Source organism: Lepus europaeus, chromosome 14, assembly GCF_033115175.1.
Source record: "Lepus europaeus isolate LE1 chromosome 14, mLepTim1.pri, whole genome shotgun sequence".
NCBI lineage: Eukaryota > Metazoa > Chordata > Mammalia > Lagomorpha > Leporidae > Lepus > Lepus europaeus.
The window spans coordinates 6171236-6243324 of record NC_084840.1 but is presented as its reverse complement, the minus strand read 5'-3'; the positions used below and the strand labels follow the sequence as shown (position 1 = coordinate 6243324).

The 72089-nt window shown below is 37.9% G+C and overlaps 1 long non-coding RNA gene across 2 annotated transcripts; it reads left to right on the top strand.

Moving 5' to 3' along the window:
* Positions 1-35076: 35076 nt before the first annotated feature.
* Positions 35077-70444, top strand: LOC133773669 (uncharacterized). Of its 2 annotated transcripts, none has more exons than XR_009867953.1 (4): positions 35077-35130; positions 68531-68672; positions 68792-68879; positions 70181-70444. It is a non-coding gene; the product is annotated as an uncharacterized LOC133773669 (long non-coding RNA). The 2 variants fall into 2 exon arrangements; XR_009867952.1 differs by lacking the exon at positions 35077-35130 and adding an exon at positions 64704-64749.
* Positions 70445-72089: the final 1645 nt, after the last annotated feature.

Genomic DNA, 72089 nt, shown 5'->3' with positions numbered 1-72089 from the left:
TCAAGTGGAACCATACACAGCGAATATACTGAACGTATGTTGCAAGTGTGTGACTCAATCTTTCTATGGAAATGCAATGTTGCTGCCGTATGAAACAGAAAGGCAAGATGTGTGGGAGCTAGATGCCATCAGCCAAAGAGAAATTTCAGTTCTGAGGTAGAAAAAGTAGGCAATTCATCCTATGGGATAACAAATCCAGGATAAAAAATAAGATCACTGGTGTTGGTAAGGCAACAGACAATGTGGAAAAAGAGTGAATGGATTTTGACGGCTTATATTGAAGTCGCCAGTATTAATAACAGGTGACTTATAAAGAAGACTGGACTAAAAGTTGGAGTCTTGAACAAATTAGAAACCCCATATCTGTGCTTTATTTTGGGAAGAGTTGAAATAGAGAGATGTTATCACTTCTAAAGAAAGAGTGATGGCTGCTAAGTAGTAGATGAATTATTGCTTGGTATTATCAATAGATGCAGAAAGAATGGTCCTCTCACTCCCAAACCTGCAGATCCAAGGGACAGAAAGAAATAGCAGGCTCTGATGAGGAGTACGTGAACAAAATTTCTCAAGATACAGAGATTGAGATAATAACTCAGGGACAAATCCAACATGGCTGAAGAGTGAAAAACCACACTGATCTCAGCCACAGAAACATACCAGGAAAACAAGTATGGACTGTGCTCTCAGGGACTTGTTGAGAAAAAAATCCAGTGTAGAGCTGATAGAACATAACAGAGACTCTGGGGCAGCAAGGAGAGAGTTCAGAGATACCACCACTGGCTGTAGCATCGGCCTCCTGTGCATCTATGCAACCAGCATCCAGTTGGGAAACACTATATTGCCAGTATAAAGTAGAAGGAAACCACTATGGCCCCCATCCCCAGCGACTTCAACTAAGGGAGAATTCCACAATTCCCAAGGGTCTGAGCAACTACTTTGCTCCAAAAAGGGAAGCCACATTGCCACCTCTCATCCAACCATACTCAGTTTGTTATGGTAGAGTTGCTGATGAAGGCTGTTCTATCAGTGGACAGCAAACAGGTGCACTGCTACCAGATGCCACCACAGTCAGAGACAGGGCATCTTACAAGACTGAGAGCAAATCCCCAGCACCCTTGCTGTGACTGGGAGTTCTTGGCATAAGCCATGGAGCTAAGGAAATTATAGCTTATGTCAAGTTTCTTGTGCATCTACCCAGTGTGACTGTGCACACCCAGATCATTCTGCACACTGGGGAGATTTCACAGTGGGGTTAAGGGACACACTACAGTGAGTAGCCGTGTGTGTGTGATGTGCACACTTAGGGGGTTGAAGTGCACTGCCACTCTATGCTCACTCTAATCTGTGATTAGCTCGTTCATTTTTGCACAGAGAAGAGCTTGCCTGCTGGTTTCAACATCCCCTTCTCCAAATGACCTTAACCAGAGGCACGTCACTAAGCCTATATTGGGGGTTATGCTGGACTGTTTCTACACTGACAGATAGTGGCCAGAGCTCATTGCCCCCACCTGACACACACCAACGGAGCTCAAGTGGAAGCCTGAAGTGATCCACCAAGTCCCAAAGGAACAAGCTCAAAGGTAAAGCCTTTAGTTAAAAAAATCTCCAGAAGAGACAGAGACAGCAGATCCCTTAGATGAATACAAATGGATGTAGAAGTGAGCAAACATGGATAAGGAAGGCAAAATGACACCCCAAAAGAAACTCAATAACATTACTATTGGCAAATGCCTGGAAAAACTTAAAAGAATGGTTATAAGGTTATTCAAAATTCATAGGAACAAGTGAAATTTGCAAGTCAACCAGAAATGAGATGAGATATTGAAAAAATTAGAAATGTTAGAAGAACTATTCAATAACTCAAATAAAAAATGTAGTGGAAAGCCTTAACATTATAAATGGTGGGGCAGAAGAAGGCCAGTGTTTTGAATCATCTCAGTCAGACAAAAACAATGAAGGAGAAGAATTAGAAACGCTGAAAACAGTGTTAGGAAGAATATAGATAACCAAAGTAACACTATTCAAAGTAGATAATTCAAATAACCAAATATTCAGGTCTTAAGCATTCCTGAAGATACGGAAAAATGTCTTAGAGCAACAATTTAATGAAAATGGGGCATCCAAATACAGGAAGTACACAGAACTCCTGACAGATGTGCTCAGACTCGATCCTCACTGTGCTACATGATAGCCAAGCTCTCAAATGTAAAACATAAAGGAAGCATCCCAACCATGCCGCAGGGAAACACCAGATCACCTTTAAAGGAGCACCCATCAGATGGACAGCAGATTTCTCCACAGAGACCTACAGACCAGGAAGGAAGGGTGAGATATGGTCGAAGTCCTAGTGTACCAGTGGATGGAAGACCTCTTTCTTCCTGCCTCTGCCTCTCTGTAACTATCTGTAACTATAAATAACAGTATAGAGCTACAAATAACTGTATATAACTATAAATAAACAAATCTTAAAAAAAGAAAAAAAAACACTAAAGAAACTCAGAATAGTCCAAGCGGACCTAAATAATAAAAACCAGGCCAGAGGCATCACCACCTGATTTCACCATATACTATAAGGTTGTTATAATTAAAACATCCTTGTCTGACACACAAATAGACATATACACCAGTAGGACAGAATATGAACTCCAGAAAATAACACAGGCCTCTACAATCAGATCTTTAACAAACAGCTAAAACCTTTCCCTGGGGAAAGAGAAATCTTCAACAAACGCTGTTGGGAAAATTGGATATGCATATTCTGAAGTTTGAACAAGACCTCAACCTTTCTCTTTACACAAAATTCACTCACAATAGATCAGGTATCTAAATTTAAGGCCTGAAACTACCAAATTACTAGAGGAAAACATAGGGAAAACACTGCTAGAAGTGTATCTAGGCAAAGACGGCTTGGAGATGACCTCAGAAACACAGGCAATAAAAGTAATGACATACAAATGGGATTACATCTGGCTAAGAAGCTTCTGTTCAACCAAGGAAACAATTAGCAGAGTAAAATGGAAACTGACAGAATTGGAGAGAATGTTTGAGAGCTATGCATCTGATAAAGGATTAATGTCTGGACCATATGAGGAGCTCAAGAATCTAAACAATAAAACAAATAATTCAGTGAAGATTTGGGCGAAGGATATGAACAGACATTATTTAAGGATGAAATGCTAATGACAGAGACATGAAAGATGCTCAGGATCACATGCTATCAGGGAAATCCAATAAAAACCACAGTGAAGTATCACCTCCTCCAAACAGAATGGCTATTATCCAAAAACAACACAAAAAAATTAATTCTGGTGATGCTATAAAGAAAAATGTGCCATAATATAAGAACGGTGGGAATGCAAATTGTAAAGTTTAAAAATTCCTCAGAAAACTAAAAATAGATCCATCAGATGATCCAGTGATCCCATTCCTGGGAATATAGCCAAAGGAAATGAAATCAGCATATGAGAGAGTTACCTGAACTCCCATGTTTATAGCAGCTCTGTTCACAATAGCAAAGACAGAGAAACAACCTAGATGTCCATCAATTGATGAATGGATTATGAAGAGGCAGTGTATATATACATGACAAAAAATTATTTAGCCATACAAATTTATGAAATCTCAACATTTGCAAGAGCTCTGATGAGCATTGTTGTGTTACTGATTATTTATTTGTGTGAGAGACAGAGGGAAAGATGGACAATAGTCATGGCTGGGCTGGATCTAAGGCTAGGAGCTGGAACCATAATCTAGATCTCCCATGTGGGTGGCAGGAACCAAATTGCTAGAGCCATCAACACTGCCACCTCCCGGCGTCTGCATTGATGAGAAGGTGGAGTTAGTAGCTGGGGCAGGAAAATGAATCGACGTACTCTGACAGGGGACGCAGGCATCTCAGCCGCCAGGGTAAATATTCGATTCAGTGTTGTAGTTTAGTGTACACACCTTTAGCAATTATCTTAGCCAAATCTTCTGGATGAGTTTGTGTAGCTTCCACATCAGCACTTGCTACTTCAGCTTGCCCCTCTATGTCATGAGGATGATTCTTTGGTTAAACTTCATAAAAAAAAAAAAAAAAAACTGCTAGCTTTAAACTTTTCTTCTACAAATTTCTTACCCCTCTCAGCTTTTACAGAAGTTAGCAGTCAGATGCTTGATCAGGAGTGGGTTCTGGCATAAGAGAATGGTGTGGCTAGTTCGATTTTCTGTTTAGACCACTAAAAATTTTGCCCTGTAAGAAATCATGCTGATTCCATTTTTAATTTCTTTCAAGACTGTTTCCTTTGCTCTTAGGTCTTGGCTAAATGTCTGGCAAAAAAAGTCTAGCCTTTGGCCTACCTCAGCTTTTTCTATTTTTTATTGTTTCCTTTTGATTAAAGTGAGAGACATTTGATTTTTCACTTAAACACTTAAAGGCCAGTAGCAGGATTTGTAGGCCTTGTTTGAATATTAGTGTGTATCAGGGAATATGGAGACCTGCTTGTGTTCCAGGGTTTATGTTGCTGTCAATTTCTTACCAATTTCACTACTCTGAGCGATGTGTGTTGTGGTTTGCTTCATTGCTGGGCGGAGCATAGAGACACTGTGTACACAGAACAAACAGTAAGCACCTCAAAGACACCCCAATCAGCACTAAGGCATTCATTTTCCCTGTGGCTCATGAAAAGGCAGCTAATAACAATGCCACACAGGGGTCATAGCGCCCAGTGGAGACAAAACACTGCTTCCAGATGAATCAGTTTTATGACGGCAATAACGTCTGACTTGAACTCGTGTACTATAGTTACTAGCATCATGAGTTCGTGATTGGATTGATTGTGCTCACAATCTCTCTCCTACCTGCATGACGCCTCCCACTCTGATAGTCTGTTCAAAACGGCGTTCATGCTGCTGTGAGTCACCTGGAGCGGCACATATGTACGTGAGGACAAAGGGGATGGGCACCTCCTGTGGATATTCAGGTGTTCTCATTTAACTACCTGAAAACGGCACCTCCCACTTGGAAACTATTTCTCTGAGTAAGGACTTTCTGCTTTCAATATTTAAGTCTAAATTGGAATTAATGTGTTTGCTGAGTGTGTGATCACTATATGACATCTTAGCTCATTATGTCTGATTTTTAAAATGATAAAACACTTATTGGAAACTTTCTACCTATGAAATCTTAATTCATTATCCAAAATCCAGGTCAGACAGCAAATAATCTAGGAAGCATTATCTGCTTCTCAGGTTTAAATTATTTTCTTTCCATTTGGCTTCTAGCTTATATTATTTATTTGTGTCCTGTGATGTTTGTCTTATATTCTGTGTGGTATTTGATCCAACACTATATTGTAGGCAGTTTGAGGGAAGGGCAACGTATGTATTCATCTTCACCCTTGTTTGCACGGCTACTACATATGGAACCCAGCTACAGACAGCATACATTAAATGCTTTTAATTTGAGCTTCTGTGACACATGTTGTTTTTGAAACATTTGAATACTTTGGATTAATTAGTGTATATTTAGAGAATGATTTCATAATTTCAAGTTAGTATTGTTTATATGGAAGAAATAATGATTCTTATTGACCTGCACATTTTCACATAAATACATTCTTCCTAGTTTTCAAATCAAGCAACACAGAGACTAAGAATTAAAATTGTCCATAAATCTAAAGGATCCTCCATCTTGTTTTATAAACAAGTTCTTAAAAAGCAAAGCATGGCTAACAATAATGGAAAGGCAATTTTAAAGGAGCAAAAGGAATAACATAAATAGAACATTAAGGAAGTACTTTTTGACATAAAATTTTCCTGTTACTAAAATCTATGGGATGAAGTGAAAATAACCAGCAAGCATCAAGTATACCAGTAAAATAAAATTAAAAAAAAAAACTTCCTAATATTTACAAATTATTGGGTTCTTCACATAAAATATAGTAATGATAAAAATTTCTCCTGTGATTACTGTGAGGTGATCTATCTATCCTTCTATCTATATCTCCACACACATTTATTAACATGTAGTGTTACGTAGTGTTAGAGGTTACCAGACAATTAATAGCACACAGAACGAACATAAAATAACTGAATTTAACTTCCAAGAAGAAGCGTTTCATGCTTGCGAATGACAGCTGCGCTCACGTGATCTCCTCTTTACTGGTAACGCTTTTCTCAGTGCGGGGTCTGAGGACACAGTGCTGCGGGAACATCCCTTGAGTGATATCACTGTGCTATTAGAAATCAAGCAACAGCTGCTAGGTTCCCGAGGCAGATCAGCCTCTGTCTTCTACACTGCACTGGAAATCTAGACAGCTCTTGGTGAACAAGGTGTGTTCCTGCGGGTTATAAAAACACAACAATGTTTAAGTGCCATGCTTATAAAATGCAATGTTGTAATTCTAGGCAGTTTCTAAAGGGTTTTCCCTTTATTGCTCACAGTTTGAAAATGACATTGATGGTTTCTCCTATGCTATTTGTGATTATGACAATCATATAACCATCATTCATAGTTATTAGTGTTGAATTTAAATCCTGAGACACCTGAAATAATAAATATTCCTTTTTATGAAAATCAATTTCAATACTTAGCAGTTATGCTGGCTGCTTTGGCGTGTAGTATATATTATCCCCCAGGACTTACCTGACTGTGCATTCCGTGTGGCATCACATAAAAGCTGATTTACATAGATACTTAAATTGATTTCCTAAATCTAATTAAGAATGATTTTTATGATAATCTTTTAAGAGGTCATTGCATTTAAAAATATTCCGAAGGGTATTACCAGGCAGATATTTAATGTTCAAGTGCTTGGAAAAATGTCATCAACAGCTTCAAGACATTAAGCTAGCCTATTTACTTTATAGTGATGGCAGTGGGAGGGAAATCCAGTTATCATCTATTCCACTGTTCATGTCGTGCACTTTCCCTTTAGTTCAGCACGTAAGAATGATACCCTTCTTATTATGAAATATTATAATAGAGCACTTCAAGAAATTAGTTTTTAATGCTTAAATGACCAAAGTTGCACTGGTGCAAAAAAATTTTACTATGATTGAAGAAGAATTGTTGTTACACATACATTTATTATCCACTTCACGAGATTTCTGTGAAAGTTAATTACTTGTTTACAATGAGACACTTGCAAATAATTTCTAAACGTTCTTACAAAATGAGTATTTCAAAGTATTCCTCTTATAATTTATATATTTCCTATCCATGATTTTATATATAAAAGAGCTTCTTATGATGTGGTGGAAAATAGAAGACTAAACATTCTGTATCTAAGGTAATGGATAAGAAGGTCAAGTTCATTGTGCATTTCAGCAAATGTGTTGAGAAAAAAAAACACAAGGCTGAGATATGTATTCATGCCTTAGTTTTCAATTATGTATAATCACATTTTTAATAATAGTATTTTATTTCTGTTATTCTCATATAATGAGAGAGAAAATATGCTTCTCTGTAATCAGAGCTTCTAGTAGTGAGACTTTTACCCCTTTTAAAACAGAGTTATTGGCACTTAAATAAAGAGGCGTTGGATTACATTACTTATCCTGCACTGGGCCATTTAAAGCAATCAACCAGTCAAACCTGGGCCACATTGAAGCAATGGATATTAGAAGGTAACTAAATGGAGACAGAAGCTAGTGTGAAGAGCAAACTACATGCTAATTAAATATGGGTTGTGGATGAGAAAAATCACAAAAAAAAATCATAAAATCCCTGTGGGTGGCATTTAACGCTGTGGATAAGATGTTGCCTGGGAAGCCCACATCTCATATTAGAGTATCTGAAAACAAGTCCTGGCTCTTCTTCTGTCCCAGTTTTCTGCTGCTGTTCACCATGAAAAGTCGTGATGGCTCCTATCTTTTTGTTTCTGCCACCCACACCCATGAGGGAGACCAGGATGGAGTTCTGGGCTATTGGTATTTTCTGGCTCAGACACCAGGCAATGGTACTCATTTGATGAGTAACCACCAGATAGGAGTCAACCAGCAGATAGAACATTTCTCTCTCTCTCAAATAAAAATAAACAAATACATAATTTTTAAAAAATAAAAATTCCTGAAGAGGATGCCTTTATGAAATTTTCATAGAGAAAAAAAAAAACTGTTCAGGTAGATTAAATACATGGCCAGTATCAAGATGCCAAGTAAAGACTCAGGTGATTAAGCAGAACAAATGTAAAAAACCCAGAACTAAAAATGTGAGGAAAGAAATCATGATGCATTAAAGAACAGACATGAGAGAAACCTACAAGAGTTCTGACATGAATGAAAGAACTCTAAAGAGAAAAATGCTAGGAACTTTAAACATAATTCTTTAAATCTAAGGTGAAAAAAATAGGTTATGGATGTTACAAAAAATATGCAAAACCAGCTAGGAAAGCTACAGAGAAATAGTTCTGAAACGCAAGAAAGTTAAGCTAAGCTTTCATCTTACTGAAAAAGATAGAAGAATGATTATTTTTGGATACAAGACTTCAGGTAATAGTATATCCATGCATTTTATTAGAAAAATTTAGAAAATAGAAAATTAACATCTCAACTGTGATAGAGACATGGGGATTCCAATGTAGGAAGGAGAAAAAACTAGTGGAGAATTCTGTGGAAAATTAATCTAAAATATATTTAGAAGTACATACATATTTTATCAATATTTTAAAATCAATTAAGCAAAATTGGATAATCTATCTATATATATATGTATATATGTATATAAATTTTAAATAAGGACATTTTAATAAGACATATTTGCATTCAGAGTTAAATATTTATGTAAATTTAAAGATAATATGCTCTCTGCAAAGTATAAGCTTTGTAGAGGATTTCAAGATGGCAGAATAGTGGCAGGGTGGTCTGTTCTAGCCCAGGCAAAAATAATATAAAAAAAGTGGAGAAAGTGCATCCTTGGGAGAAAGTTGAAGGAAAACTGCAGTGGAAATTCTGTAGAAGCAGGATAGATGCTATGGATTTGTGTGGGAGATGCAGATGTTCAGCAACAGGCACGGCACAACAAATGACCCCAGCAGTCTCAGCGGGAGAAAGTGCCATCTCTGGCAAGAAGGTGAAATCATACTGCATGCCTATTCTGCAGTTGATACAGCTGGAGGGAGCCCTGAGGGAAACAGGGTGAACACTCAACCAGAGGTGAAAAAAAAAATGTGGCACATCTCTCTCTCCCCATTGGCCCCCACAATAGCATCCTGCAACCAGCTGTGAGAGGGAGGGCGCCATTCTGAACCTAATAGGTAGCAACTGTTGCAGCTGTTATGTGTACACCCAGCAACTAGCGGGGAGAGGCTCTATCTTGTCAGCAGGAACAACAACAACGGTTCTGGTGCAATTTGTGGGATGGTCTCCACCTTGTTAGGGAAGACAACTGCAAAAGGCCCGCCACACAGACCCTGCTACGGGAAGGGCAAGGGAGTCATTCTGAAATAAGTACCTACTGCAGAGAATCTTTGTATGCACTCAGCATGATTATGAAACAAATAAGGCTGCGGCTGACAGGTATTGCATGATCCAGGGATTTTACCAGAGGAAAAAATTGTGTTCCCAAATGACTGACTCTGGCTGGGAGGATTGACAGGGGGATGGGCACACACATATGACTGTGAGGTGCTCCCAACCTCTCAACAAATCACTGGCTCTGTGGCTCCAGGGTTCAGTCCACCTAGGCAGAGGATCCACAGGCAGTGAGCTCTGGGAACCCCTCAGCCTCTGTGGACAGGACAGGCTACCTGAGCAGAACGGATCATCTTGCATTCCTTGACTATGGGAGCCCTGAGTGCTGAGACTGTGACAACACTGTGACTGCATGAGAAGGGGAGGGTGTAGCTGGGTCTCAGGGCAATTATCTGTGAGCTGCTCCACATGCTCATTGCCTGGGTGAGACACTGCAAAGTGATCAGGGCTTAAACTGAGGGCTGCACAGATCCGTTATTCAGCCCATGAGGATGCATGGATGAGTACTACATGCTAGCACCTGGGAATTATTCACATTGGAAGAGAGGAGGCGAGGGTATGACCAAGCCAACAGAAGTGACCATACCCCCATTCTATTAACAAGAGATCTATCATGCCCAACTTGGGGGTCACGCTCCATACTCACGCCATCCTGGAGCATTGACTAGAGTTCCCTGGTTACAGCCAGCACACACCTCTTGGTATTTACTGAAAGAGCAAATAGTCCAATAACCCACAGAAACCTAGTTCAAAGATAAAAACCATCAAGGAAAAAAACCAACAAGAATATCACAAATGCCTAAAAACAAATGCAGAAACTCAAGAAACAACATTAAGGAACACAACAGAACTTCAATATTAGAATGAGAAGATAAAGAGATTGATAAAATTCTTGAAATGGAATTCAAAAGATTAATCATAGGATTACTGAAAAGCAATCATGAGCAAAACCATGAATTAAAGAAATTCATACATGGTATGAATGAAATTTTTTCCCATGAAATTGATATTTTAAAGAGAAATCAAAATGAAATGCTAGAAATGAAGAATTCAATAGATCAAATGCAATGCAGTGGAAAAACTAAACAACAGACTTGGAGAGGCAGAAGAAACACTATCTGAGTTAGAAGACAAATCTCTCGAAATTTTACAGTCAGACAAAAAGAAGCAGAAGGAAAAGGAGAAGGAGAAGAAGAAGAATAAGAGGGGGAGGAGAAGAAATTAGAAAAGGCATGGAAAGAGAGAATGGATTAGAAGATACATTTATTAAATTATTATGTAAAACATTCAAATTCGGAGAAATAAAGAGCCATCTAAGTACAGGAAGCATAAAGATCCTAATAGACATGAGCAGAAAAGATCTTCATCATGACACATTGTAGTCAAATTTTCCACAGGAAAACATAAAGAAAAGATTCTAAAATGTGCATGAGAGAAACATTAGATTACTTCCAGAGGATCTCCAATGAGAGTCACAGCCGAATTCTCTTCAGAAACTCTACAGGCTAAGAGAGAATGAAGAGACATATGTAAGTCTTAAGAAAAAAAAATCAGCTTAGTATACTTTACCTTGCAAAGCTCTCATTTATGAATGCAGGAGAAATAAAGACACTCCATAACAACAAAATGTGAAAGAATTTATCACCACTTGTCCAACCTTACAAAAGGTTTAAGGATATGCTACATAAACAGAAAAAATAGCCATAACCATGAAGAATATGAAAGCAGGTAAAATCCTGTAAAAGCTCAAAGGAAATCCGAAGTAAACAATAGGAATATTTATAGAAAAATGACAGGGCCAAGTTGTTACTTATCAGTAGAAAACTTTAATATAAATGGTCTCAACTCTCCAGTTAAAATATAAAGACTAGATGAATGGTAGCTGCTGACAAGAAGCACACCTCACTAACAAAGATACACACATACTGAAAGTAAAAGGATGGAAAAAGATGTAAAGATATTCTATGCTATTAAGATAATAAATAGCTGATATAACCATCCTAATATCAGAAAAAAATGGACTTTAACATAAAAACTGTTAAAAAAACAAAAAAAAATCACTATATAATGATTAAGGGATCAAGTCAACAGGAAGATGTGCTATATAGTAAATGTATATGTACCCATTTGAGGGCTCTAAATATTAATGATTAAGGGGTCAACTTAACAGAAGGATGTGACTATAGTAAATATATATATATATATATATATATATATATATATATATACACCCGTTTAGAGGGATCCTGGCTATTTAAAAGACATTTTAATGGAGAAACATAGACTCCAATACAATAGTAATGGGACCCCACTTTAATCAATGGACAAATCAACCAGAGAAAAAAATCAACAAAGAAACAACATACAACAGAGATAATAGAAACTATAGACCAATGGACCTAATGAGTATCTACAGAACTTTTCATCCTACAGTTACAGAATACACATTCTTCTAATCAGTTTATGGAACTTACTCTAGTATAGATCATATGATGGGACATAAAACAAGTCTCAATAAATTAAAAAAATCAAAATCATACCATTTATCTTCTCTGACCAAATGGGTTTGAAGCTGGAAATCAAAAGCTCAAGAATCTCTAGAACATGTGTAAACACATAGAGACCACATAACATGTACCTGAATGAGCAGAGGGCATGGAAGAAATGAGAGAAATAAAAAATTTCTGTAAATGAGTGAAGATGGCAATACAACATATCAAAATTTACAGGATTCAGCAAAAGCAGTGTTAAGAGGGAACTTCATAGCATCCTTTCATGATGAAATTCTTAATTATCTACATGAAGAAATTGGAAAGACACAAAATAATTGAGCTGCCAATGAATCTCAAGGACCTTGAAAAACAACAACAAACCAAAACTAAAATTAGTAGGGAAAATGAAATAATTAAAATTAGAGAAGAAATAAACTAAATTGAAACCAAAAAATATAAAAAGCACTATTGAAATGACAAGCTGTTTTAAAAAAAAAAAATAAACAAAATTGTCCTATCCATTGGGCCAACCAATCAAAAAGGGAAGGATAAGACCCAAATCAATAAAATCAGAGATGAAAAAGAAAATATAACAACAGATACCACAGAAATAAAAATAACCGTCTGTAATTACTACAAAGAGCTGTATGCCAACAAACCAGGAAACCTAGAAGAAATGGATTCCTGGCCACATATAATCTACCAAAATTGAGTCATGAACACATAGAAAACTAAATGGAACAATAAACAAGATGGAGATTGAATCAATAACAAATACCTTCCCAACAAAGAAAAGACAAGGATGATGGCTTTACTGTTGAATTTTATCACACAAATAAAGAATATCTAATCCCAAATTTTTTCAAACAATTCAAAAACAATTGAAAGGGAGGTAATCTTCCCAATATTCTTCTATGAAGTCAGCATTTTTTTAATTCCTAAGCCAAAAAAAAAAAGAAACAACAAATAAAGAGAAATATGGACAAATTTCTCTGATGCACATAGATTCAAAAATCCTCCACAAAATGCTAGCTAATCATATATAACAACACATCCGAAAAGATCATTCGACTGAACCAAGTGGGATTTATCCCTGACATTCAGGGATGGTTCAACATTTGCAAATCAACAAATGTGATACATAACATTAACAACTGAAGAATAAAAATTATATGATTCTATCAGTAGATGCAGAGAAAACATTTGATAAAATACAACATCCTTTCATGATCAAATTTTTAAGCAATTTGAGTATAAAAGGAACATTCCTCAAGACAATCAAGGCAATTCATGACAAACATCCAGCATTTATTGAATGGAGAAAAGTTGGAAGCATTCCTGCCAAGTTCTGGAACCATCAAGGGTGCCCACTCTCAATATAGTCCTGTAAGTTTTAACCAGAGCCACTAGGCAAGGAAAAGAAATCAGAAGGAAGGAAGAAGTCAAACTATCCCTATTTGCAGATGACATGATTCTGTTTATGTACCTAATATACATGTATAATTCTCAAGTACTAATCAAACATTTTTAATGTTTAAGGAGATAGAAATGCTAACTAATTTTATGTAATTTTCACTCACTGAAGGCATGCATTGATTTATCACATGACATCCAATAAATATGTAATATAGAATTATACAAATTTGTAGAATTAAAGCATCAAATATGTACTACGTATGTACAAAATTTTATGAAAGCAATGCCATCAATGTTTAAATTGTCTAGAAATGCCCAAGAAATTTGATACGAAAATTGTACTTGGAAATTTTAATATATATTCTCACTAGAATGCTTACCCTCTAGAGGCCAGAAATAAATATGAAAAGAATATCTGATTTCATTAAAACAACTAGAGTGGGAAGTAATTAAACAGAATGAAATTGGGCAGAAACCAAATTAATTCAGCAACTTGGAGCAATATTCTTTTCAGATGTGGATACAAACACCAAAAATATGAGACGAAAATTGGCTGAACATCACAGGACAAATATATTGTAGGATAATTTGCCATACATTGAGTTCTTGGTCCTCCACAGTGATCTCAAATTGCGGTGAACATGTGCAAATATCAGCTTGATATTACAATTCACTGAACTCAGCACTGAGATCAGAGGTAATGGTAGTCTCTTCTTTCGATAAATAGAATTCTGGATAAGTACGGAAATTTAGAGAAACAAATGCTATGTTTGATCAATCTGTACTAAATTAAGATAAATATCTCTATGCATTATAAAAATGCAGTAAATAGTAGTAGTAAAATAACAGTAGCTATTGATTTTATGATTTTAAATAGAGAAGTTTGAGAATATTTCAGTGGTGTATTAAGTATGACTGATTTAGTGTTAATAGTTACAAACCAAGGTTTTTTTTTTTTTTTTAAATATGTATTTGAAAGACAGAATGATAAAGGGGAAGGAGAAAGAGAGAGAGAGATTTATCTATTGGTTATCTCCCCATATGGCTGCAGAGGTTGGGCCTGAGCTAAGTCTAATTCCAGTGTTGGGAATTCCATCCAAATCTTTCACATGGGGATTAGGGGTCCAATACTTGAGCCACCTTGCCACCTTCTGCTTCTTTCCAAGACACATTATTAGGCAGCTTCATTGGAGGCAGAACAGCCTAGATGTGAAATGGTGATCCAATATGGGATTCTAGTTCAACAGTGGCTTAGCCTGCTGCACCAAATGCCAGCCCCCAAAACAAGGGCTCCACACAAAAGGTAAGTGCAAGACAAGTTTTAATAGTAACATTTAAAACTGAATCAGGATTTTAAATCCTAATCACAACAGGCCGTGATTGGATGGCTTCGAAAACCACATGACAACAGAGCCTGACTGACAACAGGCTGTGACTGTATGGCTTCGGAAACTGCCTGGGAACAGAGCCTGACTGGAAACAGGCTGTGATTAGTTAGGGCATAGACTGCCCCTTGACCGGATTGGCTGCCTTGAGTATATAAGCAGCTGTAGCAACTGAAATAAATGAGTCTGCAGGCTGCCTCAGGCCTTCTTTCACCTGATGCCTGGGGTCTGTGTGGTGACTCTGTGTCTCTTGCCCCCACCACGTTCCTCCTCTCAGGAACGTATCCACCTCAATAATCATACATCTTACTTCTCATAACTATGAAAAGTATAAAAATAAAACATTAATATATTTGTTTCATAATTAGTCATTTCCTGGATACACAAATAAGTAAGGCAACAAAAGAGGTTAAATCTATTTTTAAAAATACCATGGTTATCTTGTGTTTGTCTTTTTCTCTGTGGGTATTTTTGTGTAGATGAGGAGATAAAAAATTTGTGTTGGATTATAAGTTATATATCCATATTGATCTAAATTTGAGATTTTCACAAAATTTATAAATTATTTATCAAATATTTGTAAAAAGATAATCATTTATAGACTTTATGTCTTATTGTATTAGTCACACTTTTAAAAAAAATATTTTATTTATTTATTTAACAGGTAGAGTTGCAGACAGTGAGAGAGACAGCGAGAAAGGTCTTCCTTCCATTAGTTCACTCCCCAAATGGCCGCAAAGGCTGGAGCTGCGCCGATTCAAAGCCAGGAGCCAGGTGCTTCTTCCTGGTCTCCCACGCAGGTACAGGGGGACCAAGCACTTGGGCCATCTTCTACTGCTATCCCAGGCCACAGCAAGGAGCTGGACTGGAAGAGGAGCTACCTGGACTAGAACCTGGCACCCATATGGGTTGCCAGCGCTGCAGATGGAAGATCAACCTAGTGCGCCACGGCGCCAGCCCCTTAAGTCACAGTTAATATGAATGAACATACTGAATGCTAGAGTTCCAGATAAGAACAGTTGAATAAGTTAATAAATAAAGATGGTAACAAATTGGAACACATAGAAGAAATGGTAGAATTGATAGATTAATACTAAATATGTTTTGAAAATACAAAATCCTGATCTTTTATTAGATTTTGCAAACAAAAGCATGTACAAAAATGAAGGCAATTTGGGTGGACACTATGGTACTGATAGTTAAATCACTGCTTGGAAAATCTGCATCTCACATCTGAATGCCTAAACTGAGTCAAGTTGTCACTTCTGTTTTAAGTTTCTGCATTCTGGGGACTATCCAGAATTGTGGGAAGGGTAAGTCAGATGGACCACTTTGTATTTATTTGTTTGTTTGTTTTTGGGAAATTCTGAACTCAATGGTAGTGTTCCATAAATCAAAAACACCAGGCGTGCCTCTACCAGTTAAAGGTGATTAACAGAGAAACAGGACTTCAAGACCTAGGGCAGACTTGCTTGGACAGATGTGATTAATGCCCCTTTTCCTGTTGGCACTAGGATTTCTAGTCTAATTTTAGTCAATTTCATTTCACATAAAGTAGCCCAATGCGTGAGAACAGGGTAAAGTCTTAAATGAATTGAAGGCTTTTGGCCGGAGTTGGCTCCACAATGTTGTCTGAAGACCCTCTAGTCTGATCTACACTCAATGACTGCCTAATAGGGTATGAGACCAAAATCTGCTTTCCTCATTCTCTGCCTTTGTCCTTCTTGCCACTTCTCCCTCAGGTCCAAATATCAGCAATGGGGGTGGTGCTTCCGGGCACAGTCAGCTGGGGAGGTATCCCCACAAAAGCTGGCAAGAGTCTACCTTCTCTGTAGTTTAGTTTGTTGATGTCTTCTTTCTTCAGCTCTTAATAGGAATATCTGATTTTTAATTGTTTGAGCAATTACCATAATTCTGATTAGATTTGGCCAACAACTTCGGTTGAAGTACCCAGGTTAAATGGGTTATTACTATTTTAACATTGAACAAATGGATTCAACCTCTGAAAATTATTTACATTTAAAGATTTAAACTGAGTCTGTGACTTTGAGGCTTCCTGTTAGATCCCCGGAACACTCAGAAGATAAGGCTCTCAATTGGGAGCAATCAATAATAATTATCTGAGTTAGTGCAGATTTTATAAAATATATTGTTGGATTATACAATGATACCAAACTTATGTTGTGCCTATAGAAAAGTAATGTTTTGTGCTCCGTGGTCAATGTGCTGTGATTCCAGACTGGACCATTCCTCTGTGGGTTTATGTCAGATATGCTTGTTTATGTGCTATGTTAATTCCATGATGGTAGTAGAAGTGACATATGTTTTCTCCCTCTTCCTAGTATTTGACTGCGGCAGGATCAGTGCTGGGACAGAGAAATAGCTGCCCTCCATTGCTACATTCTCATCTTTACTAAAAACACTGCCCCATCTGGTATGTCCTGGAATTAGGGTTAAACCCTCAGTGATGTTGCTATCTACATAGTTATTAGGGCAATATACCCATGGGGAGTCTGTGCGTATAGGCAGCACACCCACAAGAATAGAGCCTTACCAAAGAACTGAGAGTCATGCATATCATTACTCTTTTTGTGACTGTGACTGGCTAAAGAAGAAAGAAAAAAGGTAAGCAGTGTTTTTGTCCTGCCCAAGCCATCAGGTTTGTCAAGCAGGCCAGATTCTTTATACTGGGACTGGCAAAGGACAGGAAAACTAAGGAATAAATAGCCATGCATTGCCAGATTAAATATGGATACAAAAGGAAGGTCCAAACAGAAAGGAGGGTCAAAGGTTATGGGTAGATCAGGGCAGCTACTGCTGACAATTTGACTCTTCAATCATGAGTGCCAGGTCCCACATGCATCCATGATCTAAGGATCAAAGGAAGTGGTTGATATATATTCTCTGACCTCTCCTTGCTGTGAGCTCCAGGATGTGATGCTAGCAAAGCCCAGGAACTTGAAGGATGCCCTCAAATCTCCAAAGGCAGAAACAAAGATGCATTTGTTTCTTGTACTACTTTGGATTGGTAATACACCATCTTGGTCATGCATCCCTTTGTAGTTCATGGTCAGGTGCTGCGATTCCTTTGACATGCCACATCTTGGCATGGCCAGGAAAGAAGCTGGAGAATGGAGAAACGTCCCCAGAGGGACATATTAACTATAGCACCATCCTCACACTAGACTTTGTTCACAGAGCAGTGAAATGGATTGAGATCACCTAGGTCCTAGTGTTTTCTCCTTGGTAGAAAAGCCAGACCTTTGTTAAACCTGTAAGGTAGAGCTGGTGCTTTTGTCAGCATTTACCCTCAAGACCAAGCTTCCCCTCTCTGTCTGCCCTATGCAGAACCTGTCACACAGTTATACCAATCCCTCCATCTACCATTCTTACCTCATGCCACTTTTTTCTGGGACTACCTGTTAGCAAGCTGTCCCCCAACCACCATCTTCTATTTTACCTTTTCAGGAGATTCCTTGATGATGGTGGTGGTGGTGGTGGTGGTGGTGTCCCTATTAGTACCCAGGAACACTTCTTTCCTGCAGGATATAGACAGATAAAGTGGGGCTTGGGGCAATTTTCAGATGACCCTGACAAACATATGGAGAGCTTCCATAGTTTGTCCAAGGTCTATGATCTAATATGGTTAGATGTAATGTTACTTTTAAGACAGGCACCCACAAGGACTGAAAACAACCTTCTCTCCAAACTACAGAAACTTTTAGGGATGGACGATGTATGATATCTACATTTTTTCCTCACCAGAGAGGCCAGGATCAGATTTATCCTATAGGAAAGCAGGCTGCTTCTCAGGAAACAAGTTGGAAAAGAGATGATCCAATAGATAACTGTACATGAAAACATCTCATTTGCTGTGCCCTGGAGGGACTGAGGAGGACCATGACCAGGTCCCTTACATACTCTATGATGGAACAAGGACATAAGCCTCAGCCATTCTTGCTCATTGCCCAAAAGATAGATAAACATTGGAATGTATTCCTTGCCCTTGAATCTCAGTTGGGTCTCACACCCCCATTGCCTTCACACTCCACCCTGCATTCTTTCCAGGTTCCCCTCTACCCACACCCCCATCCCTATCCCTCCTTAAAAAGGCTCAGCTTCTGGGTGTCAGGGCCTTCTGCAATATGTTCCATCAATGTGCATACAGGCAGTTGGTCACTCACCCTCTACTAATTTATTTTCTCTGAAATAATTTGGTCTGGCTATAAATACATACACTTCCTCCTCTCTGTCCTGCACCTCTTTTCCTAACATTTTGGTATACCATGTGAGGAGGCACCAATATGCAACTCTTTTCCTAACACTCTATGCTGACCATGATAGAACAAGGTCCAGAGGAGAACTCCTTCACCTTCCTAGACAGATTGAGTATGGCATTAGTCAAGCATTTTGATACTCCCAGAAAAACTCCTGAAGGTTTGGTTTTACATTTGGTATTACAATCTGGACAAGGAGGAGATCAGACAATGAGAGAGAAAGGATAAGGAAAAAATATAGCTCTAGAAGTGGATTTTGAGGGTGCCAAAAGTCTAAAAATGCTGTGGCTGTTGTTAGGCAGTGCACTTAAAGTGAAATATCCACATTCCCATCATCAGAGCAAACCCCCATGGCCATATCTTTTTGGCAATGGTGGACATTGGAAGATTGACAGCCCTCAGGGATTAAGGCATCAGGAGTTGTGCCCAGTTCCTCAGAAGACTCAACACTAAGGAAGGGTGTGATGCTTCTCCTAAAGCTTCTACTCCAAGACCATTAACACTGAAAGAACCTCATGTGATCCTAATCATTAAAGGGAAGCAAATTGACTTCCTCATAGATACTGGAGCCACATTTGCTGTCCTTCCCTCAAATCCAGGTCTTGCTGCTTCATTAGTATGACCATGAGGGGCATGTTAGGAAAGTTCTTAGATATTTCGTGCAACCCCTATGCTGAAAGTGGGTAGCTTTTTTATTGGCATATGCTTTCCTATTCATAGCAGAAAGCTTAGCAGTCCTTCCAGGGAGATGTCTCTTAGCCTCAATGGGAATCATCATCCTCATGGACCCGGACAACCATTATGCCTTCTCCTAATTTAAACAGATATTAAGGTTTGAGAAACCCAGGGAAAGATTGGCTGCACAATAATTGCCCAACCAATTATTGCCCAGCCATCTTAAAAATCCTCCTCTTTACCCCTCAAAAGCAATATCCCTCAAAGTTTGAGAACTGAGAAGTATTAGAAGTCCAAAGAGACGGCCGGCGCCGCGGCTCACTAGGCTAATCCTCCGCCTTGCGGCGCCGGCACACCGGGTTCTAGTCCCGGTCAGGGCACCGATCCTGTCCCTCTTCCAGGCCAGCTCTCTGCTGTGGCCAGGGCGTGCAGTGGAGGATGGCCCAAGTCCTTGGGTCCTGTACCCCATGGGAGACCAGGATAAGCACCTGGCTCCTGCCATCAGATCAGCACGGTCCGCAGTGCGCCAACCGCGGCGGCCATTGGAGGGTGAACCAACGGCAAAAGGAAGACCTTTCTCTCTGTCTCTCTCTCACTGTCCACTCTACCTGTCAAAAATAAAAAAAATAAAAATAAAAAAAATGATAAAAAAAAGAAGTCCAAAGAGACAAAGTCAAAGTGACTTTTAAATACATACAATAGGCCCTATAATACTCCAATCCCAGGAGTTCAAAAAGTTGATGGCATACAAGCTCTGTGTCTAGTTAATGAAGCCATGACTTCCATTCACATGGTAGATACTAACACTTGTGCTGTCCTTTCCTAAATTTTGGAAATCACTCAGTGGTTACATCTTTATACTTAAAGCATACCTTTTTTGTCTACCCTTACTTACACCTTACCCCCATATTTGTTTGCTTTTGAAGGTCCCTCAAATCAGCACACTGAATTTGGACTGTGTTTCCACAAGGATTTTTAGATAGTCCCCATTTGTACAGGACTTGTCCAAAGAACTTTTGGACTTTTCCATCTTCAGGTTAATGTTCTGCAGTAGGTGGGTGATATTTTCTGTGCTCAGAGAGAGGAGGGTTCCAAGATGGCAGTAAGGCCCTTCTCAATTTTCTTGCAAAAAAGGCTATAATGTCTTGAAATCTAAAGCTCAACTCTGCCAGGCTTCTGTAAAATATCTAGGCTTAATCTTAGCAAAAGAAACTCAGATGCTGGAAGGAGATAGGATCAAGCCCATAGCCATCTTTACAGTTCACATAACCCTGAAGCAGCTTAAATACTTCTTGGAAGTCACAGCATTGTGTCTACTCTGGATCCCCAGATATAAAAATAGTCCAACCTTTGTTAACATTGATAAAATATACCTAGATAGCAGAGATACATATTTTGAGATGAGGCCCAGATCTCAACAATCCTTTACCAAACTTCAACAGACCTTATTTAATGGCTTGACTTTAAGCCTCTCAATGAGCTATGCCTTCAATCTATATGGAACAGAAAGAGAAGGGATGACGTTAGGGCTTTTGATTCAGTTTAAGGAATTAGCTCAGCAGCCTGTAAGTTATCTTAGCAAACAACTTGATCTGGTGGACAAAGGATGTCCAACTTGCTTCTGATGGTGGTAGTTATCACACTTCTAATCCTTGAAACAATAAACTGACTATGGAATAAGACAGGATTTGTAGCCTCAAAAAGAAACCTCTGGTTTACAGATAATCATCTTTTATAATGCCAAGAATTACCCCCAAAGGGCCTTGTAATCAAGCTAAAGATTTGATTCTCTCTTAATCCTACTACTTTCCTCCCAGAGGAAATTAAGAGCTCAGAATGTGATTGTGACCAGGTAGCTCTACAGACCTATGCAACAAGAGAAGACACCAAGTAGTGCACTTTAGAGGACTTGGACTGGGTTCTTTTTACAGACAGGAGTTCCTTTGTTCAAAAAGAGACTCACTAGGCTGGATATGCCATAGACACCTTAAATGAAACCATATAGAGCGCTCATATGTCTCCTGCTACACATATTCAATTGTCAGAGCTGGTAGCTTTGAACTTTCATAGAGCCAAGCACAGATAAACGTGTCCATATAAGACTCCTGGGTCCACTATTTATGAGTGAAAGCATGGGTTTCCACATCACCATCAGATCTGATCCTGTAGGGTGACTATGACACCTGCAAGAGAGATGAATACTCCTGCCACACTGAAAACCTATCTGTTATTTAAAAACATAAATGAATCTGTTGTACCTACTTCTGTATGGCCTGTAATCCCTCAATCCTATCATCAAGCGGCAGTTATTTATGAACAGCCTTGCATCTTGTGTTACTAGTTCTTTACATGTTTTTGTTCACCTGATTATCTCTACTAATGATACTCCACCATGACTTTAATGATGTTCAATGCATTCAACTCACTGTTGAGTTACATTTCCTATATTCCAGAGGATAGGCCTATGGCAACCCCATCCTAGAAACACCTTTAGTGTCATATAGTTCTTTTACAAAGGACTCTTGTAGTTTTTTGGTATCCCCACCTTGAAGAGACGTGCCAACAGTGATGGCAGGCAATCATGAGAACCATCGAGTCTCAGCAATTAAACTCTCAACAGGTGAAAGAAAATCTACAGGTTCTAAAAGACTTTGTCAAGCTCATATATTACCTAAGAGAACTAGCTGAGTTCAATCCCTCTTGTCTTCTTCAGGATTCTCCAACATATGGATATGGATTTATCTCTTACTAGCCCCTCTCACATTTTTATGATATTGCTTATGTTTGGGCCCTGTGTGTTCAACTTTATTATCAAGTTCATCTCTTCATGTCAAGAGGTTATCAAACTCCAAATGGTCCTGTAGATGGAGACTCCTAGACAGGCCTCTGGAGTAAGAGCCCTTACTGCTGCCTCCAATGTTACACATAGCTAACTTGAGGGTCTAGTGTGGCAGTTGTCCTTCAAACTAATGACTTTTAAGGAAGGAGGAGGGATTGACAGATAAATTTCTGGCTAGGTACATGAGGACCTGGGTACTCCTTCCAAACCATCTGAAGATGAATCTTAGAGGGCCTGTGAAAAGTCAAGCAACTGATTTCTATGCAGGATGTTGATGTCATGTGTTAGCTCCTTTCATAAGGGTTTTTCTGTGCTGCTGTAACTGAACTAGGTAGTATGGATTCTGTGCATCTTGGGGACAGTTTTATGGGTTTTCTGTTGTTTTTATTGAGACTCAATTGGAAACTTCATCAAATTAACCAACCAAAATGATTGCTTCTCAATGCCTATTCTGGGCTAGTTATGAGAACTTCCCTTTTTACTCCTATAAAAGGCTTGAAAATCAGCATCACCAGTTCCTTTTGTCAGGGAGCTCAACACTGCTCGCAGGTTTTCCTTTCACTTTAACTTTCTATGTGTGGTTTTTTTGTTTTTTTTTTTTTGTTTTTTTTGTTTTTTTGTTTTTTTGTTTTTTTTTAATAAATACTTCTGCTTTACAAACTTTTCTTGTCCATGCTCCTAATTCTTCATGGTTTTGGTATTTGAACCCATATGATGAGAATTGCAGACTCCTGCAACAATTCTATGCATTAATTCTATCTAACATATGATATACTAAATTATTCTAAACACGTAAGTATGGAAGACCTAAAACCTATTTATGATGCAATCTTAATCTCTCAGTTCTGATTAAGTTAATTTAAAAATATAGTTATAAGCTCACAAGTATGTTTTCAAAAAACTTTAAATAAGTATGATAAAAGGTGTTTTTTGTTGTTGTTGTTGTTGTTGTTGTTGTTTTTTGACAGGCAGAGTGGACAGTAGAGGGAGATAGAGAGAAAGGTCTTCCTTTTTGCCGTTGGTTCACCCTCCAATGGCCGCCGTGGTAGGCGCGCTGCGGCCGGCACACCGCGCTGATCCGATGGCAGGAGCCAGGTGCTTATCCTGGTCTCCCATGGGGTGCAGGACCCAAGCACTTTGGCCATCCTCCACTGCACGCCCTGGCCACAGCAGAGAGCTGGCCTGGAAGAGGGGCAACCAGGACAGGATCGGTGCCCCGACCGGGACTAGAACCCGGTGTGCCGGCGCCGCAAGGTGGAGGATTAGCCTAGTGAGCTGCGGCACAGGCCTAAAAGTTTTCATTATCAACAAGTAAACAATGACTGTGATTGATATTCTAATTTTTTTAGTTTACTTATTTTCATTTTATAAGAGAGACAGAGAGAGGGGAAAGAAAGAGAGAGAGAAGAGAGAGAGATATGGACAGAATTCCTTCATCTGCAGTTTCACTCCCCAAATACCTACAATAGTCAGGGCAGGGCCAAGCATATGTGAGGATCCAAAAATCCTGTCCAGGTCTACACATGGATGGCAGGACTGAAATTCTTGGGTCATCACCTCCTGACTCCTAGAATGAACATTAGGAATATGGATTGAAGTGCTGGATCTGAGAGCTGAATCAAGCACTGTAACTGGGAATGTGGGTGTCCCATGTGGTGACCTTGAGCTTATAGTACTGTACTCAATCAGGTATAAGCCAGGATTAACAAATGCTTCTTGTTTTCCAACTATTGAGAAGAGTTGAATACAGGCAATGTACAGAGAATCAATCACTTAGAATATAATAGCAATTGCTTTTTTGGCACATTAATGCATTTTAAATGTATGTGGTGTGTGTGTGTGTGTGTTTCAAGTGTATTTGTAGAAAATAATGGACTTCAATAAAATGTCTTCCAGAAAATAGGATCTTACTCAATCTTTTCATTCCTGTTTTAAATTATTATCCTGGTATTGATCAGCTAGGAGATAAAAAAGTTATATTCCTCAGAGGATTTAGAGCAAAATAAATTTAAGTTGTACAGACACAAGATAATTGTATATTAGTTGGCAAAATTTCAGCTTTTGAAATTCAGAATCTCACTGTATCATAGTATACTAGATTGCAAATGAGACTATGATATGAGTGCAGTTGAGTATCAAATGACTCTAAGAGAGCTCTGAATTATTGAAAGTAAGTTTTGCTACATTACTTGAGCAGTTTTTTGATGCTTCCGAAGAATGGTGCAGTGCCTCCTATAGATTCACCAGGAAAGAAGGATTCACTTGCAATTCCCTAATCAGAACATCCTCATGGTGCAGTGATTCAAAGGATCTTTCTCAGCTATGGAGAGCATGGTCCCTCTTACAATAATGAACCAGAATCGCCTTGCAAGCACCCACACTCCACACTCAAGGTGGTTGACTCTAGAGCCTCCTCCCAACTGTAGCATTCCCTGAGGAGACAGCTGGCCTGTGGGCCACATCTATGCTGCAGCCCCACTTCTGATCAGTCTTTCTGTTTTCCTTCCATCCACAGATATTAATCTCAGAACATTCCCTTGCAAACCTATTAAAACATCAAAAGCAAATCTGGAGACATTTCATCCAGGAGTGGCCAAAATATGTGGACTCTGGAATCACATTTTGTAGCTGGATCATTTGCAGCTGGTGATGAAGGGTCCGTGACTAGAGGTAACTGGAAAGGCCAGCCAAGGGCAAAAGGTAGAGCTGAAATACGATAAACTTGTCCCTCTATTCCCACACAAATGTTAGAAAGGCTGAGATTTCTCATTGGGAATGAATCCAATTCACGGACAAATGCACTTATTATTACCATTGGATTACTTATATTGCATTTAGTCTTCTATATAGAAATCCACATTTTCTACAAATAAAGATTTTTCTTTCACAATTTAAATGTCTTTAATTGCTTTCCAAATTGTGGTAAGTTGAGCATTATTTGTAGAAAATAGGCTTATCCTTTTAAATTTATTTATTTATTTATTTGAAAGGCAGATACACACATACACACACAGAGGGATAAAGAGAGAGAGAGAGGGAGAGAGAAATTAAGACATAAAATTTCTTTCTTTCTTTCTTTCTTTCTTTCTTTTTTTGACAGGCAGAGTGGACAGTAGAGGGAGACAGAGAGAAAGGTCTTCCTTTTGCCGTTGGTTCACCCTCCAATGGCCGCCGCGGTAGCGCGCTGCGGCCGGCGCACCATGCTGATCCGATGGCAGGAGCCAGGTGCTTCTCCTGGTCTCCCATGGGGTGCAGGGCCCAAGGACTTGGGCCATCCTCCACTGCACTCCCTGGCCACAGCAGAGAGCTGGCCTGGAAGAGGGGCAACCGGGACAGAATCCGGTGCCCCGACCGGGACTAGAACCCGGTGTGCTGGCGCCACAAGGCGGAGGATTAGCCTAGTGAGCCACGGCGCCGGCCAAGACATAAAATTTCTATCCTATCCACTGGTTGAGTACCAAAATGCTCACAAGAGCCCTGGCTGAGCCAGGCTAAAGCCAGGATCCATGTATTCAATCCCTGTCTCCCATGTAGCTGTGTAAGTTAAATAAAAAATTAAAAGCAACCTACTGTCTAGGGAAAAGTATTTGTAACATATATTTTGTGAAAATGGCTTGCACATATAAGAGCATACAGATGACTACATATATATATATATATATATATATATATATATATAAAGAATATATACCCATTCAAGTAAGTAATAATTACAAAAGAATTATATACACTTCACAAAAGAGGATGCAGAAATTGTCCAAGTGATGAGTGGCAGCTGGTGATGTTTGGACTGACAGGTTCTCTGTGTGGCTTCTAAGAGTGTAAAATGGTGGAACCCAGGGCTGGTATCACGGTGCAGCAGCTTAACCTGGCAATTTGTGTTCCCACATCACACATCAGAGCGCTGGCTTGAGTTTGGCTCCTCTGCTCATCCAGCGTCTTGCTAATGCACCTAGAAGACAGCAGATGATGACTGAAATACTTTGGCTCCAGCAAAGCATGTGGGAGATCAAACTTCTCCTAGGCTTCAGCCTGGGTCAGCCCTGGCTGTTGTGGTCATTTGGGGAGTGAATCAGAGAATCTATCTCTGTCTCTCCATCTTTTAAACCAAAAAATGCAGGAATATTCTAATGAGTAAATAAATATATTTAAGGTTAAACTCATTTGATATATAATGGGTTATATACTTTGGAAAATTTTTGGCAATTTTTCAAGAATATCATACTGGCATCCCCTGAAACAGAAATTAACCTCTTATATGAAAGAGATTAAGCTCTAATGTTCATCAACAATAAAAGAACAAAAGAACACTGTGCTATGTTCATTCAATGAGGTGTTGGTAAATACACAGAAATAAACTGTTGATCCCTGCAAACACAGACACATGAAATGGTTTCTGAGGGAAAGACCTGGGCACATAAAAATACTGCGTGGCTCCCTAACATGAGATTCCAGAAACTAGGAAAGCAAAAACTAAGTTATGGTGACGGAAGTGCCTTTGTTGGCAGTGCTAGATTCCTGGTAAAGACACTGGATCCACAGGAGGGGAAATAGTCTAATTATCTCATCAGAAGAAATGGATATGTTGGCTGTTACTTCACTTCCTGGATGGAGCATCTTTCTTACTTTGCTATACTGTCCCCGTCCACACCAAGTGAGAGCAGTGATGGAAAACATTTCTCAATGGGATCCAAGTCAGCAAGGGGCTCAGTAGTAGCTCCAGGATGAGATGCAATAAACTCTTCTTTTTGGCCTACACTCTTCGGAATTTTTTTTTAATCTTTTTTTTTTTTTTTTTGATAGGCGGAGTGGATAGTGAGAGAGCGAGACAGAGAGAAAGGTCTTCCTTTTTGCCGTTGGTTCACCCTCCAATGGCCGCTGCGGCCAGTGCATCTCGCTGATCCGTAGCCAGGAGCCAGGTGCTTCTCCTGGTCTCCCATGCAGGTGCAGGGCTCAAGCACTTGGGCCATCCTCCACTGCCTTCCCGGGCCATAGCAGAGAGCTGGCCTGGAAGAGGGGCAACGGGGATAGAATCCGGCACCCCAACCGGGACTAGAACCCGGTGTGCCAGCGCCGCAAGGCAGAGGATTAGCCTGTTAAGCCACGGCGCCGGCCTCTTCGGAATATTTGTACTGAGGGAAGCAGATGGGAAGGAAAAGGCTTGTGGAGTTTATGGCAAGCCCCTGCCAGTAACACATGATATAGATTTTCAGGATTCTGAAAGTCAGGTCATCCGCCATACAGGATTATACAGGATTATATAGCTCCTGAGAAGCAGTGGCTGGAATGCGACTGAGACCTTGAAGAAATGGAACTTCTGATCATCACACACCGAGGAGACCTTGGGGACATCAGGATGCCCCACACAGGAGGACAAGTCCAACACTGATGTGATGTGCTGAAAAGGAGTGGACTGACCAGACGGGGAACAGGAGAAAGTATGGGAAAGGAGGAAGTATGTTACATCTTGTAAACTATTTTACAGTCAGCCTATGCATGCATTTATGTAATTCCTCCATTAAGACCATGACGTTTATATTCTGTACTGACTTCACAAATGAAGAAACAAAGATCAGAACGAAGTTCAACAGTTCCACTAGATTTCCCCTAATCAGCAGAAATTTTACTAAAACAAGCATCACCTACTTTCACAGGTCCTTTCTTTCTCATCAACATTGATAATTGCACTGATAGTCAACTCAAGCAGATACACAGTGGCAGTTTTCATCCAATAGCTTGTTAATGGTTCACAGGCATTCTGTGTGTGTGAACTCCATCTCACACGTTTGATGGCAATCCTGACATCTTCCCATCAAAACCTTTCCACATGAAACACACAAGCAAAAATATCCAAATGGTCACTGGTAAAGAAACAACAACCACCACAGTCACATTGAAGTGCCTATATTTTTCTAAAAGTATGGGGACATTTTAGGAACTGTTTACTTTCATCTTGCACGTGCAGATATTAGAGATAGCAAACATAAGAGCGTCCTATGGAGCTTCTTTCTCTAAAGAGTTCCATCCAACACATGAATAAAGTAGCATAAGAATCACTTGTGGGGAAATTAGTTACATGATGGACCCCAGGGGAAGTAAGGTGGGCAGAATCCAAAGTTGTTTACCACTAAAACTGATTGGTTGCGCAACATCAGGGGAGGTAACAAAACTAGTAACAAGTGTATAGACATATGGCTAGTCCTATAGAAAGCCCCCCGTAAGGTGAATTTTTAAGTGGTTGGCTGGTCCTTAGCCCTGCCCCAATGACTCTGCAGTTTTGTACTATAAAAGGTTCTGTTTCTCAGGAAGTAAATGAGTCCTTGCTAGACTTGGCTCCCCGCTGCGTCTGATTGTCTCCGGGATCGGGAGGCTGGGGAACGGGCGAGCTGCGCACTCACCTTTCCTCGGACCCAGTCCATCCTTGTACGGGTGGACTAAGACCCAGCATCTGGCGCCCAACGTGGGGCACGAACAGTTACATTTCGGCCGAGGCCAAGCGGTCTCTCAGGGTGAGTGAAACCTTTATTATGGGTAATTCTATTTTTAAGGCAGTCTGGGATACAGAAGAGACAGAGGAAGATATCGACAGTAGGAAAGATGAGGAAACACAGACAGTGGAGGTTAGAACAAAAGTAAAATTTCCCCCCCCCGCCTACATTTCGGAGGAGTCCAGGCCCCCGCCATACGCGCCTGGGAGCGAGGAGGGAGCGTCATTCTGTGTGGCCCCACAGAGGGACCTGTGTGACCTAAATCCCAATGGCCAGCCCTCCACTGAAAGACAGGGGCTTGGGGAGGTAACCTATGCGAAAGCTTGTCCGGTGGACATAAAGCAGTGTAAGGAATTGAACTCTGGGCCTGGGAACTCGCCGCCTCAGGCCTACCCTGTTAATTTAGCTCCGGGGGGTAATAGGCCCTTGGAATGGTACCCGTGGGAGGCCAAGGACCTCAAAGAACTCCGCAAGGCAGTAGCAGAGGATGGCCCAAACTCCCCCTGGGCCCAAACATTGCTACAAGATATAGCCTATCATCCATGCGTCCCCAAGGACTGGTTGGACGTGGCCAAAGCAGTCCTCACGAGTTCACAGTTCATAAAGTGGTGCGCCTTCTTTAAGGAGGAGTGCCGGGTGAGAGCCGAAGCTAACCGAGCAGCCCAGCCAGCTATCCCTATTACATATGCTATGCTGGCTGGGATGGGGAAAGGATTCTCTACGGGGATCCAGCAAGCTGTGCTACCTGCTCCGTACCGTGAACAAGTGAGGCAGGCAGGACTTAATGCTTGGTACAAGCTGGATGAGGGGCCCACAGAATCTCCCATCGCAGGGGTGCGACAAAAGCCAGGAGAGTCATTGCCAGATTTTGTAGCTAGGGTCGAACACAGTCTCCATCGTAAGTTGCTGGCTGGGGACCTTTGGGATCAGTTTGTTAAGATGCTTGTTTGGGAAGGAATGAATGCTGATCATCGGAAGGCCTGCACTGGCCTGAGGGAGGCTCGTAAATCCCCAGAGGCAGTTAAAACTAAGGTGGAGCTTTCAGGTGTGGCGGCAACCCCTAAAAGCCCAACACTGCCTCAACGCACTGCGCCTCCAATTCCGCCCATGTGGCCACCCCTTTCTGGTTATTCCCCTCCCTTGAATCGCCCGCCGCCATCTTGTAAACAGCGTGCCTACTCAACCCCACAGCCAGTCCTGCTAGGCCCCGGCGTGCACAGTCTTCCCTGTAAATGGGGGACCACGGCCTTTCTCTGCACTCTCTTCCAGTCAGTGTAGCCTGTTGCACCCATGCAGGCCACAGCCAGATACTCTAGGGAGACTAGTTCTTGGGCTGCTTTTTTCCTCTCCATTTACAATTCAATACTGTCCTCACTAGGAGGGGGAAGAAAAAATGCCTTTGGCTACCACTGGCCTTACCTAAAGGAACAAAAACCTTCATCCATTAACCCTTTCCAACCTAATGAGTCTTTATTTGCAGTTAATAAGACTTTTTCTCCAGCACTACGGAAGTCTCTCATTCCCTGCCGCTTTGTTTCAGATGTGTTTCCCTGTCCTAAGCAATGGGCTCCTATGCTGATGACCAGCTCTTTTCTGTGCTGCTGTAGTTAACTTATCTGAGAGTTTGCACGTGTCTTGAAGGTTTCGTGTTTTATTGGATTTGTCTGTCTTTAATGTTTAAGTGATTACCTAACTCTGATCAGATCTACCCCACAGCTTTGGTTATACGTACTAGTTTTTGGCTGAGTGGTTTGACTCTCTAACAGTTTAAATTCTCAAATGGAGTCTAACAACTTTGGGACTTCCAGTAGGATCCCTGGAACTCTCAATGGATGGGACTCTAAATTTGTTAAAGTAACAACTGTTTGAGTCAATTCAAATTATGCAAGGTATATTAAAATGTTGTGAATAATGTCAGACCTGTACTGTATTCATGTTCTTGCTTTCCAGCTAGAATGGCCTTACAAAAATGAGTAAATTCTGTGTATACAAGCCCTTATATTGTTAACTAAAGTAAGCCAATACAGATTGGTTCAGAGAATTAAGTTAATGCCAAAGCCCTTCGGTTTGCTTGGTAACTCACTTGCTCGGTTTTATGCTTTAAATTTGTTTCTCTTAACGAAATTTGTTTCTCTTAACGATGAAGATCTTTTCAAAGTTGTAAACATGTACTAGTGTCCATGTTTGCTGTCCAGGAGGAGTTAATGGTGTGGTATTCATTAATAACTCAGTGTCTTATAAGAGAGACTTTTTGAGTTTGTTAGCATGTATTCTCATAGATTGTCCATACATGACAATTCAAGACTATGTAAAAGTAACTACAGGTATAAAGTTTCAGAAGGTGTGAGCAAGTCATGAAAGGTTTTAAAAGGTTTACAACTTTAAAATTGTTTACAGAGTTTTCTTTAAGTTACGTGCTAATGCCAAAATTACATTGACGTAAAGTTGAAGTAAAAAATGTGCACTAATGTTAGTAAATATCTGGAAATGGTCTAAGTCGTAAATCTTGGAATCTGTTTTTGCAAAAACTGTAACGTCTATTTTAACAGTGTCTGATTAATGGGTTACTTTGCCATTTCTAAAGTTAGGTGCTTTTTAGCTCTGTTAAATAGTTCTAAGTTATGTGAGGATTTTGTGTACTAACTCTTATGTTCAAGGTGTTTATTTCTGGTTTATTCAATAACAAAAAACATAAAATTCCTGTTCTGTCAAGGTAATCTATTGTGTACTCTACTGTCTCTGTTAAGTTCAAATTGATGAAAAGCATTGCTAAATACCTTTATGATTAGATCTGGTCTAAAAGTGTTAAGATCATCCTGTCTAATAAAGGGCTATCATTTCAGGAATTCTATTCTAACCAGATACTCTAAGTTCTCTTGGCACCTTTAACAAACTTTCTAAAAATCAAAGTTCTAAATTCTCTAAACTTTTGGTATCTCCAAAAGGGCCCCTGGAGATATCAAAAGATATACAGAGATAATAACCAATTGGGATGTTTAAAAGTGCTGCCAAGATGTAAAATGATTCAACACTCTACTAAAATTCCTCACAACCCACAGGAACAGGCTAATGTGGAAAAAAAAAAAAACATCAATGCCTCAAAAAACAGTTATTAAAACAAAAAGGGGGAGTGGCTACCCCCCATCTACAGTTACATAAGGCCTTGTTTACTATCAATATTTTAAATTTTTCAAAAGGGTCAAGGGAGTCAAGGTTCCAAAAACATTGGGGACATTTAACCGCTAAACCTCAGATGCTCGTTAGATGGAGAGACCCTCTCACCCGACTCTGGAGAGGGCCTGACCCACTGATTCAGTTGGGAAGAGGATTTGGCTGTGTGTTCCCCATAGGGGAGTTGACTCCAATTTGAATACCGGCCAGAAATATCAGGCCTATGCCCGATGCCAGTAACAACCCACCCAGGGAGCAGTTTGCCCCTGAGGGAGATCCCCTTGTCTTTCCTCTTCCAGAAACGGATGGAGATCCAGAGGCAGGTGATGATGCGGACGCTACTCTTCACTATGATCCTGACAAGAAGTGCCCAGCCCAGTGATGGGGGATTCAATGACCCAAACGTGATCATCAAAACACTTCAGGAGGACCTAAAAAAGACGAAGAGAACTCCAAGAAAGCCCCCTTTGGACGGGCCTTAATGGACTCTTTCCCTACCTCTTCTCTCTTCTTGGACTGCTTCTCACCCTGCTTTTAATCCTTGCTATTGGCCCATGCATAATGAATAGCCTTATACAGTTTATACAACAGCGCATAGAGGCAACAAGGGTAAGACAGGTTGAGGTTCATTACTAGAGGTTGCTAGCCACAAAGGGCTATGATCCCCTGAACTGGAGAAGTGTCCCCGGTGCTCTCCACATTGCCAACGACGGGTAAGATTCCGGATGGACCGGAACAACCTAAGACAGGCGGTGGAGAAAGCTCACCACGCTCCCATAATAACAAGTCACGCGACACCCCAAGACGGGTAAAGCACCCAGCGTCCTGCACCAACCTAAGACAGGGCTCATGGCCAAGCTGCCTGGGTTACCAATGACGGGTAAGGGCAAGGACGGCCAGGGGCAACCTAAGACAGGGACCGCGTGCTAAAACAAAAAAGGGGGAATATGTGGGGAAATTAGTTACATGATGGACCCCAGGGGAAGTAAGGTGGGCGGAATCCAAAGTTGTTTACCACTAAAACTGATTGGTTGCGCAACATCAGGGGAGGTAACAAAACTAGTAACAAGTGTATAGACATATGGCTAGTCCTATAGAAAGCCCCCCGTAAGGTGAATTTTTAAGTGGTTGGCTGGTCCTTAGCCCTGCCCCAATGACTCTGCAGTTTTGTACTATAAAAGGTTCTGTTTCTCAGGAAGTAAATGAGTCCTTGCTAGACTTGGCTCCCCGCTGCGTCTGATTGTCTCCGGGATCGGGAGGCTGGGGAACGGGCGAGCTGCGCACTCACCTTTCCTCGGACCCAGTCCATCCTTGTACGGGTGGACTAAGACCCAGCAATCACTCTATGTACTGTTCCCAAGAAAGTCTGGAGAGCAATTATTGGTCTGATCTGAAGTGTCAGTCACTTCTCACCTCAAACTCTCTCTCTCTCTTTCATATATACATACATATATATGTATATATATGAAAAAGATATATATATTATTTATATATATACTTGGATTATATATATATATATATATATATATATATAAACTTTGATTAGTTAAAAAGTGTCAAAAGAACACTTTCCTTTTCAATGCAAACCCAGGATGCACCTTTTACACATTTTGATTTCACTAAAGAAATATTGAGTTGGGAGCATGGGCACATGCACAATATATTAGATTAAAATCACACTCCTCGGGGCCGGCACCATGGCTCATTTGGTTACTCCTCCATCTGCGGCACCAGTATCCCATATGGGCACCGGGTTCTAGTCCCAGTTGCTCCTCTTCCAGTCCATCTCTCTGCTATGGCCCAGGAGGGCTGTGGAGGTTGGCCCAGGTGCTTGGGCCCCTGCACCCGTGTGGGAGACCAGGAGGAGGCATCTGACTCCTGGCTTCAGATCTGCTCAACGCTGACCATAGCAGCCATTTGGCAAGTGAAGTAATGGAAGGAAGACCTTTCTGTCTGTCTCTCTCTCTCACTGTCTTAAACTCTACCTGTCAAAAAAATTTTAAAAAAAAAGAAATATATTAAAAAATCACACTCCTCTTTATCCTGTGATCCTGCTACAAGAATTTATTAATAGATTAATACAATATATTCTAATACATTTTTGTTGGTAAAACTGTCACCAATGCATGTTTTGAATTTTAGAGAAGGAATCATATTGATGGAGAATATTGTTTTTTCTTGTTACTGTTATTGAAATAATTTCAGCTGGAATACATTTATCAATGCTCTATTTTGTAGGGCACATAATGTATTAGATAGAAGCAGGAAATACATATAAACGTAATGATGTGAAAAATGTTTTTAGGGTGCACACATTTTTAATAACACCACTTTTTAAAATGCTACAGCTTTTAAAATTATGTTTAATTTCAAGAGAGGTCAGTCAATCTATGCCCCTCCCAAGATTAATCTGAAGTGCATCCTTGAGCATTTTTAATCATTGAAATCTAAATGACCTTAGAGCAAAAGCAAAGTTTATCTTGAAATTCTGCTATACATCAGCATATTTGTGAAAGTACAGAAATGCTGAGTACACTAATGCCACTCATGAACCACGTTTATACATTAAGGAGAGAAAAGAAATCCCCCTTAGCAAAAATATCTATCAAGTAGCTAGGTGAAATTAATGTTAAGCCATTTTCTAGTAATACCAATTTGCCAATACCTATATGAATATGTAATTTCAAATTGAATATGTGCATATTCACTTAACACTAGCAATTAAAATACTATCATGCTTTGGTATTTGAAAAGTGGGGTGCCAACTCCAGAATTTGAACAACCAGTGAATGCGAGAGAGGTGCATGTTTACTCAGAGCTTAGCCCTGAACCTTGTACAAGGACAGCTCACCAACAAAATCCCAACAGTTAGTACAGAGGAAGAGGCTGAAACATGGGAGACGGAAACAGTGCATACAGGAGGGAGAATGGAAGGTAAGTTTTTCTCACAGTTGTCAGACATCTTTTTCCTCAGCTCACTGTGAACTCCTGGAGAGAAAGGGTCAGACACCTGACGTAGCTGTACCTGTGGCAACACAGAGCTCAGAAAGTGGCAAAACCAGGCCAATGGGACGACTTGTTACATATGTGGCTCATTCAGTAGGGTTGTGAAGTGTGTAACATCAGCCCTTTAGGACTGCTCTGCTCTTGAGCCTATTTGAAAATTGTGGCTGCCACATCACGGCAGTAAGGACATGTCCCTAAGGGACTCAAGAGCTACCGAGTTCAAGCACATGGGAAGCACTGGGTTGTGGAAGGCTGGGAAGGGTTTGGTTAAGAGTGAAAAGATACACCGCGGGTTTTGATAAGGGCTGCCAGAGGCAGACGATGTGTTTGCATTAAATGTCCTCATGGGCCACAATAAACGCCACCTGAACTCTGTACCAATCTTGAAATGCAATATATCCTATAAAAAGACTCACATCACCTACAAGTAGCATTTGCATTATTTCAAACTCTGAAATTGAAGCCCCAAATGTCTAAACCATAGTTTAACATGTAAGTAAGGTAAGTATTAAGACTGAATAAACTAAACTGGCAATACGCAATGTTCATTATTAGAAGGCGGAATGAGAGAATGATCACTGTTGGGAGATTATGTGTCTGTGTGCACGTGTGTGTGTAAAATTGGCATTATGATCTTTAATTCAGCTTCTGGGATTAATGGCAAACATATGTATATATGAGATAAAATTTTCTAGACATACATCATCCAATGTAATTCACAAGATTTAGCTTTACCAAGGAGAAAAGGACTGGATGTCATATTTGACAACACTTTCCTGAACTGGTATATTGTATGAATATTAAATTTGACATGTTCATAAAAGTTTACACTTTTATTTATAACATGTCACATTTTAATTGCTTTTTCAATACTTTGCCTCAATAGTAAGATTTTTTTTCTGACAGTTTCATGGACTAGGAAAATAATTTAAAAGATTGTATAATAGTAAGCAAGGTATTACAATTGTATTACAAATCTGCCATGGTCTATATTTAAAAGAAATTTTATTCACTGAAATATATAAGAAAATGCTAAAGGTCTTTTGAGAATTCAGTATATTAGATTGTTCTTCATGCAAATAACTGATTAACACGCTGTCCATATATCTTTCTCATTTATGAAGATAAATAATTATAGAACTCAGATAACACCTAACTGAATCCTCAGACTATCCATCAGTGCCCCAAGGAAGTCCATTCCACATCTTCTCATCAGGATCATGAGGCATGGCAACTTCAGCATAAACTGGAAGAAGTATTTTAGGACTTTTATTCCAGCAGTTATACTCTCAGAGTATTATTATATCGTGCTTTTGCACTTATAATTTAAACTCTGGTGTTTTGTGGTACTCTTTGTAGAAATATTGAGAAGCATTATCCATTCCAGTACCTCAAGCAATACATTTGAGAAGAGTGTGTGTGGTGTGTGTCAGACAAGGCTATAGATCAACAACAGGGCAGACATTTGGAACATCAGTTAAGTCATGGTATGCTTGTGTCCCGTGTCTGGGTGCTTGGTTTGAGTCCGAGCTCCTCATCTTTCCTTCTAGCTTCCTTCTGCTCACATCCTGGGAGGTAGCAGATGATGACTCAAGTGCTAGGTGCCTGTCACATACAAGGGAGAACCAAATTGAGTTTGAGGTCTGTCCAACAATTCCTGGATGTCTGTCTCTCTGCTTTTCAAATGAATTGAACATAAATTTAATTTTTTACAATAAAACAATGATAGTCTTCTTTTTTTTTAAATTTTGACTTACTTTTTAAAAGAGTCAGTTTTATTGATAGAATTCTAAGGACATAATGCTATTCCCTTTTCCCCTCTCTCCCTCCCCCTCTCTCCCTCCCATCTAACTTCCTTCTCTCTTTCTTTCTATCTTTTCAAGTTTTTTTTTTCCTTTTTTTTTAAATTTACTTGACAGGTAGAGTTATAGATAGTGAGAGAGAGAGAGAGAGAGAGAGAGAGAGAGAGAGAGAGAGAGAGAAAGGTCCTCCTTCCGTTGGTTCATTACCCAAATGGAAGCTAAGGTTGGCGCCGCACTGATCTGAAGCCAGGAGCCAGGTGCTTCCTCCTGGTCTCCCATGTGGGCACAGGGGCCCAAGCACTTGGGCCATCCTCCACTGCCCTCCCGGGCCACAGCAGAGAGCTGGACTGGAAGAGGAGCAACTGTGACCAGAACTCGGCACCCATGTGGGATGCCGGCGCCACAAGCAGAGGATTAACCAAGTGAGCCACGGCATAGACCCCATATCTTTTCAGTTTTTGAGAGTCCATATTTTAAATACACATTACAGTACAAAGGCACAATACTTCACCTGAGAAGAAGTTTAAAAGCAGAAAGCAAAATGATCCTAGTTTATTGGAGATATGGACAACAGCTATAAACAATAATTGAATGGGAAAATGACAGCTCTGTTTTTAACTGTTTTGCTGTGGTTGAAGCACAGGGAAGTTTTGCAGCAATGTCTGGTACACTATTAGCATTTTATAAACACCACGTATATGTTAATTCAGAGATCTGCTAATTCTACCTGTGAATCTCGGAAGTCCTTTCCCTGAATTTTACTTTTGTTCTTCTTTTCTGTATTACATAATTATTTTCCTGGTACATGCCCCAGTGACTTTCACGATCTTTTAAAAACATGACCCAATTATGACTTTAAATGTTCCACAGGTAGTTAATTTCCTCAAGTGGATTATTATTGAGGGCGATATCAATTACGAAAATATCAAGATTTTAAGGTCTAAGAACTCAAGTTCCTTTCTCAAGGTCAAACACTGGACAAGCCTAGAAAAGTGCCGCAGTATAGTTGGTGTGAGGCAGGGAGTTCAGGAGGCTACAGGGTTATAGGAAGCAGGAGCTGCGAGGCAGGACCTGGAGAGCTGGGTCTACAGGAGATGGTGCTTAGAGAAACTACTCTGCTTCAGGAAGTGCTCACTCCGCTACAGATTCTGTAGCACTGCAAGTATCTGCCACAGCAGGAAGTCAGGTTATATCGGTGTGTGGTTCTGTTTTCAAATTACATCGTATCTCCTTATATTTTCTTCCATTGTTTTCCTCACAATTGTAAGTCCATTGATGATCACTTATTGCTTAACTAGATGTGTCTGATGGAAATGCCTGATTTTCTCCAGCCTGTCTGGGCACACTGGGTTATGTCATCCCATAAACTCTGCAATATCATCAGAGAGTATTAGATACAAATTCTACTTTTGACTGATTGAAACTATTGCTTATCTTTTATAAAACTTTTTTTCTCATTTGTTAAAATGTGCAAATATTGTAAACAAATGCAGGATTTAGTGTGATATTACAGGAGAAATTATGTGGCTGGATATATTCTGGCCTCTGATACTGGTTACAGATCATGTTATCTTGCATAAGAAATTGAGCTTCTTGAGGCCCAAAACTAATATCAACAATATTAACCCCAATAGTTCATGTGAGTTTTAAGGAAAATTGCTTTTAAGTGCTTTGCCCACAGTGGGAATTCATGATGGTGGTTGTCTTTAGTGTCATTTTGTGTCTTTGGTTATTATTGTTGTTGTTCTTAATGTCACAGATGTAAAGATGAATGCTTAATTCAAATTTATTAATATTTACTGGTTTTCTGGTCTGTTATATGCAGTGGACACTTGGAAATTTACTCTCACAATTTTTACCTAGAATTATAATTGCCAGCACATGATAGACCTTGGAAAATGGCAGTATTGTTATTTTAAAAAGCACCCAATACCTGTTCAACACAGTGGTGTGAGAGGAAAGGAAGTGATACAGGGAGACATCTCAGCCAACACAGTACACGGTCCACGTGAATTCATGGTTCTCTAAGATCCATGTCACAGAACAGGGAGACGTCTCAGCCAACACAGTACACGATCCACATGAATTCATGGTTCTCTAAGATCCATGTCATGGAACAGGGAGACATCTCAGCAAACACAGTACACGATCCACATGAATTCATGGTTCTCTAAGATCCATGTCACGGAACAGGGAGACGTCTCAGCCAACACAGCACACCATCCACATGAATTCATGGTTCTCTAAGATCCATGTCACGGAACAGGGAGACGTCTCAGCCAACACAGCACACCATCCACATGAATTCATGGTTCTCTAAGATCCATGTCACGGAACAGGGAGACGTCTCAGCAAACACAGTACACCATCCACATGAATTCATGGTTCTCTAAGATCCATGTCATGGAATAGGGAGACGTCTCAGCCAACACAGTACACGATCCACATGAATTCATGGTTCTCTAAGATCCATGTCATGGAACAGGCTTTGCTAGCCTTGTTTTATGTATTCTTATTAATTATATTAATTATCATATATTACCAACTCAAAAATGAAATCAAATTTGAAGTGTTGAGATGACAACATAAAGAATTACAGCTTTCTGGCATTTATACATACGCTACTTAAAAGATACTTTTATGTAAAATGAACCTGTTTAAAATTGAACAGGCTAATGTGCAACTTTTACTAATGTGAACTTTTGTTCTTGAATATTCAAGTAAGAAAATTGGTATATATTTTGGAAATACAGATATAACACCTTGGTAGCAAACCAGTTCATAAATAGCCAATGTTTCTAAAGTCTATAATTGAGAATAAATGAAGAAAATCGTTTCTTTAATTTTATATTCCTAATTGCTCAAGTTGCTTACAGACTTTTTCAAATGAGCTTTTAAAAAATTCCTGACATGAATCTTCAGTACACAAATACTTTTGTATATTATCACGTGACTACTCAGTATTTAGATATCAAAAAGATATACATATTTAGTAGTATGTTCTGGAAACACAATATTCTGTTGAATTTTCTCATGCTTCTGAATTACAAATCTTTTTTTGCACTACTAGCCACTGATTTGATATGATTTCAGTTAAGCTGAAATTTCTTCAAATTTCTTCTCAATTTAAAGTCTGTGTAACAACATATGTGCTCTGATGAGAAATTCTGTAGTGATACTGTTGGAACTTCAAGCAACTGGGGAATGTGAAAGAGAAACTTCACACTAAATTGAACTCTAGACACCAAAATTACTGGTCTAATTAGCTATTGTTTTTCACCACTATTGTTTTGGACACTGAAATGTAAAATTTACATGTATTTTCTCTTTTGTCTTCACAATGCTGAAGTAAACACTATAGAACAGTGTTTCACAGATGATTAAAATTCAGGACAAGGGATGGAGTACCTTTTTACCGCCAAGGGCCATTTAGATATTTATAACATCGTTAGTGAGCCATAAAAATTATCAACTTAAAAATTAGCCTGTTATAGATACATTGAATATTGAGTGCCACCTGTGGTTGCTTTGGCAGTGCCAGACCAAATGATTTCACAAGGTTTATATGGCTCGTTGGTCAGATCTTCCCCCTACCCCTTTAAACAAATAACTGACAATCTTGCAGTTGATAGAGCAAGCAAAGAAACTTGATCCAACCGATGGAAAATCTGCAGCATGTTCACCATGTCTGTTAGTGTCTGTTAGTGATTAATTCTAAACTGTGTTAACCAGAGCTACTCAGATGAATTACATGAGAATATCTCGTAGAATTTAGCCATGCTTAGATATGTCTTTGGAACTCAACAGATGCATTGAACACAACTTTTTTGATGTTCTGAACTTATTACTTCCCTCTTTGAGGAAACTGGGGGTTTAGATCAATAATTCTAGCCTGAAAAGGTGGTTCCATGTGGACATATGTGGTGATTTAAACTTCTAGAATTGAAACCTTGAATTGGTGCATCTCAAACCAATGTTCCCAACTTTTCACCTTCAGTCTGCTCTGATATGAAGTAAAACTGTCTCCTGTGATTATCTGATCGAGAATCTATTATTGATTACTAAAAGAGATAAGAGGCCACCAGAACAAACTAATACATATTATTATAGGAACACATTATATATACTGAATATATATAGTACAATATTAAGATTATATAAATCAATTATTTGCTGCAGGGTTATAGGAGGGAAAAAGTTTGATTTTGAGTGAGACTCACTCACTCAATACATTCTTTGTGCAAACGTCTTATGCAGATTTAAAACAAGAAATCATTGATCAAGGAGCATTATATAGAGATATTCAAAAAGTTCATGGTAAAAGCATATTATGAATAAAAACTGCATGGCTTTCAATAAATTTGTACCAAAGTAAACATGTTTCAAATCCATTTTTGTCACAACCACTTTGATGCATCCATCAACTTATGCACAAACTAATTCATCCCTAATTAGAATTCTGTTATCCCCATTGCTAAATATGAATGAACAGAGGCACAGCAGAAAAAGAATCCATACTATTATGGAGTCAACTGCAGAATTCACTCTTGTAGCCATCATGCACTTCTTTCTCTTATGCACCCAGGCACTGCTGCACCACTGTGGTCGCCAATAGTGAGTTTAACTAACAATGTCCCTGTCAGCTTAGAGCTTAGGGCCTGGGTGTGGTTCCACACTCTAGAGCCATTTTTTTCAAAGAAGTTTCCTCAGAATTGCTTTGTTCCTGTGGTCACTATGGCAACACCTAAAGAGAGAGAGATGACATGAAGACAGACAGATGATAAATAATTGGGTAGATATAATAGTCCTGTGTCACAAGGAGGGTTGTGATGTATTTAATCCTTAGAAATATTCAGCAGCCTATAAACAAGAGAATAGATAAGATGAAATGATATTCAAAATATTATGTTTTAAAAACAAAGCTGAAAATTGAGTAATGTATTAAAAACTCACCTAAGAAACAGAAATCAAGTAACTTTGGGCAAAAATCTAGAAAATATATACATGAGATAAGCAACTTGGTAGTGAATAAAGATATCCTTAATTATAAAAATAATATTTAACACACTTTTAACTTTAAAAATAATTCAAACAAATCAAAATTGTAGATAACATACATTTCTGTGGATTTGGAAATGATATATTATAATAGAGATTATTTGTTCCTGAAGAATGACACCAAATGTTCATGTTCCATAACTTCTCTGCTATTTCTCTGTAATATCAGAAAACTAATTAGAAAAATTGAGAGATTATTACCAGACATAAGATAGAAAGTGTGTTTTGTTGTTGTTGTTGTTATTAAGACATGCCTTCAGGATAATGCAAATTAAACTGCCAAAAGGACATCCTGGCAAAATGTTCTCTGGAGCATTTGACTCAGATGATTAAAAGAAAATAAATGAATAGGTTATCTAATCCTGGAGGGGGATATTACAACGCTTCACATACCTCTTCAGTAGAAATTCTAATTTTTATCATCTGGGACCCAGCATGATTGTAACTCAAAATCTGTCAGGAAACATTCTCGAATAATTGAAAGCCATTTCATTTACCAATACCCACATAATACTCTGATAACTCCCTTGATGGGAGTTACCTTTCTTAGCATTCCAATAGCTGTTACTTAAAGTAGCCACTCTAATGGCATTCCTAACAGAATAAGTGTTTAAAATTATACTGCTTTCATTATCAAATTCTAATCAAAATAGTTTTAATTAATATGACATTTCAAAAATTTAAATTAATATATTTGGGGAGTGAAAGCACAGACAGTTTCTCTCCACCTGTCTCTTTCATATAAAATAAATATAAGTAAATTAAAAAAAAATTAGGAAAGCAGTCAGAGTCATTGTCCACTTTTGATAGCAGAACTTTATGTGATAACTGTTTATAATTTTTGCCAACATATATGTGAAATTTGTATGTAACTATATTTTATTATCTCAATAAGAGCTCAGGTATTAACATAGCATCTTAAATAGTTGGTAGATATCCAATCCTTATTTTTCTAGAATGATTTACTAGATCATACACTAGATATAAATTTTCAACAAAGTCTAATGATCTTTGGATTGGCATGTGCTTTGAAGAGATCGCTAATACCTCTGAGTCTCAGTGGCCTCAATTTATCAAGTTAGGGACCTGGACATTAAGTCCTACCTCCAGGCAGAAGTCCCCTGGTTCATGCTAAGGAGTAGCAAATTATGTGAACCTGCCACTTTCCCCTAGTGATGACACCACCAGGCTGAAAATGTGCAGGTCTAGGGTCAGCCACGTTATTAGGTCCATCAGACAAGGACACTACAGTGTCCACTTTTCCACTGATATTAGTGATGGAGGATGAAAAGTATCAGGAGGACAAAAGGTCAGCACGCTTCTCCTTCTGATCGAAAATAAAATTCAAGTTAAATGACCAAATATCATTTGAGTTCCTCAGTTTAATTTCTAAGGTATTTGGTGTATGAAGTTGGAATAACTTCCATATTTCTACACACATACAAAGTAATGACGTTTAAGATAATCAATCAGTATCTCAGTAGTTTAGATAGATGGGTAATTTTCTTTGTTTTTTTTCTATATGTAGTGGGTTTGTGAGCATTCAGAATACAATGTACTCCACTTTCATCTTCAGATTCGAATGGCTATTTTTAAAGCTATCATTACGAATGTGTAGCCTATTAATAGAGAAGGAAATGGTATATAGTCATTTTAGAAAAAATGAATTGATTTAATATGTCTATAAGGTAAATGTGCATATACTAATCTGAAGAAATGTATTTATTAAAATTAGACAATAAAATAAAAATAATAGAAAGGATTCTATTTATAACATCAATAGTAAAAGCATAAACAATATTTTTATGGAAAGGACTTAAAACATTCTAGAGATGTTTATTCTTTCTGCAATGTACTATTTCAACACAGTGTCAGTCAAATATAACAAAAATGTCCTTTATATGATCTAAAACAATCCCTAAGAACAAGACATGCAGAAAGGTAAAAATTATTATGAAAAGGGACAGGAAAGGCTATAAGCCTATCTTCATTTTAAAAGGAATATCATAAAGATACATGAATTAAAATAATATGAGTTTAGGCTAAAATCATCATGCATAAAAGTGCAATGTAATGTTGTTTTATAAAAGTTGCTAGCATTTTAAATAACTAACAAAATGGGTTATTTAACAAAATGGTTACAATAAATGATTAATATCCAAAGAAAAATAAGAATGCTTATTTGCCTAAATTTCAAAAGTCCAAATGAATTTCATGATTGAACCATGAAAAATTAATCCACATAACCAGATATGATTATTGAATATTTTATAATCATGGAATGGGAAAATCTTTCTAAGCAAAACCCATAAGATCTCAAAAATCAATAATTCATATGGGGAAAAAATGATTTTGACTAACCTAAAGCAAAAACATGTGGTTTAGGAAGATACATGCAGGATAAATAAAAAAAGAAAAGAAAATCATTTCAAAGTATTTGAAAAAAGTCAGTGTACCTCATAGACCAAGAGATTACAGTGCAGCAAGGAAAGAGACAATGTGAAAATGAGTACATATACTAATAACAATGACAAAATAATCTCACAATTCAAAAAAAGGCTAATAAAACCAATGATGAGATACCACTTTCGTCATATTGGACAATCATAGAAACTCAGAGATTATCAGAAAGTGGTGATGTAAGAAGCTGCCTTCATACTGTGTTGCCTAACTATGAAGTGATACCGCCCTTTGGAAGTGCAGACTGGAATTTTTATCCAAATGCAGTAGAAATCATTTTTCACCTACCTAAATTCCCGTTTGTACAGAGATACATGTCTTGAAATGATAGGTAAGCAACTCTTTTCTTATAATTTTATTTACATCTTTATTTTTAAATAGAATGATGAAAGTGCCTAAAATATTGAAACTGGCAAAATAAAATCCATTCAAAATACAGAGTTCTCTGACAGTCAAAAAGAATGAGAGTGAGAAAGAGATATATATGTCCTGCAGTGGACAGACCCTAAGATATATTACAATCAAAAACAAGAAAAATGGGAAGATGACACTTCAAAAACATTTATAAAAGTAAAGGAAGTTCTTGACAATGGCTCCATGTGAAGAATAAAATACCTGTAAATGGAGAAGTCCAATGAGTTGAAATTAGGAAGCATATAATTTATGTTTAGATTAGCATATACTTCTTTAAAATCAGTAGGGGTAAGCATCCTAAGAAGAAGAAAAAATCATTATTTCAGCTGTTTGTTCTTTCCCCACTGGAGATTTCAATCCATGTCTACTCTTCACCCAGTCAGAGCTACTTCTTTCTCTTTATTTCCACAAGGTTTGTTATTACCTTCTCTCACACTATATAATTTGCTTATTTATTTAATTAACTCCTTGGATCAGAAAATTTCAAACCCAACTCCTAGAAAGTATTTGACATACATAAATAAGCAATAAATACTTGGTAAATACGTGCTTATACCTCTCCATTCCTCAGAAACATGTCTGGCGTAGGAGATCTCTAATGAGCTCTTTCATTTCAATTTCTATCTCCCAAATCCATCTGAGCTACTCCTTTTAATTACATGCTCTGGTTACACTGACCCTTTTCCTGTTTCTGTCCCCTCTGGCTTCCACCTAAAGGCACAGAACATCTGTGGTTTTGTTTCTGCCTAGAGAGAGTATCTCCTCCCCACTTATCACCTATTTTCTTTTTCCTTCTTACCTTTCAAATATAAATGTAAATTCCTAGCAAAGAATATTTTTGACCAGCTCATACCTAGAGTTTTTTCCCCTTCTCTCAGAAGTCAACATTTTAATACAGATATTTGATCTTATTTTCCAATTATGTACATCTTTGTGTGTTTGGTGTCTTAATTTGTGGTTTATTTTTTCCTGGGCTACAGTAAGTATTAGCTTAACAACAACAACACAAAATCCTTGAAATATATCACTCTACATTCACACTTTTGTGTTGTGACTTTCATGTAGTATTTTTAATAAATGTGTGTTAATGAATACACATATATATTTAATATAAACTTATATATGTGCTATGCTCAATGCTATGTAGAATAGGGACTAATACTATGTGCACTGTAGACTCAGTACATAGTTTTGAATGAAATAAGTCACTTCATTCAGCCATTAGTATTTACATTTCTTACTATTTATGGATTTTGTTTTATTCAAAAGAAAGAGTTCTACCATCCACAGGTTCACTTCCCAGATGCCTCCAATAACTGGGACTGAAGCAGACGGAAGCCAGAAACTGGAAACTCAGTCGGGGTAGCAGGGACACAACTACTTGAGCCATCACAGCTGCATCCCAGGGTCTGCATTAGCTGGAATGTAGAGTCAAGAGCAGGTATCAAAGCCAGGTACTCAGGTTTGGGATATGAACAACTTAAACTGTTTCTATAACAGTAGTCTAAACACATCCCCTGTTTGTCATTTTGTAACTTGAACCTAAGCATTCACTAAACCCATGCCTCTTAGAAACTATCACTTTCTTTCTCAATCTTTGTCTCTTTGTTTCTATTTAAATAGCCAGCCTTCAGCTGTCTTTCATTTTGTTTTATATCATTTCAGGGTTCCTGGAATTGTTAATGCCAATGAAAGATAGAGATGGAAATGTATTCATATTCTTAATGAATCATAATCTCACATGAGATACAAAGACAGGAGCAATGGGGCATTCTCAACATTTATGATGGGTGAAGAAAACTGACTCCATGAAACTCTTCTTGAGAGCATTCTTCGTAACAGGAAGAAGCACACAAGAATGTCCAAAGAAACCAGTCAGTGAGGGTGTGCTTGATGAACACGTTGACCGTTGTGATGTGACTTAACACTTAGTTTTCAATAGGTAGGTTTTTCTTGATGAACTTAGTGACTTCCCTTGGATAATAAGAACAGGATTTTGCTTGGAGGTTGAAGCACCTATAGAGCAGAAAAAATAGCTCCTATGAAAGGACTGTAAACGATGGGGCAGACATACTGATAAGCAACATAAGATGGTAGAGTAGAAAGCTAAGCCAAAGAGATTGTATTCTTTCCAGTATTTTAGAGTTTGAGGCTGAAAACACAAGAAACTTTATGTTCATGACAAATAGAAGAAGGTGAGGAGAGTAGGATATGGGAGAGATAGTGAATCAATTTGATAGAAGCTGAACTTAGGGACAAATGAGGAAAGTGTGTTCAGGATAAGTGTGGGTTATCCAGGAAGGGAAGGAAGAACAGCTCTGAGAGGTTCCTCTCATTGTAAACAGATTAAAATATTTGGGATGATTTACTATTTTACGTTTTCTTCTGAAGTAAATATTGTGATCATTTGCTGATAACTGTATGAGAATTTGGCTGGTGAAAGCTTTGGATAATTCTAGAGATCATTTAGAAGGCATGGGGTTTTGTAGAAGGTTGTCATAATACCATGCTATTTAGTGAGGTGGGAATTCATTAAATTATTATACTAAATCCCTAATATCTGGCTTTACACTACAATTTTACTAAAACATGAAGTTTCATTTTAAAGGACAATTGAAACAGAATGTCAAGGAGAGCAAATGGTTGATGATACTTAAAGATCAGTTGGTTGACAAGGGAGGACAGTGTCACCATAATTCCTAACCAGAAAAAGATGCAACAGAGAAAGAGAACTATAGAACAATATTCCTGATGAACATAGAGGCACATATCTTCCACAAAATGCTAGCCAATCGAATCCAACAACACATCAGAGAGATTATCCACACAGACCAAGTGGGATATATCCCTGGTATGCAGAGATGGGCCATCATGGGCAAATCAATAAGAGTGAAACATCAGTTCATTAACTGAAGAATAAAAATCATATGATTATGTCAGCAGATACAATATCCTTTCATGATGAAAATTCTCCTCAACACAATCAAGGCAATTTATGACAAATCCACTGTCAGCATCCTATTGAATAGGGGAAAGCTGGAAGCGTTTCCACTAAGATCTGGAACCAGACAGGGATGCCCGCTCTCACCATTGCTATTCTGTATAGCCCTGGAAGTTTTAGCCAGAGCCATTAGGCAAGAAAAAGAAATAAAAGGGATAGAAATTGTAAAGGAGGAAGTCAAATTATCCCTATTTGCAGATGACATGATTCTATATATAGTCAAATGAAAAGAATATTGGAACTCATAAAAGAGTTTGGTAAAGTGGTAGAGCATAAAATTAACACACAAAAATCACTAGCCTTCATATACACAGACAATACCATGGCTGAGAAGGAACTTTAGGTCACAATAGCAAAAAAAAAAAAATTAAATGCCTTAGAATAAGTTTACTTAAGTAAACAAAAGATCTCTATGATGATATAGACATAACGAAATAGAAGAATATACAAAAAAGTGGAAAATTTTTCCATGTTTGTGGATAGAAAGAATCAACATCGTCGAAATGTCCATACTACCCAAAGCAATTTACATATTCAATGTGATTCAAACCAAAATACTAATGATAGTCTTCTCAGATCTAGAAAAATCTTTGCTAAAATTCATATGGAAACACAAGAGGCCCCGATAGCTAAAACATTCATATATCTATCTATATGTGTGTGTATGTGTGTGTGTGTGTATATATATATATATATATATATATATATAACAACGCCAGATTCACCATACTACCAGATTTTAAAACATATTACAGGATAGTAATAATCAAGATAATAGTGATGTATTTTATTTTTTTTGTGTGTGTTCGAATCTATGGAAGATTATATTTCTTAATAGAACAATTTGCTTTTTAGCAGTTGTTATAAATACATTTCTTTGTCTAGGTCTCATGATTTCAACTCTGATATATTAAGTTGGCTAATTGCTTATGCAACCCCCATTACCTGAGATCTGAATTCTAGGTGTCAGAAATTCCAAAACACCCATTGCATAATATATGGGTGTATCAAAACATCACCCTGTAACCCATAAATATGCACAATAAATGCATCACTGAAAAACAAAATTGCCCTTAAAAATTAAAGTCCCTATAATGCCATGGTCTGCACTTTCCAGAGTGCTTCCTCCCTACTCATTGTCTCCTTTTTATGCCTGGAAATGCAAGCTTTCTAGTACTTTGTTAAGCCGTTCGTCTAGAATATATTAAATACACATGTACTCATTTTTTAGAATTCTAAATCTGCAGACTTCTGGACAAAATATAGCATTTCCAAAACAGATCATTTGAATATTCTTGTGGACATTTCACTCTCGCATAAATTTAAACATGTTTATTTTCTTTATGGAAATGTCTTGTTTTCACTAAATGATTTTTTTGTCTATCAGAATACACATTTGGAAAAATCTTTATTCTGTCTCTTGATCTTTTAATGTAGTTTTGTATGCTTTTTGCTATTGAATTGTGTAAGCTTCTTATATATTTTAGATATTTGCTCCTTATCAGATATAAGATTTGCAAAGACTTCCACTAAATCAATAGTTACGTTTTCGCTTTGTTTGCTTAATTTGCTGCAAAGAGCTTTTTCATTTGCTATAACTCAACTTGTTTATTTTTTGCCTTTATCCCTCTTAACTGGTGTGACATCAAAAAAGTCAATGTCAAGTCCAACATCACAAGTGATTTCCCTCTGCTTTCAGGAATTCCATGGTTCTGGCTTATGTTTAGTTTTTTAAGTAATTTGGGCTTGGATTTGGGTATAGTGTAAGACAAGGATCCAGATTCACTCTCTTGCATGTCCTGTGTATATGCACTTTCCCCAACAACATTAATTGAAGAGAATATTTTGTCCCCATGTGTCTTTGTGGTGGCCTTGTCAGGAATTAGTTAACTGCATAAGCTTAATTTGAACTTATACTGTGTTAAATGTCTTTTTTATTTTGTTTTGTTTGTGTTTTATTTTGATTGCTGTAGTTTCATAATACAATTTGAAATCAGGAAATGTGATGCCTTCAACTTTTTTGTTTTTGAGATTTGTTTGCAAATTGGAACCTCTGTGGTTCCACATACAATTTAGGATTTTTTGTTGTATGTTTTGTGAAAAAAAAAAAAAAAGCATTGGAGTTTTTATAGGGATAGAGTTTAATATGTTTAATGCTCTGCTTAACGTGAATGTGTAACAGTATATTCTTCCAGCCCATGAACATGTGATATCTCTCCATTTATTTCTGCCTTCTTCAATTTTCCCAAAGAAGATATAAAATTGCTAAAATTATGTATACATATATATAATTTCTCAACATCACTAATTATTTCGGAGATGTAACTTAAAACACACTGAGATACTGCATCACACTGCAGATGACAATTATAAAAAATGCAGGAGGTAACAATGATGGTGAGGGTGTGAAGTCAGCTGTTTATATCCCTGAGTTCTGCATTGTGCATTCAACTATGGGTAAAAATTATTCAGAAAAGGAAAATAGAATCTATACTGACTATGTACAGACTTTTGTCCTTTTCCTTATTTCCTAATAATACAGTACCTATAAAAACTATTTATATTGTTTTGACATTGTATTATGTATTGTACACAATCTAAACATAATTTAAGATATACAGCAGGATGTTGGTAGTTTATATGCAGATAGTATACAAAATTTGATATGAGGACTTCAGCATGTGTGGGTATGGATCCAGAGGAATTCTGGAATCCATTTGCTGCAAATATCAATGGGCAACTGTATACATATGTGTGCATGTGTGTACATATATGTGTCCAGGTGTACATGTGTATGTATATGTATATGTGTGTGAGTGTGCAGTGGCTCATGGAATTCACAGTCTGGTAAATGAGATACTTACTTCAAATTTAAAAAAAAATTCAAAATATAGTAAGTGCTCTTACCAGAGAATTGCAAGGCTGTAAAGCAGAAGCAACTATCCCAAAAGCAAGTCAGGGAGAAGCAGCCTTCTCCACGTTGGGAGGAGTGGAGGCTGAAAGCATTTTCTAGACAGTGTTCACGAATCCAATTGTAGAACCAGCATGACACGCTAGGGAAGGAGAGTTACAGGAAACTGTAGGTTGAGAAAGGCAGGGTCTGGGAGAAAGATGTGGCTGGGACAATTTTCTTAGGAAAGTACGGATTATACATGAGCATATTTAGATGCACACAGCATTTACCTTGATTGAGAAAACCAGGTCTCTACAAAGTAAGGCCGACATGCCTGAATTCATGTGAAAATGAAACCTCTCTCCCACAATACCCATACCGACACGCTACAGCATGAGGTGCAAGGCTTCAGATACGTGTGCTGTTGTTGTTACAGCTGTGAACTGTGGGTTTTTTTTTTTTTGTTTATTTGTTTGTTTTTTGTTTTTTTTTTTTAATACGCGGGGTGGACAGTGAGAGAGAGACAGAGAGAAAGGTCTTCCTTTGCCGTTGGTTCACCCTCCAATGGCCGCTGCGGCTGGCGCATCTCGCTGATCCAAAGCCAGGAGCCAGGTGCTTCTCCTGGTCTCCCATGGGTTGCAGGGCCCAAGCACTTGGGCCATCCTCCACTGCCTTCCCGGGCCATAGCAGAGAGCTGGCCTGGAAGAGGGGCAACCGGGATAGAATCCGGCGCCCCAACCGGGACTGGAACCTGGTGTGCCGGTGCCGCAAGGCGGAGGATTAGCCTTTTGAGCCACGGCGCCGGCCTGAACTGTTTTTAAAATAAACTGGCAAGGCTGAAAGCAGCACAGAGAAGCAGGAGAAAAGACATTAGAATCATGTGTCATGCCACCCATCAGAGCTGCCTACACTTAATACTTTAATAAATTTCCTCCTGCTGATTTAGATGAGAGAAGAACACAATGAGGATCACATCCAGACGTATCCATTAGCCTCTGGGAATTTTGGTCTAGTTTTACTGAAGACACTGACTCCTGGTAATCCACAGTCTTCCGTAGTTTGCATATGGGCACATTTTACGTGGTGCTGGACCTAGGCAGTGTCAGGGAGATGCTTGCCCTCTTACACTCCCCAGCTCAGTGAGGTTTATTTCCACGTGTTTCCACGCAGAAGTCAGCTCCAGATGCAATCTCCTTGGGCACGTTCCACTAAGGATGAACCTCCTCTCTATTTTGTGGCTCACATATGTGTTCATAAAAGGACATGTAGGGCTGCTTAGGAAATTGTTATGATCATTGCCAAAATACTTGGTTACTTAAAATCTCTTGACAAAATTATACTAGTCACATTTCTCACTGCTCTTCTCTGCTCGTTTGCAGTTAGATTCTACTCCTTCTTTCTGCATGGACCAAGGTGAAAATGAAATTTCACAGGCAATAGCATAGCATCTATTCCTTTTCTACTGAGCAAAATTTAAAAGCAAAAAGTATGTTGCAAAAAATTTGTGTTCTCAGCTGACATCTGTAAGTTGCATGAATGTTTTTCTGCTGTTTTCAGCATACATAGTAAATTTAGAAATATGAGAGAAGTAAACAAAAATACAAACAAAATCTGCTCTGAAATTAAAATATCTTGGTGTAAATTAGTTTTAGCATATATCCTATTTAGTTAATTTGCCTAAGAGCACAAATACTTTAGTTAGTCATTGCAAAAACAGATTTGATAACACACATTTGAGAGGTATTTTCAATGCAAAGGCAAACTATGTTTAAAGTGTGTTATAAGGGCCGGTATTGTGGTGTAGCAGGTAAACTGATGCCTGCTATGCTGGAAACCCATATGGACATGAGTTCATGTCCAGGCTACTCCACCTCTGATCCAACTCTCTGCTAATGGCCTAGGAAAGCAGCAGAAATTGACCCACAGGCTTTGACCCCGACTGCCAACATGGGAGACCCAGATAAATCTGATTCCTGACTTTGGCCTAACTCAACCAGTGCTTGTTGCAGCCACATGGGGAATGAACCCTCCTCAGTGGATGCAAGATCACTCTCGGTCCCCGTCTCTGTCTTTGTCTCTCTCTTTGTAACTCTGAGTTTCAGATAGATAAGTAAATATTTAAAAAGTGCATTGTATATAGTTAGAGTTTAAAAATATGTGCTCATTTCATCTGATTCAGTATCTAACCATTGAAGCCAATTTTTTTGAATTCCCAAGTTTTAATTACAATGCCTGATAATGATTTAAATTCAAAAGCCTATTGTGCTCAATTCCACTAAAACATCTTTTTGTTGATTCATTTAAGTACTCCATTAATCACACATAAAGCAATTTATCAATCTGTATTTTCTTACCTTTGCCCTAATCTGAAGAGACATTTTCATAATGGTTGCTTTCCCAGATTGTAGAAAATTGTGTAAGGCCATCTGCTAGCCTGAATATCTACTGTTTCTTGCACACAAGGCTGGGAGCAGCTGGCTTCCCACCACGTCAGCCTTCACAGGCACGCTGAGGTAAGCCTTTGTCCCTTCTTGTCCTGGCCCTCTGGTATTTCTCTTATAATGCATTTACCACATTATGAAGTCAGAGTTAACTTAAACACAGAAATCCACCAGTAGGCAGCGATATACATGGGAATAAAAGCAGTGTTTTAATGACAGTGCTTGGCATAAAGATGGACGCTAATAAATGTTTATAGCCGGAGGAAAATGGAGGCACAGCAGAGTTACAAGGAAAATATAAGGGAAAAAACTATGAGAGAGAATTAACAGTGAGGAATAAGCAGAGCTTATCAGAATTGTCATGTCAGCACATTAATGCATTTCAGAACTCAACTTGTGAAAGTGAAATACCAAAGATCTTGCTTTAACAGACAGTATGAACAGTTCACAGCTATTTTACTTAAAAGACATATCCTTAAAGTATCCTGTATTTTTTAAATTTTTTTAAAATATATTGATTTATTTATTTGAGAGGTAGAGTTACAGACAGTGAGAGTGAGAGACAGAGAGAAAGGTCTTCCAACTGCTGGTTCACTCCCCAAATGGCTGCAGAGGCCGGAGCTAGGCCAATCTGAAGCCAGGAGCCAGTGGCTTCTTCCAGATCTCCATGTGGGTGTAGCGGCCCAAGCATTTGGGCCATTTCTATTGCTTTCCCCAGCTGTAGCTAAGAGCTGGATCAGAAGAGGAGCAGCTGGAAGCTTAGCATACTATACCACAGCAGCAGCACAGTATCCTGTCATTTAATATGGGTTTTCTACGTGATTGTTTATGGGAATGTCATTCCTATTCTAAACGCAGAGTGATTTTATGTGGATTTTGTGGTGCTTATTTGCAATTATCTCCCTTTAAAAATGAGACACAGTGAACATCCTAAGTTGGAGCAGCTGGAGTTTGACAGACTGCATTATGATTTATTCCATTAAGGGCTGGACGGATAAAGTGATATATCATTACTAATATTAATTAAATATCAAATCCTGTGTATGTTTTATTTTAAAAAACACATCAGAAATAGTTTCCTATATACCCACATGACTTGTCTAAGGAATAGTTTCTCTCCTAGTTATCAAACTATCAGCATAAGGATGACACAGGAATTGAACTAAGTGTACTAAACTTCTAGCGTTATGATTGGAACTTGAAAAAAAATCAATGTGTTTGGTTGAGATTCCTTCAAATGCACTGTCATTAGGGATGACGGACTCACCAGCAGCAGGTGCCAACCCAAATGAGCAAGAAAATGGAGAGGGAAATAGAATGGTTTGAGTCACTGGTTTCTTCTTTAACACCTGTAAAATAATATAGAAATTGTGAATACACCACCACCATAAACTGCCAGTAACACCGGTGATTTAATTCTGGAGCTGGGATGCCCATTCATGGTTTTAACAGTATAACAACAACTTCAGGTAACATTTCAGACTGAGAATCACTGCACTAGAGAAAACAAAGCAGTGCAACACAGTGCCAGGAACTGGTGAGGTCCACTGGTGGTTTTCAGCTATTTTCTGAATGATATAGCTCTATCTCTAAGAGCTGCTGTCAAAGGGTAAAGACCACAGGTTGTAGATAGGACATAGGTAGAGCATTGGTTTTACTACCTCTGTAGCAAACATATTGAGTTCCTCTTTGTCTGTTTCTTCTCTCTTTCTCTCTGTTCACTCTGTCTCTCTGAGCACAATTGCTTTATTCAGTTGTGCTGTTAGACTTGAGTATAGTTTGAAATACATATTTTGCATTTTTGTACTTATAAAACAAATTAATAAATTACTTCGCAAGATTATATCATTTAAAAGGTACAGTGGTTTTCTTTGCTTGTAACTAAAATTACTATATTAGTTATTCAGTATAAAGGTAGCAAAAATAGACAATTCTGGAAAATGACAGTATACTACAGTGTTTAGAAAGTCTTCATTTATAAGTAAAGTATATGAAGCATATAAATTATCCAACTCACATTTTTGGAGATGTATTTGTTTGTTTATTTGAATAAGAAACAGAGGGAGACACAGAGACAAAGACACACACACACACGCACACACACACAAACACAGAGGATAGAGAGAGAGGGGGGTATCTTTCATTTACTGGTTCACCTCCCAAACTCTTGCAACAGCTGGGGCTAGGCCAGGATAAAACCAGGAGCTGGAAGTATCTGAGACTACCCTGTAGGTGGTGGGGAATCAAGGAAGGCTGCCATCATTCCCTGGCGTACACTAACAGGAAGCTGGATTGCAAGTGTAGCCAGGACTCAAACCCAGGCCTGTGGGCAATCCAAATGGCGTCTTAGCGTGCTGTGCTACAGTGTCTTCCCATAACTCACATACTCTGCAGCTTCTTTGAACTTTTATAGACAAAGCCAGCCATACACAAACTGTGATTTTTAAACGTTTCACACAAATCACCAGAATAATTTCCTTTCTTTAATTAGCAAGTTATCAGTCTGGTGTTTTTGTAACAACAGCTATAGATTGAAAGAACCTGACTTGTTAAGCCTTCATGTGTGTTATGTGTGTTATCAACATCTACTAATTATTAGATGTATTCCATAACTACTGTTACAATAACAAATTGTGTTCTTGTCTATTCTATTTCTGCATGTTTATTAGCTCCTAATTATCGTGCGGGCAACTCAGGAGGAGATGATGAGTAAGGGACAGGGAAATAAAGAGTCACTGATGACTTGGAGGACGTAGGGAATCTGTTGTACAGTGGAAGGCTAACGAAGCTATGAAAACCAGGGATTTGACCAGAAGTGTAGGCACAAAGCTTGTTGGGTCAGCAGCACTGTTGTGGCAGTTTATATCTAAATGATATTATGGCTATTAGAAAGAAGTTGGACATAGAATATAACAAGTTTCAAGGTTCACTCGGTTTCAAAATTGGTGACTGAGATGTCCACATCATTGTTTAAGTTCCTAATTGTTAACATGGTAGAGACAGTAATCTTCCTGTATATTACACAACGCTAAATTCATTATTGATACTAGGTAGAATCATTACCATGCTGAATTATTTGCCATTAACCAAAAGTAACAAAAAAAGGAAAAACCGAGTTCTAGATAAAATAAGTTAGAAGCATAAGTATGTTCTGTTTTAACTAATTAATAGTAAGTTAATTGAAATGAAAATAGGGAAACCTAACACCTTTGCAAAGAAATACTTCCCGTAGAGTTCAGTATAATGTTATAATACTTCTATCATGAAATACTATAGGGTTAACTGACATGGTGGTTAAAAGGTCTTTGTAGAGATTCAATTGGGGTATGAATTTAAGGGATAGAAAATTAAGGTTTTAAAAAAAAATTGGACACTGGGGACTCTTCCCAGAATATAGTGACTTTAGGTGAAGATTCAGGGGATTTGAGTAAATTAAAATAATTTTTTTTTTAAAAAAAGATGAAGAAAGAAAAATTTTTAAATCTCAAAGTTTCAGTTGGTTTAAAAAATGTATATTTGAGATTTTCTTGGCTCAAACCTTGATAAGTTATAGGTGATCCTGTGGACATCTATTTGCAGTAGAGTTGTGTGTTTGTGAAAATATGAGCAGGATGTTCTTATTAGGCCCTGTCTCCTTGTTTAGTTCCTGCAATAAATAGTTTTTGGTGATCTATATAAAATAAATACATACCATACTTTAATTACATTTTGACAGTTCACTTATACATGCACACAAGATGAATATGTACACACTGTAAAAATATTTGCTCTTGTGGCCGGTGCTGTGGTGTAGCGGGTAAAGCTACCGCCTGCAGTGCCAGCATCCCATATGGGCGCCAGTTCGAGTCCCAGCTACTCTATTCCAATCCAGCTCTTTGCTACGGCCTGGGAAAGCAATAGAAGATGGCCCAAGTCCTTGTGCTCCTGTACCTGCGTGGGAGACCCAGAGGAAGCTCCTGACTCCTGGCTTCAGATCAGCTTATCTCCGGCCGTTGTGGCCAATTAGGGAGTGAACCAGCGTATGGAAGACCTCTCTCTCTCCCTCTCTCTCTCTCTCTCTGCCTCTTTTTCTCTCTGTGTGTAACTCTGACTTTCAAATAAATATTTTAACCTTTAAAAATTTTGCTTATCTAGAAAGAGTTCATGATATAACTTACATTTTTTCAAACATGTTGATAAATAGGAAACTTTTTTTTACAGACAGTTGCTGCTTTTGACAGCTCTTGTTATGTTTACTTTTTATTCAATTAAATTTATATAGAGTGAAAAACTCAGACTATCAGTGTAAAGTTTGATAGATTTTGTCAAATTTAAACAGGTCTGCAGCCAAAAGTTTAATGAAGATGCCAAACACCACCTTCAGCTCAGAATGCTCTCTTCCACCCTCACTGTGTTTGCCTCTATCATCCAGATGGATTCAGGCCTCAGACCCCAGCATCAAACCTAGGCATCTTAGCCTGCATCTTAACTTATAAGCAAGATGCCCTCAATTTCTCAATTTTATTTCTGTAGGTTGGTAATAAGCAACTAAAATAATGCACTTAAAATCAGTGCTTTATATTTTATGAAAATTATATTTGAAAAACAATCAGTTAAAATTCCTCTTAGCTAGAAACAAAAACTGTTGTTCTTTTGTTGATAATATGCACGTAACTACTACTAATAATATATACATTTTCAAATGATATGACATTGTTCATGCCATTTAGTAGCATAACTTCATAATAACTAATATTAATTAGATAGCATTCAATGCTAATGAATAATCTTATATTAATATATAGGTTAAATTATTTTAGTAGGCATTATTGTTGAAAATTTAATATATTTTCTCATTAATAAATAGTTTTTTATTTTTTATTTTTGACAGGCAGAGTGGACAGTGAGAGAGAGACAGAGAGAAAGGTCGTCCTTTGCCATTGCTTCACCCTCCAATGGCCGCTGCACTGATCTGATGGCAGGAGCCAGGTGTTTATCCTGGTCTCCCATGGGGTGCAGGGCCCAAGCACTTAGGCCATCCTCCACTGCACTCCCGGGCCACAGCAGAGAGCTGGCCTGGAAGAGGGGCAACCAGGACAGAATCTGGTGCCCCGACCAGGACTAGAACCCGGTGTGCCGGTGCCGCAAGGCAGAGGATTAGCCTGTTGAGCCACGGCGCCGACCTATAAATAGTTTTCAAAACTATCTATAAAGTTAAATTCTTAGCACATGCATCACACTTTATTTAAGATATATTTCCAATACGATCTGTTTATAATAAGATTAATAATTTTGGGTTTCTAATGCATAATGGCAAATGAATCTATAATAAATTCGTAGGAAATTATTTTTCTACCCTTGTCAGACTTCTCATTATTTATGGATGGATTCATTGCAATCTATCTGCCATTGCTTTTTTATTAATTTATGCATGAATAAGGCACAGATTGGCATTTCTTTGACTATAAGGAGATTAAATTTATAATTTCTTTTTGGAATTGTATTAACCATGTATTTCTCAACTTTTCATAACTACGAGAAACCTGAGGCAAGCTACTTAGGAGAAGATACATGTATTGAGCTCACCTTTTGGAGGTTCAAGTTAAAGATCAAGCAGCCCATTGATTGGCTGTCTGGTGAGCGTAAGGGTCACAGTGATGAAGCACCTCTGGAGGAAGTGGCCCAGGTGAGACAGGAGGCAGAGTGGAGGATCTCTCTCTCTCTCTCTCTCTCTTTTTTTTTTTTTTTTTTTTTGACAGGCAGAGTGGACAGTGAGAGAGAGACAGAAAGGTCTTCCTTTTTCTCTTGGTTCACTCCCCAATGGCTGCTGTGGCCAGCAGCGCACCGTGCTGATCCGAAGGCAGGAGCCAGGTGCTTCTCCTGGTCTCCCATGGGGTGCAGGGCCCAAGGACCTGGGCCATCTTTCACTGCACTCCCGGGCCACAGCAGAGAGCTGGACTGGAAGAGGAGCAACTGGGACAGAATCTGGCACCCCGATCAGGACTAGAACCTGGTGTGCTGGCGCCGCAGGTGGAGGATTAGCCTATTGAGCTGTGGCGCAGGCCAGAGGAGGATCTCTCTTTAGAGACAACCCTAGCAGGAGAACCACATTCTCAAGGCACACCACCTGATGCCCTAGGGACCACACTTAATGGTCCTCCTTGCTAAAATACAACTGAATCATGTTTCTATCTTCTTAACATCATTAATATATGACTGAAGTTTAAACCTGTGCATGCGTTTGGAATCTAAATCTTGTTCAAATCATGGAACCTCAGTTTTAAAGAATTATTATTTATCCTCTTATTTCCCATATCTAGTTTAACTTTTGTTGCTTATATAACATTTTTATATTATAGAAGATATAATTTCGCCTTGTTGTTGTTTATATAGTAGTCTATCTTAAATATTTAACAGTATTTAGGAAGTCTTTCAAAGTATTTTATTAATCCAAAATTATATAACTGTCATATTCATCAAAATAAGAAGAAATGTGTAATTTCTAAAATAGTTTGCTGATGTAGAAATCTATGTTTTAACACAGTTATCTCATAAAACCATTTATCATATTAACCACACCCATCATACCACATGAATTAAGATTATTAGCTTTGTAAGATAATAACATCAATTTTTGCACCTATGTTTTCCCTTTGTCTGTTATTTTAATACTCTATAAAGCATGCCTACTATTATTACTCCTATGATTCTTTCACACTAACTTAAGACTTAATTTAGTTTCTGATATACATCTCAGAAAATCAAGTTGGGGCCAGAATTGTGGTGCAGCAGGTTTAGTTAACATTTGCAATGCTGATATCCCATGTGGGAGTGAAGGTTCTGGTTATAGCTACTCTGTTTCCAATCCAGCTTCCTGCAGGAGATAGCTCACTTAATTGGACCCCTGCCAACCATGTGAAAGGCCTAGACAGAGTTCATGGCTCCTGTGTTTGACCTCTTCTATGTGGGCATTTGAGGAGTGAACTAGCAGATGGAAGATCTCTCTCACTCTCTTTCTCTATCTGTAGTTCTGCCTTTCAAATAAATAAATAAGTAAATATGTTAAAAAGAAAATCAATGTAAGTAATATTAAACTAACAAATTGTTGAGGTTAAAATTACATTTTATATAGCTTATTTTTCATCTAAGAATAAAATAATTCTTTGTTCTGTATAGGTATCCTGCCCTTGTTCACCAAGTAAGTGTAGTCTTTTTGTTCTTGCTGCACTTCTTTTTTCTTTAATGCATTTCCATTTTATATTCATTTATTGTGTTATTTTCCTATTGTAAATAGTTTATACCTTTTGTATATTTCTAATGATATTCTATATATAAATATCATATTTATAATTAACACTATAGTTATGACATATTTTTCATGCACAAAGCATGGTATAACCTGAAAAAATTAATTTTCTTTGGAGTATTTGGAAAAGCATAATTATCATCACAAGTTCTATCCAAATTTCCCCTATTTTCAGAAAATGATAAGCATCAGGACCTTGGTACAACACTTATAAGTCATGTAATCAATGGTACTATTTTCTGAAGTGTGTTCATGTTGTCAATATTGAGACTGTTGCTGTTGAAAACTACTGATCTTGAAATGTAAAAAACAAAGCGAAACAAACAGAAACAACAACAAAACTCTAAATCTTAAACCTTATGACAATTTCCAGGACCGAGATGTCAATTTGACTTTAGCAGTTGGGGTGGGGGACAATGGTAAACAATTACTTTTTCTGATTATGCTAGTTAATCATTTCAGGAAAGATTCAAAAAGTAAAATTGCAAAGAACACAAATATCATAAAATTTTATTTGGGGACACAGAAATACATCACTATAATGCAAAAATATCATTCCATCTTAATAAATATCAAGATATTTTATATTTATTGAGTATATAAAACCTTATAGATGTTGTTTAAAACACATAAGGAATTACTAAAATCAGATTTAAAAAAAAAAAAACTTCTACAAAACTTACTGGGAAATAAGAAAATATAAAAAATAAGTTGGGTGAGGTGAAGTTTTTAAGGAAAAAATAACACTTTGTAAAAATGAGAAAAATAAACCAAAAATATGTTTTGTATTATTGGGATAAACAATGGCTTTAATTTCTTTAAATTGAACAGAACCAAAAGACTGTAGTTCTAAATGTCTTCAAAGGTGGTCTTAAATATTAGGATAAAGAGAAACCCATACCTAGACAGGCACACTTTTGCTTCATGTACTGACATCAAAGACAGAAAAATTTCTAAAAGACTACACTTCAGGAAGTAGATAATAAGGGAAAACATCACACATACATCAAAGTTTTCTCAGTAACACTGTATTCAATAAGATAAACTTGCAGTTTTCAGTGTATTGAAAGAAAACTATGTTTAGTATAGAAATTTTATGACTTAATAGACATTAAAACATCTTGCAGGTGCAAAGATAATTATATTTATAATTGTAAGTAGAATTATAATTGCATATATGTGTGCTTATCTATATATAAAGGATATCTAGATAAAAAACTCAGAAGCTTGGTATAAAAGCTAACATGTGTAATCAGCAAGAAAAACAGGATATGATGTTTAATCTTCTACCAGCAAGAGATAAAATGAATTATCAGAAGATTTAGGAAAGAAAAAAGAAATAAAGTATGATTAACAGAAAATATAAACAACCTAACATAATGGTGTAATGATAACTGAAATACAGTTAAATGAGTAAAATTCTCTGATCAAAATTAAAGATTTTTGATTAGAGCAAAAGAAGGAATAAATCCTCTAAGATAAATGTAGAAAGGAATAAAATTGAAGTGAAATTATCAAGTGTGTTGAAAATAAAATGGTTAAAGGCGACAGATCACACAAACAGGAAACATAAAAATAAACATGTAAAGCCTGGGCAGTGGCAGGCTGAGGCTGGGAGGCCTCAGGAACTTCCATGTGGTTGATGGGAATTCAAGTCATTCAGCCATTGTCTACCGCCGCCTTAACAGGCAGCAGAATCCGAAGCAGACTGGCTAGAACTTGAACCTGTTGTCCGATACGGGATGCAAGTGTCCGAAGTGGCTTCCCCAGTGCACCCCTCCAAAATGTTAGCACCATCCATTGCAATTCTGGATCAAACAAGCAATTTAATTCCCCTGGTGCTGTTTTGAATTGTAGGTTTCCAGGAGATGCACTTTATGACTAGTTATATCTTTGAACTCAAGAATTAAAGCAAGTGGGGTTTGATTTTGTTTTGTGCTTATGTGATTTTAGACATCTTACGTATCTTCCTAAAAATGTTCCATCGCTTGCAAACTGATTATAGTCATGCCCTACACAATAATGTGTCTGAAGTACAATGGAGCTGAAAATTACTGATTGCCTATTGACAACGTAGCTCTCGTGAACATCACAACACAACACTTCACTCACAAGTCTTTTGATCCTGGGGTAAACAAACCTACTGCACTGCCAGTCACAGGAAAATACAGCACACACAACTATGTCCAGCACCTAATACCTGGTAATGATAAAAGCAGCTGTGGTGCTGGTTTAGATTTAGATTTAGAAAACACCTTATTTAGTTACGTTAGAGTGTGTGTGTTCTACTTAGAAGTGCAAAACAGTATACTGTGTTTTGCTGGCTGCCATCTCATGAACTAGTGTTCACCAGATCTCTTGGCTGCATAAAAAGATCAAGTCGTGGGACTGAAGTAAATCATATAGGTTTGATTAAGCAAACTCTATAATGATGAAATCACATAAAGTTGCATTTTCAGAAACTCTCTGTCATGAAGCAGTGTGACTCTAATTGTCTTATATGCTCATTATGTTTATTTATTATCAATGTAGTATGCTCTGATAATTGTCAATCGATGTCATACAGTGGTGAAGACATCCCATATCCTCAGATAACTCATTAATCAATGAAAAAAGTAAAAAAAAAAAAACACTTCAATATGGAAATAAGAAATATGAATAGCATTTACTAATATTTTAAGAATTAACTTTTAAAAGCTCATGGGAAATGTTTATTATAAAAATGTATGGATTTCAAAAGTTTCAGTACCCCAAATTTTCTTCTACAATTCTATTTTGGGGCTGGCACCGTAGCGCAGTAGGTTAATCTTCCACCTGCGGCTCCGGCATCCTATGAGAGCGCTGGTTCGTATCCCGGCTGCTCCTCTTCTAGTCCAGTTCCCTGTTAATGTGCCTGAGAAAGCAGTAGAAGATGGCCCAAGTCTTTGGGCCCCTGCACCCATGTGGGAGACCTGGATGAAGCACCTGGCTTCTGGCTTCAGATCGGTGCAGCTCTGGCCACTGTGACCATTTGGGGAGTAACAGGAAGACCTATCTCTCTGTCTCTCTCTCACTGTCTGTAACTCTAGCTGTCAAATAAATAAATAAATAAATCTGTAAAAATAAATAAATAAATAAAATTCTGCTTTTATTTTTAATGATTTATTACTTACTTAGTTAAAATTCAGAGTTACAGAGAGAAAGTGAAGATGGAGAGAGAGAGTTTCTGTCCACTGGCTCACTCCCCAAATGGCTGCAATGGGAAGCCTAAGCCAGGCCAAAGAAGGATACAAGAGCTTCATCCAGGTCTCCCATGTGGGTGCAGGGACCAAAAAACTTGGACTGTTTTCCCAGGCCATTAGCAGGGAGCTACACTGGAAACTGAGCAGCCAGGAAACAAATTGGTACACAGGGGATGCCAGCCTTGCAAGTGGGAGCTTTACCTTCTATGCCACAACTCAAGCCCCATAAAGTCCATTTTTCACAAGCTGATTGACATACTCTTAGTGGATAATAAGACAAATAATTAGGACAGATATTTGCTACTGCCATTTGGGATGCCCTCGCCACATATAGAAATGCCTGGGTTCAAGTCCCAGGTCTGCTCCTCTTTCCAACTTTCTTTAATGTACATCCCAAGAGGCAACAGGTGATGGCTCAAGTAGTTGTGTCTCTGCTACCAGCATGGAGGGCCTGGGTTGAGTTCGTGGCTCCTGGCTTCAAGCTGGCCAATCCAGGCTATTGCAGGAGTTCAGGAAATGAATCAGCAATTGGGAAATCTCTGTTTCTCTATCTCTCTACCTTTCAAATAAAATTTAAAATGACAGATTTTAAAAAGAAAAAAGTTACATTAGATAGCATCATTTTAATGTGAGAATGTGAATTTCAGTTAGGCAATTATGAATCTTTGAGAAAAACAAGAAAACTTCCTGATGTACTTAGAGAATAAGGAAGAGTGAGTTTAAAGACTATTAAAGAGGAAAGTCAGCAGATTTGAGGTTCAAAAATAAGATCAGTGCTTCTACACTATGACAGACAGAGAAACGGGTGATGTCAGTTGGAAGTGGAGCAGTGGATATTGGGCAAGTTCTCACAGATGCTGCAGGGCTTGGTGACAAGGACAATAATGTAATGTTCTAAGTTGACTTCTGGCACGTTTTTGTTTATCCTTAGATATGAGACCAGAGATGATGGAAAAACTTAATCTTGGCATGGTAAGTAATAATGGCTGTTTAAGATAGCATTCAATGATTAAAGACACACAGAATTGGTCAAGTTAAGATAGATTTCTGAGGCAAAATGGCAGACTTTCTCTGTAGTAGTGATTTTGAAAACTGCCTATTACTCTCCTTTATGATTTAGTCCTTAGCATCAAAAATATGGTGGGGCCACTCCGACCATTGCAGACAATTGGGGAGTGAAGAAGCAGATGGAAGACCTCTCTCTCTCTCTCTCTCTCTCTCTCTCTCTCTTTCTCTGCCTCTCCTTCTCTCTCTTTGTCTCTGTGTAACTCTGACTTTCAAATAAATAAATAAATCTTTTAAAAAATATGATAAAGGAAAGAACTGTGGTAGAGGAAGGATCCTGGTTTTATTTTTCTTATTTGCTTTTTAAAACAATATTAAGTTTTGTAAATAACTTATGTTCCTATGGGGTGCAGGTTTACAAATCTGTACTGACAAAGTCAGAGTGATTAGCATTTGCCTCTCCTTGTCATTACATTATGATTGAAAATATTATTGTTTCCAGTGACTTCATTAAAGCAAGACGGGGAAAGCTTTAAGAGTCAAATTTCTGCTTAGAGTGCACAAGTTTTCAATTAATTTTAATAACCTTGAGGTCTGTTGAACACATTACAGATGCTTACCCAAAAGTTGTTGTTGTTATTGCTATTCCACAGGGGAGTTTCCCATTCAACTCCAGCACCAGCCTTTGAGAAAATAATTTAAAAATATGCTGAAGCCCACATGAGTGACTTGGGTTTTGTTCCCAACTCCAAGCTTGGATTCCTTGCTAGTCACAGGTGTTTGGAGAGTGGACCAGCAGTTGGGATCTCTGTCTATCCCTCTATCTGCCTCTCAAATAAAAGCAAATAAGCAAAAGAAGATGAGAAATAAAAATGCAGGCAGAGATGGTGGGAGAAAAAGACTATAGTAAGATAACCTTATAATATTTTACTAATGCAGAAATATTTCCTAAATCAAAATGTATAATAATAAGTGCATCAAAAGCTGTCTTTCATTGCATGGTCCTGACTTTTCAGTATTATTTTGGATAACATACAAATTTTCAAAGTTTTGTTTTTGTCTTTTCACTAGATTATAATTTTGTTGAGGTTGCAGACATTATGTTATAATTAATATGATACAGAGGCATGGAAAGCCATGACACGGTGGCAAAAAACAATCTAAATGAAAGATCCTGGTGAACAAGACCCCAGCAGAAGGAGCAGGCCATCAAGGAGAGAGGCGCCTTTCTCCAAATGGAGGAAGGAACCTCCACTGTGATATGGTCTTGACTAAACAAGTTCAGTCAGTGAACTGAAGGGGCTTCCATAGCCTAGACAGCTCATAGCAAGAGTCTCGGGTGATTGCTGACGTCATAAATAAGAGTGCCAATTGTTAAATCAACAACGGGAGTCACTGGGTACATGCTCCCCATGTAGGATCTCTGTCCTTAATGTGTTTTACTATGAAACTTAAAAACAACACTACTAGTCGAACAATACCCTATACCTTGTGCGGTTGTGTGAGTGCAGCCTGTTGAAATCTTTGCTTAGTATATACTAAGTTGATTTTCAGTATATGAAGGTAATTGAAAATGAAACTCGATAAAGGGTGGGATGGGAGAGGGAGTGGGAGAGGGGAGGGCCACAGGAGGGAGCGAGGTTGTGGAGGGGAAGCCGCAACAATACAAAAGTTGCACTTTGCAAATTCAATTTATTAAATTAAAAAAAAAACCTATATAACAAACAAAAAAAAAAAGAAAAAAAAAGAACTTAATACTTTACCCTTTTAGTATTTTTTTTTTTATGTTCTACTTAAAACTATTGGTTGAACTCTGTAATTAATAGACAATTATTCTTAGGTGTTTAATTAATGTTATAACTAGTGCTCAAATAGTATTTTACACTTTGTGTTTCTCTGTGGGTGCAAAGTGTTGAAATCTTTACTTAATATATGCTAAATTGATCTTCTGTATATAAAGATAATTGAAAAAGAATCTTGATGTGAATCGAAGGGGAAAGGGAGTGGGAGAGGGGAGTGTTGTGGGTGGGAGGGAAGTTATGGGGGGGGGAAGCTATTGTAATCCATAAGCTGTACTTTGGAAATTTATGTTCATTAAATAAAATTTAAAAAATTAAAAAATAAAAAATAATTAATGTGATACAGTCCATATAAATATATTAAATGGCATCATTTGAAATACCTACCATAGAAACTTTGATCCAGGTCTTCTTTTAACCTGCTTTAGAGTTCTTGATCTTTCACTGTTTTTTGTTTCAGGTTTCTTTTTTTTTTTATTAAACTTTTATTTAATGAATATAAATTTCCAAAGTATAGCTTATGGGTTACAATGGCTTCCCCCCTCCCATAAATTCCCTCCCGCCCGCAACCCTCCCCTTTCCCGCTCCCTTTCCCCTTCCATTCATGTAAAGATTCATTTTCGATTCTCTTTATATACAGAAGATCAGTTTAGTATATATTAGGTAAAGATTTCAACATTTTGCCCATATAGCAACATAAAGTGAAAAAACTACCATTGGATTACTAATTATAGCATTAAATAGCAATGTACAGCACATTAAAGACAGAGATCCTACATAATTTTTTTTCAAATTAATTAATTTTCTATGCCATTTCCTTTTTAACTCCAGGTTGTTTTTTTTTTTTCCATTTCCAGTTCTCTTTATATACAGAAGAACAATTCAGTATATAATTAGTAAAGACCTCATCAGTTTGTGCCCACACAGAAACGCAAAGTATAAAAATACTGTTTCAGAACTAGTTATAGCATCACTTCGCTTTAGACGACACATTAGGGACAGATCCCACATGGGGTGTAAGTACACAGTGATTTCTGTTGCTGATTTAACAATTTGACACTCCTGTTCATGGTGTCAGTAATCTCCCTAGGCTCTAGTCATGAGTTGCCAGGGCTATGGAAGCCTTTAGAGTTCGCTGACTTTGATCTTATTCCGATAGGGTCATAGTCAAAGTGGAAGTTCTCTCCTCCCTTCAGAGAAAGGTACCTCCTTCTTTGATGGCCCCGTTCTTTCCACTGGGATCTCACTAACAGAGATCTTTCATTTAGGTCTTTTTTTCTTTTTTCCATGATATCTTGGCTTTCCATGCCTGCTATACTCTCATGGGCTCTTCCGCCAGATCCGAATGCCCTGAGGGCTGATTCTGAGGCCAGAGTGTTGTTTAGGACATCTGCCATTCTATGAGTCTGCTGTGTATCCCGCTTCCCATGTTGGATCTTTCTCTCCCTTTTTGATTCTATCAGTTAGTATTAGCAGATACTTGTCTTGTTTGTGTGATCCCTTTGACTCTTAGACCTATCAGAGCTATCAATTGTGAGCTGAAATTGATCACTTGGAGTAGTGCGATGGCATTGGTACATGTCATCTTGGTGGGATTGTGTTGGAATCACCTGGCACATTTCTAACTCCACCATTTGCGGCCAGTCCGATTGAGCGTGTTCCAAATTGTTCATCTCCTCCCTCTTTTTTTCCACTCTTAGATTTAACAGGGATCACTTTTCAGTTAAAATTTAAACACCTAAGAATAATTGTGTGTTAATTAATATCATTTGTTTTCCCTGATCGGTGACAACTGAGCGCCAAAGGGGAAACCTGTTAAGTGAAATGGACACTATAAGCAACAATGAACTGATCAGCTCCTGTCCTGACTTTAGATGTACAATGTAATACTTTATCCTTTTTAGTATTTGTTGTTGTTGTTGTTGTTCTAGTACTATTGGTTGTTTCAGGTTTCTTAATAAAAGGTTTCGCTTGACCTAAAAGTTATCTCTCCAAGAAAACATATATATCTACAAGCTGAGAGTTCTGATTCCTGCAGGGAACTGTTTGACACACTTGATGTTGAAGGCAAAATTGCATACATACCTACAGGTTAGTCTTCAAGGTCTGACCTATAATATATCTTTTTCTTTATGAAGGTATTATTTTATGTGTGTGTGTTTGTGTGTGTATGTGAAGTTCATGCTGCTGCTTGTGTGTTACTCTTTCAGAAAAAAACAAGAAATATCACAGAAGACATAAGAAAGACAATGGATTAAACAGAATTATGCAAATTTGGAGGCTGGTATTAAGGGAGCAGTTAAGTATACCTATAGGTTAATGTTATAATACTATAACATATAATCTTATAGAAATTGAAGCAAAAAGTTAATTATATTTTTATCATTGGTAAGTTTCTAAAACAAGAAATTTCAAAAATATCATTATTGATTATTATAAAATACATGTTTTATTGTACTGTAAATTTGTTTTAAAGTTATAAAAATAATTTGTGTTTTTACCCAGTTCTGACCCTTAAACTGTCAAATGGAATTTGCAGTTTTCAATACTTGCTTTTGTTACTTCTTGAAATACTGGCCTGAAATAACAGTATCTCCATCCTGCAGGCTTTGAGTATTTAATCTTCAGTGGATCACTACAATGCCAACATAAACCATACACAGACAACTTTGTTTCAGATGATTGGTGCATATTTTAGGAAAAAAATGTGTCTGACCAACTGACAAACTCATACATGTGTTATTTGATTTCATATTCTATCGGTATTGATTACATTACCTTTTAACACCCTTCTAGAAAAAAGTATGTGAATTCATGTGAATTCATAATAATTTGCTTGGCAAGAGTATGAAAATTTTAAGTATGACAGTTATTTTGTATCACAGAGATCTTGATGTTTACACTTGTAAGCAACAAACATTCAATTCATGTTTATAATGAATTATACCTGAATTTCATTTTCTAATTAGAAAGCTGGAACTGATACCTGTAACTTGAAAAAAAATACCAAATCAATACATTAGTACATTTCTTACTTCCATAGTTTTAAATCTCATTCAAACAGAAACTTTTACTTGAAATATTATACTGTTTGAATTACTCTTAAATGCAAAACTCACAGATATAATTCCTTTAAAGTTTTTGAGGTACATGTCCTATATTTTACTTTTATTTGTTAAATTCTTCATTTAATACATTCAATAAACATTTGACTATAACATAAACTTAAAATATATCAAATATATCAAAAATAATAAATAACATATTAAGTTGAAAAATAAAATTAGTTCTTAGAACGCAACATGTTGTAATTAAGAAAGCAGCCATAATTTGATAATTAATGAAACCATTTTTATTAGATCTACATAATGACTTGAAGAATTATACATAATTGCTGAAAAATATGTTCTGTGAATTTATCAACTCTTCTTTCTTGCACTTGGTAAATAATCATCAGAAATTTATAAAAGGAATGCATAAAATGCAGAGAAAGAAATGGTTAAGTATTGGAAACTGTATCTTGCCATGAAATGAATAAGTAAATAAGAATTTCTTTAAGCTTTTAGTAATTAAAATTCTATTTTTAAAATTTATTTAAGGAGGGGCCAGAGCTGTGGCTTAGTGGGTAACGCCGCCACCTGCAGTGCAGGCATCACCTATGGGTGCCAGTTCAAGACCCAGCTGCTCCACTGCCCATCCAATGCTGATATGGGCTGGGAAAGCTGTGCAGGATAGCACAAGGACCCTGTACCCACCTGGGAGACCATGAAGAAACTCTTGGTTCCTGGTTTCGTATCAACCCAGCTCTGGCCATTTCAACCATTTCGGGAGTGAACCAGTGGATGAATGATCTCTCTTTCTCTCTCTCTCTCTGCTTCTGCTTCTCTGTAATTCTGCCTTTCAAATAAATAAATAAATCTTAAAAATTATTTAAGGAATATAAATTTCATACATTTCATATATACAAATTTAGGAACATAGTGATTCTTCCCACCCTTCCTCCTTCCCACCTATACTCTCTCCCTTCTTCCCCTCCCTCACCCATTCCCTTTCTTATTTTGTACAAAGATCTATTTTCAGTTATCTTTATACCCATAAGATCAACACTATCCTAAGTAGAAGTATCAATGAATAGTATGTGTTGTCCAATGTGAAGTAATGCTATAGCTAGTACTGAAACAGTATTTTTACACTTTGTGTTTCTGTGTGGGTACAAACTGATGAGATCTTTACTAATTATATACTGAATCGATCTTCGGTATATAAAGATAATTGAAAATTAAAAAAAAAACAACAACTTGGTTTTAAATTGGACATTGCATAGAAAATTAATCAATTTTTAAAAAAATATCATGTAGGATCTCTGTCCTTAATGTGCGTACATTGTGATTTAATGCTATAACTAGTACTCCAACAGTATTTTTCACTTTGTGTTACTATGTGGGGACAAACTGTTGAAATCTTTACTTAATATATACTACACTGGTCTTCTGTATATAAAGAGAATTGAAAATTAATCTTGATGTGAATGGAAGGGGAGAGGGAGCGTTGTGGGTGGGAAGGAAGTTATGGGGGGGGGGGAAGCCATTGTAATCCATAAGCTGTACTTTGGAAATTTATATTCATTAAATAAAAGTTTAAAAAAATTATAAAAAAACCCAAAAACAAAAAAAATGCATTGTTCCTCAACAATTAAGACAGGAGCTGTTCAAAATCATCACATCATAAAATATCAATTTCACTCCTATGTATTACCTTTTAAGTGCTCTATTAGTTGACAGAGACCAGAGAGAACATATGGTATTTATCTTTTAGGGACTGGCTTATTTCACTAAGTGTATTTTTTCCAGTTTCTCTATTTTGCTGCAAATGACAGAATTTCATTTTTTTCCCATTGTATAGTATCCCAGAGTGTATATTTACCACAATTTCTTCATCCAGTCTTTAGTTGATGGACATCTGGATTTATCCCATATTTTAGCCACTGTAACTTGAGCTGAATTAACATGGGGGTGCAGATAACTCTGTCAAATGCTGATTTCATTTCCTTTGGGTAAATTCCAATAAGTAGAAATGCTGGGTCTTATAGTAGGACTATAATCCTCTTCTGAGGCACCCTCTTCCCCAGATTGTTGCAGATATTTGTTGTTTGTTGATTTCTGCAGGAGAGTCTTTCTAATGGGGTGAGGGGAAACCTCATTGTGGTTTTGATTTGCATTTCCCTAAAGGTTTGTGATCCTGAGCATTTTTTCAAGTGTCTGTTGACACCTCGAATTTCCTCACTTGAAAAATGTCTGTTCAGGTCCTTTGCCCATTTCTTACCTGGATTGTTTGTTTTGTTGGTATTGAGTTTCTTGAGCTCTTCATAGATTCTGGAAATGAACCCTCTATTAGTTGCACATTTTGCAAAAAATGTCTCCCGTTCTGTCTGTTGCCTCTTCACTTTGCTGAGCGCATCTTTTGCAGGGCAGAAGCTTTTGTTTGATGTAATCCCATTTGTCAATGTTG